Source organism: Tasmannia lanceolata, unplaced genomic scaffold, assembly GCF_043159265.1.
Source record: "Tasmannia lanceolata isolate RefF3 unplaced genomic scaffold, GAP_Taslan_0.1 ptg000012l, whole genome shotgun sequence".
NCBI classification, from domain to species: domain Eukaryota; kingdom Viridiplantae; phylum Streptophyta; class Magnoliopsida; order Canellales; family Winteraceae; genus Tasmannia; species Tasmannia lanceolata.
This window is the reverse complement of record NW_027518689.1, coordinates 48933559-49005647: the sequence shown is the minus strand read 5'-3', so window position 1 is coordinate 49005647 and position 72089 is coordinate 48933559. Positions and strand designations below refer to the sequence as shown.

General features: G+C 38.3%; 2 protein-coding genes across 2 annotated transcripts; one reads left to right on the top strand and one right to left on the bottom strand.

Moving 5' to 3' along the window:
• Positions 1–3462: 3462 nt before the first annotated feature.
• On the top strand, positions 3463–4130 carry LOC143888911 (uncharacterized). Its single transcript, XM_077393293.1, has 2 exons — positions 3463–3727; positions 3817–4130. Exons 1-2 carry the CDS (start codon positions 3463–3465, stop codon positions 4128–4130), a joined length of 579 nt encoding a protein of 192 aa, XP_077249408.1.
• Positions 4131–31997: 27867 nt separating this feature from the next.
• Positions 31998–63572, bottom strand: LOC143888403 (putative apyrase 6). The gene is made up of 8 exons (XM_077392808.1): positions 62602–63572; positions 56572–56684; positions 53757–53864; positions 48659–48713; positions 47033–47209; positions 33477–33574; positions 33166–33362; positions 31998–32397 (listed from the first exon to the last, which is right to left on the bottom strand). Exons 1-8 carry the CDS (start codon positions 63227–63229, stop codon positions 32127–32129), a joined length of 1647 nt encoding a protein of 548 aa, XP_077248923.1. The 5' UTR covers positions 63230–63572; the 3' UTR covers positions 31998–32126.
• Between the last annotated feature and the right edge of the window lie 8517 nt (positions 63573–72089).

Genomic DNA, 72089 nt, shown 5'->3' with positions numbered 1-72089 from the left:
AGAGAGAGAGAGAGAGAGAAACAGAGTATAGAATACTCTGTTTTTTCATGTTCGTTTTTTTTTTCTTCGTTTTTTTTTCTTTCAAAAAAAGAATAAGAAAAACCGACCCTCTGTTTTTGTAAAAAAACTAGAGATGGTTCGGCTGCTTGAGGGGGCGAGAGATGAAGGAGATGAGAGGGGTGGTGAATGGGACAGAAAACAGAGGGTGATCTCTCGAGCGAAAGAAAGCAGAGGCCGAGAATAATCGAGAAGAAAAAACAGAATCCGAGGGGTTGGGAGATGGAAGAGGCCGAGAGCCCGAGTATGAGAGATCTTGGAGGTAGATAAACAGAGTGCGAGGGGTTGGGAGATGGAAAACACTGAAATTTTTTGGAAGGCCACGGATTTCCTCCTTTTTTATCACCGATCTCTCCTTTTTTCGTAGCAACTTTCTTTCTTCTTTCATTTTTTAAAATAGCAATATGCCATATCTATTCATTACCAGCTTTCAACATTTTTTTTTAAAGGAGAAACAATCTCTCTCTTTCTAATATAGCTGCCCATGCTTCCACTTTGAGAGATGCAAATGCATCTTTACACGTTGGAAAGAATTTTGGCCATCCTTCTAATATTTTTTCTTCTTAAATGGTAATTCCCTACGTGCACAGACCTTCTAAATGGATTTATGCGCCCATAATTATTTAAAATTCAAGCCTTTTATTAGGGGTGGACCCACTATGCTTGATGTACTGCATTTCTATCCTTCAACACAAATCTCAAATGGGTCCCACTTGATGAACAATTTTAAAGAGTGTGGAGTCAGTGGGATTGAGATTTTGGGTGTGAGAAACGAATGGTTGAAATCATTCTATATTGGCTTTTGATCATTATGGACACCCCTCGGCAAAAAGAGAACTAATGCACTCTATATTGGAAGGCCCCTTCTTTCAATTTTGGCCGAACTATACTTTTTTTTTCTTTTCTTTTTTTTTAAAAAAAAAAAATTGTGCATCTTGGCATAATCCAAACCGTTCACTTTACTGGGCCACTATATGACTTGGTTACACCCCTCAACCTGTTTCCGAAGGATGATCTTAACTGCTCCCTTGATGGGCATCTTTATGCATTAGATCGAAGTAGGTTCAAAACTCAGTTTTCATTAAAACGATGTGCGGGCCCCTGTTTGATCCAAATCTAAACAAATGTTCAATGCAGGCCCACCAAACGGGTCCAAATTCTCTCTTGCTCGGATTCTTGTGAATAACCCCTCTCAACATTTAGCGGGAAAATGCGAACCACGACGGAAATTATTGAAAAGATCGAGAAAGCATAAGGGACGGACACAGGAATGGAAAACACTGAAAAAAAAGACCGATAGCAAAACCTTAATTTCTTTGTTGATTGGAGTGGAGCAAAAATGGGGTGTCTACACGTAGTGGTTCCAATGTATAAAATGTGGTTTTGTAGTAGTTCCGGGGTATAAAATGTGGTTCTGTAGTGGTTCTGAGGTATAAATGTGGTTACCTAGTGGTTCTTGCGTATAAAATTTTGTTCCCTAGTGGTTCCGAGGTAGAAAATGTGGTTCCCTAATGGTTCCGAGGTATAAAATGTGGTTCCCTAATGGTTCTGTTGTATAAAATGGGATTCCCTAGTGGTTCCAGGGTAGAAAATGTGGTTCCGTAGTGGTTCCGAGGTATAAAATGTGGTTCCATATTGGTTCCGGGGCATAAAATGTGGTTCCCTAGTGGTTCTGAGGTATAAAATGTGGTTCCCTAGTAGTTCCGAGGTAAAAAATGTGGTTCCAAGAGTCTAACTTATTGTTCCAATTGTGGTTCTAACATTCTAAAGTGGTTGTATCATTGCAAATTGTTGTTCATAGTTTGTAATAAAATTTTATCAAGGTTTAATAATGGTTCTTATCCTAATAGGGTTTGCGAAAATGGTGGAAAGAATGGCTTCTTTTATCATACACATTGATGAGTACTTGAAGGATGAAGTATCATTCCAGTATATTGGCGGGACGAAGATGCCTTTAATTATGAATCGACATATAAAATTTTTAAAATTTGAGTCTCTAATTCACCAAAAAATTGGGACCACAGCAACCGGCGTCTTGCTATCTATAAAATGGCTATATGTCGTGGATCCATACCAAATCTTGTTGTATGGCATTCGAAATGATGATGACCTAGCTATGGTGGTGATGCTTTTTTAGAATAGCCTCTTCAATTGTATGAGCCTGTACATAATCAAAGAGTACAAAGTATGAGGAATTAGTTCTGCACCGATCCCCATCCGAAGGTAAAATATTAACTCAGGTGGAAATTTTTATTCTTTGAACTCTCATTCCATTACACTATTATCTCATGTGAAATTTTTCATTGCTCAGGAATATAGTGGATAGACATCAACATTATGAAGATCCTATTTTATATGGAAATATTTGTGAACCTTCTTCTCCTCCTCTCGAACCGGCATTGAACCCCAAAAATTATTCCATCCGTGCAGCCTCGGCAACACCTATTCGAAATGACGTTGGTGGTCCTAAGAACATACCAATATTGGGCGGAATCCGAAAAGATACCAATATTGGTCGGAATCCAAAAAGATATTCAGTGGACTTGAACCAAGACTATGAGGACCCTATTTTTAATGAGACAGGGGAAAATACAACTCAACATAAGAGCACTGCCATGTAATCTTCTAATTAGTAATTACATTTACTTGGCTAGTTCTATGTTTGTCTCATACAATATTCATTCTAACGTAGTCTTTACCGTGCAAGATAGAGAAAGAGTTCAGCAGGGATTTCCATAGTGATATGCATGTTAGTGATGGCATTAAATGCGGGGATGGTAACAGTACAAAGGGTGATGATGCATTTGGTGATAATGACTTTGTTGAGGACAGTGAGAGCAAAGGTGACTTTGGTAAGGAAGATGAGTGCGAAGGTGTATGCCCCCTCGTTGGTGTACAGAACGTTGTGGGCGACCCGTTCTGTAATACGTATACAAGGGAGCTGTTGGAAGTAGATGAGATGGTTGTAGATGAATTAAATGAGGGACATATAGGACTTGAGGAGATCAAGGTGGGGAGAATCTCCCAAATTTGAAAGTATTTAAGAACAAAGTCAAAGAGTATGCAATTGTATGGAAGTTTGTATTCATTCCAGTAGACTCAAAGCCTACAAAGTATGCCGTTAGATGCAAGGATAAAAGTTGCCCCTTCAGAATCAGTGGGAGAAATTATTTGGATCATGTTAGGGTAAAAAGGTTTGTGCTAGAGCATACATGCTCACGTACTTTGAGGGGTAATGATCATCCCCTTGTCACACCAGCTTGGGCAGCAAACACCTGCCTTGGGTTATTTCCCCTCCCAGGAGACGTAAGGCCTACTTTGATAAGAGCATACATCAAGGATAAGTGGGGTATAACCATAAGCTATGCGAAGGCTTTCAATGCGAATGTCATTATACACGAAATAATGTGTGGAAATGCCGATGCGTCTTACCGCATCCTTCCTGCATATGCTCAAGAGATGGAGAGATGCAATCCTAGCACCATTATGCGTGTATATCGAAGTCGGGAGCTATGGAGGGGTGGAGATCATACATTTGGTCGTTTATTTTGGTCATTCAGCCCTAGCATACGCGCCTTCAGTCGAACAATTAGACCACTGATACTAATTGATGGGACACATTTGCGAGGCAAGTATAAAGGAATTTTATTTGCTGCGACTGCAGTAGATGGTAACGGTGGATTATTTCCGTTAGCATATGCAGTGGTTGAGAATGAGATGTATGAAAGCTGGCTATGGTTTTTTCGTTTACTCTGCCAGAGGGTGATACCAGCAGAAACTTTGTTTACTCCATAGCTACTGTATTCACGAGGGTGATACCAGCAGAAAAAAACAACAACAAATTAACGATTTGCTCTGATCGGATGAAGGGTTTGCCTAGAGCTATAGACGAAGCATTGCCGGGATCATACCATAGCTACTGTATTCGTCACCTGAATGCCAATTTCCTGAAGACCTTTAAGAGTCAAATACTTTGTAAACTATTTTCGAGAGCCGCATATGCTTTAAGGGAGAGAGACTATAGGGAGACGATGGAATGTAATAAAGCGAAGAATGCAAAAGCAGAGAAATGAATATCTAAGATTCCTAAAGAAAACTGGGCTAATGTATACTTTAAAGTGGCTAGGTGGAATATGTTGACAACTAATGCAGCGGAGTCCTTCAACAACATATTAAAGGGCGTACGGGAGTTACCGATCGCGGCTCTAGTCGATCACACTAGATGGAAAGTACAAGACTACTTCCACCTTCGCCGCAAGGCTGCTTCTGAATGAAAAACGCATTTGACCCATAATGCAGAAAAATGGTTAAACAGATCATGTCTGTATGGCAGTAAGTTTACACCCCGGCCGTGTAGTTGGAATGAATATGAAGTGATATCATCAACTAATACGGATCGTGTGGACTTAGAGAAGAAAACGTGTACGTGTGGTCTTTTTCAAACGATGGGATTGCAGTGTGGGCATGCCACAGCAGCCATGGGAGTAAACAAGCTGGACAAATATAGGTACTGCCAGGATTGGTTTTTGGCTTCAACTTATCGGACTACATATGAAGAGGTGATTCACCCTACTTTAGATCGAACACAATGGCCGGAGCCATCCCATGTTTTAGAAGTAGTGTTGCCACCACGAGTAAGAAGATAGCCTGGGCGACCCAAAAAAGTACCAATGGAAAGAGGGCTGCAATTTGGACAACATCACAACTGCAAATCATGTGGGGAACCTGGACACAACAAAAGAACGTGCAAAAATTCTCCCCTCGTAAATCGTCAGTTAAATATGACTCCCATCGGTCCATCCGCACCCACAGAAAATAGGTATGTTCCAATATTACTCACTCGATATGATTTCTATATCAAACCCATCATTTTATTGATTGTTGCAAGTTTCTCTTATAGGTCCAGTGTGTCCTTCGCACCTCCTTTCTTTGCTTAGGGATCGAGTTGTTAGTTTTTTTGTACATGATACTTACTCACACGGAATTGGTAGAAATTAAACGTTTTTGTAGCCACTATTTGGCTGGAACTGTACATTGATTTTATGTTTACCTTTTTCTCTCTATCTCTATCTCTCTATATCTCTCTCTCTAATAGTATTAAATTGGTTCCAAGAGTACAAGTTGAGTTCGGGATATTCTAATAGTATTAAATTGGTTGTACAATTGATCATCACTATTGTAAAGGTGTTTTAAACATGTTGGAACCATTATGTAGGCCTCAGAACCACTAAAAATACTGGTTCCAAGACTGTAAATTATGGTTCCAAGAGTCCAGTACTGTTTCATACATTTTAATAGTATTTTATTGGTTGTAAAAGTGATGGGTAATGTATCATTGGTGTTGGAAATATCATTGGGGTTCGAAGAGTCTAAATTGGTGTAGCTTGAATTTGTATAAGGTAGGCCCCCTCTTTGAAACACAATCAATCCTAATGAAGACCCCATACATCCCTCCGCACACCATACCTGAATCCAAACATGACCGAAAACTCAATGGGCCCACATTGTTTGGATCATCGGATCATCATAACCCTTCCATCTGTGGACCAACAATGACTACGTAACCCTACTCAGAAGTCTGAACCAAGATTCAGACTTCCGAATAGAGTCCAGCACACTGGGCATTGTACTGGACTTCATTCGGAAGTCCAAAATTTCGTTCGGAAGTCCGACAAAAGTATCGGACTTCCAACTGGAGTCCAGTGAAATGCCTATTCTACTGGACTTCATTCGGAAGTCCGAACTTTTGTTCGAAAGTCCGAAACAATTTTCGGACTTCCGAATGAAGTCCAGTAGAATGGCCATTTCACTGGACTCCAGTCGGAAGTCCGATACTTTTGTTGGACTTCCGAACGAAAGTTCCGACTTTTGAATGAAGTCCAGTATATTAGGCATTTTACCGGACTCCATTCGGAAGTCCGAAACTTTGGTTGGACTTCCGATTCGGAGTTTCGAACAACCTTTCGGACTTCCGAATGGAGTCCAATAGAATGGTCATTCAACTGGATTCAGGAATGGGGTTCGGATTGGTGTATGGGGTCTTCATTAGCATTGCATGTGTTTCAAAGAGGGGGCTACCTTATACAAATTCAAACCACAAGGGGGTTTACATGTAACTGTTTAAGCTATCAATAGAGACAATGGGTACAAGTATATTTTATTTACAAAACAGCAGCCATAATACATACAAACAATGGGTACAAGTCATCCCTCAAAGTGATTAAAGCAACAATGTCTCCCAAGTAAGAGTGTACAACCAACAACAATGTCTCCCAGGTAAGAGTGTCGACAAGTTACAGGGATACTGTCTCATACACCCCATTCAACATTTCAGAAAGTAGAGAAGCTCGCATAGCCATAATATCTTTCTGGGTAAAATCGAGGCTAGCGTCACGGCTGATGTATTCCATCTCTTTCAAAACGAAAAGCCCACAGTCGTGGCTGCAAAACATGAAGAATATATGCAACAATAAGAATTAATTGTTTACGGAGGTTTCCTAAACTTAAGAAATTGCACGTAAAATATCTGTCAGCTTGTAGGGGCCGATCGGCCACTACATCAATGGGGGATGCACTTATATATCACTGTCTTTCATCCTTCTGAACCATTGAACAAGGTAATCGATCTACAAATCAATAATTCCATACGTTACGGCAGTAGTCAGCCCAAATTAATTAATATTTGGCCTACGAATCAAGTTTAGGGTAGTACTCACAAGGGGTTGCACCCTTCTAGAATCCGTGCGAGCGACTAGAGAATCGTAAAGAAGGAAGGTACGATGACCCATATCCAACACTAGAAAAACCCAATGAATCATATCTATGTTAATTGGAATGAGTACTTTTCGTATCTCTTCAAGTGGGATGTTCTGTAGACAATTTACGAATCTCGAACATACATCGGGATGTTCACATCTTTCGTCAAGTATAAGTTGCTGCAACCACAAAAACAAATGTTAGAATTGCCTGCAACTTCAAATACAAAAAGCATTACTTATAAGTCAATTTAATCTCACAGCTAGATGGGTAGTAAGGCAAATGCATGCTCCCTTTTGTTTTGTTCGCAAACATTCGTCCTGCAAGTTCAAGTAGTCCGTATATACATTAACAATCTACAGAACAGACCATAGGTTAACGAGAAGGAACTTAAGAAGAAATGTGTAGCAACGCATTATTCACTATTTACGTTACTAAGTGAACCATATAACATCTTACCGGAGATGATAACCACCCTCTACGATCGGTCAGTATAAGCAAGTCTTCTTTACAGATGTGGTACCCATCACTTTGAATGACTTTGTCACTGCAAATCCAGTAAAAAATCATCTCCCTCTATGGACCTTAGCTCATATAATTCTACTGAAATAACCTATCTATGAAATGAATCAGACAAAATAGAATTCCAAAACAATCTAGGTTGTAAGGAATTTACGAAGGTTGTAGCGCTGCCAATGCATCCACCTTCATCACTGCAAGCCCGGTGACATTGCGAAGAGCATCATTGCTGTTCCGCTTGCTTATGACATACGGTGAACTGGGTGCTCTACTAGGTTGTAACCTCCTTCGACGTTGCTTCACATTTTTTTCAATGCTCCCAATTAGTTTCTTATCTTCTTTCTTATTTGATTTCTTACTCTGACTGGGCTTCATATCAGGACTATCAACCAAGATAGCAACCATATTAGCTGCAGCATTCCTGACATCCTGAGTAATTAGGCTATCAATAGAGATATGTTCTACGCTATCATCAACCAAATATTTCCCCATATCATCTACAAAAACACCATCCCCTACTTCCCCCTTGTCACTCACTATCTCGGCTTCCCCATCTTTATTTTCAGCCTCTCCTGTTTGAAGCACTTCTGGACCTTCCCTCTTTGTCCTTCTCTTCATTGGGACATCATTCCCTAACTCGAAACCTTTCTTCTTTTTCGAATCTCTCCCAAACAAATGAGTTTTTATCTCCCTTATTTCACGTTCAAGTTTGCCTATCCTCTCCAACAAAGATCTCTTTCTAACAGATTCATCTACTTCGGACTTCTCATGTGCCCCTCTTCCTCTCCTACTCCTCCTTCTTTCCCGCCCCTGCTCTGCCGCAGTTGGCCCCATTGAATCCCCCACTACAGGCACAATTGGACCCATGCCATCCCTCATTGACCTCTTTGTAACGAATTCATGTACCTCAGACTTCTCATGTTCCCCTCTTCCTCTCCTACTCCTCCTCCTTCGTTCCCTCTTCTGATATATCGCAGTTGGCCCCATTGGATCCCCCAGTAAAGGCACAATTGGACCCATGCAATCCCCCACTGCAACCACAATTGAACTGACTGAATCGCAAGGAATACCAGCATCGTCGTCTTGATCATTGACGACAAGTAGAGATTCTTCTCTTGCCACAGCTTCGACCCTCCTAACCACCTGGAATTCATTCCATATTATTCATTACAAATACGACTATAAAAAATAACACGAAAGACATACAACGATTGTGGGACCCGATCCCGCGACAGGGTCGCGAGCGCGCGAGGCGCTACACTCTCTCTTGGTCTCTCGTACCCACGCAAATGGTGTGTGCTTTTTATTATTGATTTTAATTACCCAACCAAGTAGGTAGCAACCAAGCCATAGGGTGCAAACAAACGTGCAACCCAATACCCATAAGGGCAGGGGTAAGCCGCCGAGCCTAGCAAGGTGTGATTTAATTCATCTTTTCCGTGAACTTGGGATCACTACGGCAATCCAAATTCCACGCAAAAGAGAGTGACAGAGTCGCCACCTAGATGAGGGATCTAGGACCCATAATTGATCAGAAATCTAGACTCGTTACCTGGTTACGAGAATGGAAGGTATGGGGAGTTACCACCACATGCACCGTTCCTTCCCGATAATCGGTCTTCAATTCCAAAAGTTAACTCTTTTGAATTTCTTTTAAATTGCTCATTTAACTCTATATTAATGTGCGAACTACATGACATGCATCCTAAGATCTAATTTCAGTGTAATTCCTAAATGTGTATCTTGATTTTCTTAATTTGTTTGAATTCAATCTAAGTGAAAGTTCTCCTAAAATTTTAATTTCATGGAAAGTCCTAAGTGATTTAATTACTTTTAATTTAAGGATTAATGTACAAAATCCCACCACTTATGTGTGGAGCCGACTCAGGCTTGGTATGCCACTCAAGTATCCAAGTTGCCTACGTATCCCAGCCTCACTGGAATCATAGTCGATCGTAGTTCGGTGCACCTGAACTAACCTACTTATGCCTAACTCATCTAGGACACGATCTAGACTGAATTTACTGTTTTAACAGTTTAAGATAAATTATTTAGTTCAAGTTGAAGATTTTATTATCCTAGGACTTCATTTAAGATGCTATATGGTCCTATCTAAGTGCAAGACATCCCTTTGACTAATGCAAGTGAACCTACATCCTAGGTAACTAGGCTTGTCCTATGGGAAAAAGGGGTGACTAGTGTAACTAGATCTATTGGCACGGTTGCTATCCATAGCAAACGACCGTGATGAGGCTGGACTCCTAACTCTAGGACTCCCTAAAACCTAGGACACAACGAGACGTAAGTGTTCCTAAGGGGCCCTAAAGGTTCCTACAATAGGAGACCGTAATCCAACGGCTCCTAAGACGCGGATCGAGTTAATTCGATTTGTTAAACTTAATAATTTTCGATTTTTGAGGATTTTGGATTCCTAAACATCTAAGGAATATCAAAGGCTCTATGGTTCGCAAGTTTCGGCCTCGAATCACAACCATGGAAGGGAATTGTGCTCTCAACACTTGTATAATTTAGCACGTAAATTATAGTATCTTATTGCCTGGCATATTTCTCAGCATTTCGGTGGACAGTGGACCTCGGAGCCAATATCATACTATAATTTACGCACTCCAATTTTGCAGGATTAATCGCAATTAGTATACGATTACGGTTACGATCTCGGCAGTTAGACTACCGCGGTATAGTGAATTTACAATGGAGATCTATGAACCCTAAGGTTTCTGCTTCAAAAAAGTTAGGGATTAAATTCATGATGTAAAGTTAAGATTTGTTTGATGTTTTTACTGACTTTTGTGTTGATTTGCTATTAAATTATGATTTATTAACATTAAGACCAGATTACTAGGATTACACAGAAACCCTAAGCAATCAATTCCCAAATCAGCTGATCCTTTTCCAGTAACAAGATATGGATGATTGTGGCTTACTGGAAACTTTTCATGAATTATCATTAAGATTTGATATCAATTTCCGATTTTCCAAAATTTAAATCAGATTATAGATTAACACAATAACTTATAGCATATCAATTCCAAATTAATCCAAAATTTCACCGAATAGAGATCTAGATTATTATAGCTTATTGGAAAACTTATATGAATTTTCATTAAGATTTGATATCAATTTCCAATTTCTCAAAATTCAAATTAGTTCATAGATTAACACAGTAACTTATAGCATATCAATTTCATATTAATCCAAACTTTCACAGAATAAAGATAATCATGAGATTAGACTACGGTATGAATTTCATGGACTTTTATTATGATGTGATGTCAATTGAAATTCACACAAAAATCGGATGAAACCAAAGAATTACTTAAAAACCAAACCTAATAGTATCCTAAAATCAAATAAAAAATTTCATTAAATATATAATAGATTATAAAATTTTCTATCAAAATTTTAAAACTTAAAAATTAAATCTCCTCCATAAAATTGATTTTTAAATAGAAAAGGGAAATTTGTTTCCTAGGAATTGAAACCCATTTATTAAAATAAATTACAAAACCATATTAAAACTTTGCAAAACCAATTGAAAATTTTTATCTAACATTCCAGTAACCAAAGTTACTGGTTTGTAAAGAAAAATTTCAAAAATTTACTAATTTAATACGAAAACGAATTACGGAACGTAAAACGAAGAAGCGATTAGAAAACAAATAAAAAACCCTTTTTTCAAAAAAAACAATTTTATGAGAATTTCAATTTATTATTGAACATTAATTCTGGAGAGTTTCATCAATTTGTAAAACATTCTGATATTTATTAAAAATGGCCGAAATTTAAAATAATTTAAAACCGGATTAAACAAATTCAAAAAAAATTCAAAAATTTTTGGGTGTTCTGGAAATCAAAATATTGGTTTGGAAACAAGATTTCACAAATTTTGGACATGGTTTGATATACTTCTGGATTCGTTCATCAAGAAATAACCTCTTTCGGGGTTATTGTTTGAAAAATAGAATGAAAATTAAAATGGCCAAACCGTGACTGAAAATTAAGTTTCCTGTAGTATTTTATTTTATATAAATCCCAAAAAAATATCAGTTTCAAAAGAAACCCACCTTTTCTAACACTTGCTTTGATAATCCGATTTAAATCCATATTGAATAAAAAACGAAAGAAAATCATTATTAAATGGAGGAAATTTAATTTTTTCGTGAAATTTTGAATTTTGAAACTTATAATCTATATTATAACATACTGGAATTTCAAGGAAAAATTCATTGATTTGATCTATCAAAAGTAAAATCCTGGCATGTTTTTCTACTTTTGATATTACAAAGATAAAGATCATACCGTTGATCGCGCTCCTTGTCTCTAGGGTACGTAGATCCGAGGTATACGCTTTGTCGCACCGTTTTATATGATAAAGAAGACCCAAAGAACACACCAAAGATCCTTGATATGTGATTTGTTGAAGAAGAAAATGGATTTTAAGAATCCCTTTTGTGAAGAACCCTTGAGAGATATGAACACACTTCAAGAGAGAAGAGGTTTTTTTTTTTCTTGGGAGGAGAGAGAAAAAGGACGAATTTGGATTTTTTTCAATCTTTTCTAGGATTGTTTAATTTGATTTTTATACAAAAAAAGCTAGGGTTAAGAGAGAAATAGTAATTTCCAATGTGAGAGCTCCCTTTTTGGCTTGTTTCCAATTTTTTCCTCTTGCTTTCTTTCTTTCTTGTTTCCAAATTGGATTTGATTCCAATCTTAATTTCTTGTCAATCAAGACATGCTATTCTCATTCCACATTGCTTCTTTGGAAGAAAATATTTTTAAGCAATCATTCATCTTTTCCTTCTTTCCTTCTTTTCATTTTTTACTCTTTTTATTTTTCTTTTAACAAATATGATGTCACCATTGTGACATCATCAAGGTTGGGTGCTCAACTCATGTGGGTCAACCATGTAGGCCGCCCACCATGGTGGTTGACCCATATGGGTGAACCCACATGAGCTCCATCTTTGCGGGCTTTATCCCAATGGGCCATTTCACACGGGTTTCGGGTTTTTTCGTAAAAAATCAATAAAATCTTTCTAAATTCAACATTCAATATATGGACCCAACCCATTTGACATTTATGGTGCATCCCTCACACATGATCGGACCATCTTTTTTGGAAAATAACTTTTCGGACCAAAATGCCCCTATTTGACTATTAGACAATGCGACCAAAATACCCTCAGATTGATTCACCCCTAAAGGGAAAAATTTAAAATGAAAAGTCTTTGTGGTCAAACTTCAAAATAGAAACTTTTAAAATTGGGTCCTCTCGGTGAGCAATATTAAACAGGATCATTTGGTATCCCCTGAAAATACCCAAAATGCCCTCAACACTTAGAATTTTCAAATTAAGCGAAACTCCTGAGAAATTCTAAATTTAGCAGGTTTTCCAAAATTCAGGAATCATTCATAATCTCTCAGACATATTTCAAGGATCAAAAGAATTACACAGGAAAAGACCAAATTACCCCGAGGTGCTAGAATTTGGTGAGACTAGGGAAAACCCTGAGAAATTCTAAAAATAGCAGATTTTCAAAAATTTATGAACGGGCTTAAGATTTCTTAGACACAACTTAGGAACCAAATATGATATGTTTGGAAATGTCTAAAATACCCCCGAAGTGTAAGACTAAGAAAAAATCTTGAGAGATCTAAATTTAGTAGGTTTCCCAAATCTTACGAAATTACTCATAATCCATCAGCCGTACCCTCGAGATGGTTTTGAACATATGAGAAATGATTGAAATATCCATAAGATGATGAATATGTGGAAGCCCCATGAGTTTCTAAAAATAGCAGATTTTTCAAAATTTGTAAAATCACTCAAGATTTCTCAAATATAACTCGGGGGTCAAACGAGACACATCGGGAATGACCAAAATACCCCTGCAGTGCAAAATAGGCAAAAAAGAGGGAAACCCTGAAAATTCTAAAAATAGCAGGTTTTTTTCATTTGCTTGGAAACTTGAAATTTCATCTTCCAGAGGCCAAAGGAACCCCCTAGAGACAATCAGGATCGCGAATCAACTTCAAAACTCCCATAATGAAATAAAATCTACCCTAAAATGCATGGATGCCTAATCTAATGCTGAATACGGATTCAAAACTCGATGATACTGCCGAATCTTTTGCTTTTTAAAGCGTAGGAAAATTGGGGTGTCTACAACGACCAACATGCATTATACTCTGAGGTTTTCACCGTGCCATCAAGAATACGGTTAATCAACTGTTTATGCTCCATCTTCTTCGTATCCATCTGAGCGGTCCACTTAAATAGACGCAGATACGCATCAGGACAATTAGGTGCCCACAACGTGGTATGCTAAAATAACCATACCGGATATCAAACTAGATTAGATCCGTATAAGATAGAAACAAAAAACTATATGCAATAAATGGAAAATTACCTGTAAAGGAATAGAGCAACCCAATATATGTCCCTTTCCACGGAGTGCAGCATGTGAATCTAATGATCTGACCAAGAACTCATGAACGGGATAAGCCCATGCAACATTTCCTATAGTCTGCAGATCAATATACGGGAAGAGGCATGAACATGCCTTCTGGTCCCTCTGGGCAAACAAGACAGTGCTGCAGAATAACAATATCAAATGCTTCACAGTCGACTTAACCAAGTCTTCTTCGTCTGAATCCATATTGACATGAATAACCTTTACCACCTCCTCAAAGGTGGCTGTTGGAGCCCCAAACCTCAAACCATCCACACTATCCATGCTAGACCAATCTAATTGCGGCCTCTCCCCAATCATACTTAAACCTAATATTTTTGCTACATCACTAACTAGAAACGGGACTACAATGTGTCCCAAACGAAATGCTTTCCATTTCGGATCTCATTTTTTTACCAATGTGGTCAAAATCTTCTTCCGCACTCCACATCTTCGAGGCCCTCCTGTAGAATCAAATCTGTAAATGGGGTCTCCTTTATCAAATTCTTGTGCGCATCCCATAACCGAATCTTTTTTAGGGACTCGTGAAAGCGTGACGGATAGCATCTAAATAAGACATATTTCGCCTGCAAAAATGCCACTATGAAACAGTTGAGGTAGAAACACGAGGAGAAGCAAACGGAAAATAGAACAGTTACTCACCATGATGAAGATGCAAATAATTGATGGGAAAGATCCACAATTTCCTTAAGTTGGTCCGTATCTGTAGAAAGCAGCAACAATCACTTCAAACACAATATTATTCTATTCAAACACAGTATTACTCCATTGAAAGAACAAGGATAAAGAAACCATAGCTAATCACTTGAAACAACACAGGGCTCCCCAAGTCACTTAAAACAACCATACGTAAAGATCACCAACACCAATTACGACAATTGTACCTAATCCCTTCAAATTTAAAGAAGCAAACATCACTTCAAACAACATACGGCTCCCCAACTCATAACAACCATAACAAACTGTACGAGTGGGAGCTAAACCATTCAAACTAAACCACCAAAAATCACTTAAAACAACCATAGCTATATAGATACTTGAATAAAATTCATAACAACCATCACAAACATACCATGCATCCAAGACACAGAAATAGAACCATAAAAACATATCATCCATCCATCCATCCATCCATAATAACATATGAAACTGATATATAACATAACATGCATCTATCCATAATACCAAGCACAACAACCATAATAACATACCATCCATATACATGCCAGAAACAGTAAACCAAAAAGAAAATAATTGCACAGTCATCACGTAAAGCTCTCATCAGCAGCAACGGTCTAATGATCTAGGGGCAACAGACGGCGGACCAAGTCGTTGAGTGAAGAAACCTGCTCAGTGAGTGAGGTGACCGCCGTGCCGTAGTCCTGGCGGAGGGAGGTGACTGCCGTCGCGTAGTCCCGGCGGAGGGTGGAGACCTCGGTGCATAGCCCAGTCAAAGCTTGCTGAGTCGCCAATTGGTCCTGATGATGGGATTCGACAAGCTGATGAACCGCAGTAAACTGCCCATCAAGGTACTGACGATGTGCACGAAGCTCCTGCGCAACAAACTCCTGTGATGTAAAATGCTGACCCGGCTGAGGAGGGGGGAGCAGCGCCTTGTACATCAAGCAGCATGGCCTTTATAGTTTTAGCATTGAACGTAGTAGAGGGACTAAGGCGTTCTTCACCACCTTGTATCAGCATCTCATGCTTGAAGACATGCGTGAGAAGCATCCCGAATGGTAGACTAGCCAAAGCCTTCGTCCTGGTGTCCTCCATGAACCTAAGGAGGATATAGCCAAGGTGAAGGGCCCTGCCGCGAAGAAGTTGGTGCATAATAAAAGCCTCAAAAGGCCGGACCATGTCAGCATTGCCTCCGCGAGGCGTGATATTGCTCGTCAGAATCTTGTGTAGGACTTTGCACATAGGGCTGAGGGAATTGTAGGATACGTTGGTTGAGCCATCAGTAGGTGGGCCTCCGCAACCAAGCTCCCTATAGGTGGCGACCGGATCATTTATACAGGCAGTAATGTCATCCATATTACCCGGCCAAAAGTAGATTTCATCGCCTGTGGTGGGAAGAGAGACGACTTCACAAAACTTTTCAATTGTCATATGGATGGTTTTATTGTTGACTCTGGATTGGAAGACCTTCGAATCTCTGTCAAATCTATAATTGGCATAGAATTGCTTCACGAGAGTCGGGTACGAGTCACAGTGAATTTCGAGAAAATTGACCCATCCAAAGGCCACAGATAAGGGTTTAACATCAAAGGCTGCGAGGTCTTTAAAAATGACTTTCCTACCTCGGAGTATGCCCTTCGTTTCTATACGACCGAGGGAGCCGACCTCTATGTCCTGATCGTCATCGCCCATATCCTCGTCAGAGGCAGGAGGAGTAGGGGAGGGCTCACGGATAGCCTTCCCACACCGTTTGCGGGTGGAAGACCCTTCGTCCACATTCACATTCTTCTTTCTTTGCTTGGCGCGCTGCATGACTTTAGTGGCTCAAAAAGTTAAAAGGGAACCGCTTCCGGTCCTTATCTGCAGAAAGCAGGAGAACATACTTGGAGGGGAAGATACTTCAACAAGAAAATACTTGAAAAGTTCAAAAAGAAGATACTTCGAACAAAACCATTTCTCGCATAGTTTGTACAAAAATCAATGTTAGAGGATGCATGGAACCACTAATACAACAGTTGGAATCACATACTAGAAACTTCAAATCAATATTACTGCATACAAGATCCAAGGAACCACTAATTAAACAGTTGGAACCAACATTGCTGGATAGAGGATCCATGGAATACAGGTTCCAACTTCGTAAACCCTAAATGAAACCCTACAAACCATTGAAACCATTGAAAATATAAATGAAACCATGTAAACCCTAAATGAAACTATTGAAAACCATTGAAACCCATAATGAAACCCTAATTGAAAATATTGAAACCACCACTGAAACCCTAAACTATTGAAACGCTTTGAAACCGTAAATGAAACCATTGAAACCCTTTAAAACCATCAATGAAACCCTTTGAAACCACATATTAGAAAGTTTGAACCATAAAGTAGAAAGTTGGATCCATGAAACCACAAATACGACAGTTGGAACCACATTTACTGGATGGAGGAACTAGGGAAGCACAAATTAGACAGTTGAAACCAGTATTACTGGATAGAGGGTCCATGGAATACTTGTTCCAACTTTGTAATATGTGGTTCCAAGGATCCAACTTCCATGGAATACTAGTTCCAACATTCTCAACCCTAAATGAAACCCTTCAAACAATTGAAACCCTAAATGAAACCATTGAAAACCTTGCATGAACCATGAAACCATGCATGAAACTCTAAACCATTGAAACCTTTCAAACCCTAAACCATTGAAACCCTTTCAAACCCTAAGCTATTGAAACCCTTCTAAACCCTAAATAAAAGCATTGAAACCCTTTCAAACCATCAATGAAACCCTTTCAAACCCACAATGAAACCCAAAATTCCGAAATACCAACTCTAACCCTTTGAAACTCTAAATGAAATTTTAATAAACCCTCATTGAAACCTATGGAACCCTAAAAAACCATTGAAACCCTATGGAACCCTAAAAAACCATTGAAACCATTGAAAATCATTGCAACCCTAAATGAAATCATAATTGAAACAATTTAAACCATTATTGCAACCCTAAACCATTATAATCCTTTGAAACCATTACGAAACAATTGAAACCCTCTGAAACCATGACGGAACCATTGAAACCCTACATGAAACCATCAATGAAAAGTACGGACTTCGAACGACTTCAAACCACTGTTAGAGGATCCTCAGAACCACTGAAACCCTACATGGAACCATTCAAACCCTAAATGAAACCCTAAATGAAACCTTTTGAAACCATTGAAACGATTGCAACCCTACATGAAACCCTTTAAAACCATTGAAACCATTCACACCATTGAAACCCTATGAAACCCTAAACAATTCAAACTCTAAATGAGAACCTAAACCATTCAAACCATAGATGAAAACATTTACACCCTTTCAAACGCTAAATGAAACCCTTTGAAACCCAAAATCAAACCCAAACCATTGAAAACCTACAAACCCTAAAAAAAATCCGTGGAAAGCTCAATTAGATCATTCAAACCCTAAAAGCATATGTTGTTTCTAACCAATAATGGTTTGAGACCATTGAAACCCTAAAAAAACAAAAAATAACCAAATGAAACCATTTCCTAAGCATTTCAAACCCTTCAAACATTACAAACCAATCAAATCCGTTCCAAACACAAGCAAGGAGGCACTTATAAGAGGTGCTGAGACCGTCAAACATGGTTCAAAGTGTTTCACATCCAACCCCTCCACAAGAAAACAAAATAAAAAAGAAACCCTGAATGTAAAGCTTCAAAAATACCTTCACAAATTTCCACCGCAATTTCCGGCGAGAAGGGTACGGATTCCGGCTACAAATACGTGCGCCCCGACGAGGAAGATGAGTTTCAGGCGAAGGGGTGAAAGAATGAAAGAGAGAGAACGGTGAGAGAGAGAGAGAGAGAGAGAGAGAGAGAGAGAGAGAGATGAAAGAGATGGGTTAAAATAAGTTTTTTAAAACACAAGGGTATTCTTGTCATTTTCCATCACTGACCGTACCTGACAGCCCCTCTTTCATTATTTTCAAATGTCTACCCTTCATTCACAATTTAACCAAAACTTTGCATTTTTTTAATAATTTTTCCTTTTTAAAATCATGATAAAATTATACACAACATTAAGATTTTAAAGTTAAACTCCTTGAAAATAGAAAACAACCGATACATATTTTACTAAACCTATAATTATTTACAAAACAAATGGTTAATAATAAAAGACTTTAACATATCATCCCTCTGCATTCCATAAAAGAAGTCTCTAAAACTAAAAATAACTATCATGACAATTTAAAAACAAATGTCTTGACAATAGAACCACAAGACTTTGAGCCAAATGATGAGAAAAACAATCCTACAACTCTATCCATCTCCCAAAATAAACAAAGAACCAGTTACAATAAATGATTTCGAAAAGGAAGTAAGACAAACAAAATATGAAATCAAAATATTATCTCGGACCAATCCTAGTCTTTCATCCTTAAATCAAATGAGACATAAGTAATTAGCAAAAAATTGCATACAAATATTTGTATCTTAATTAACAACGAGTATTAAATAAATGTCATTGCTTTGATTAACTCAAGAGCTGATTTAAATTGTATTCAAGAAGGTTTAGTTTCTACTAAATATTTAAAAAACAAAGGAAATATAGCGAAAATGGAAATTAATTTCAAAATACCCAATGATTAAATCTGTAACAAAGGTGTTAATCAATAATCTTTGGAACAACATTTTTAAATTTAATTCAACCATTCACCGTTTCAGATAAAGAAATCGATCACTAGTAAAATAAGTTTTTCTTATCACTACAATCTAGAGCTATTAACATATTAATAATCTCCAACACCCAATCAAATAAACTTACTCAAAAACAAGAACAACTGAGATTCTTAACAGAAAAATAGCATAAAAAAGGATAGAACAAAAATTAAGCGAATCACGACTCAAGCATAAAATAAAAATGTTTCAAGAAAAATTATAAAAGGAAGTATGTTCCGAACCACCAAATGCTTTTTGGCACAAGAAACATAATGTAATAGAATTACTTTATGAAACATGTTTTATTGAAAACCAAATTACAACCATTGCTCGGCCAATCCAAATGAATTAAGAATTAATGGAATATTGTAAAAAACAAGACTCAAAGATTTAATACAAAAGAAATTGATAACAAAATCTGCATTTTATGTCTAGAAAAATGCTGAATCAGAAAGAAGAACGCCTAGGTTAGTCATTAATTATAGGACATTAAACAAGGGCCTAAAATAGATTAGATACCCAATTCCAAACCAAGGCTTGGTGGAGCAACAGTCTTCTCAAAATTCGACATGAAGTCTGGATTTTAGAAAAATCAAATTACTGAAAGAGATTGACATAAAACAGTCTCATTGTTCCTTTTTAACCAATATAATTGGATAGTCATTTGGCTTAGAAAAATGCACCCTCTGGATTTCAAAAGATCATGAATGACATTTTCAACCCCGATACAAACTTTTCTAAAGTTAACATAGATGACGTCTTAATCTTTTCTATAAATACTGAGCAGCATTTTAAACATTTTAACATTTTCTACAAAACAATAAAAAGTCTTCTTCTATCAGAAAAAAAGATTAAACTATTTCAAACTAATATTTAAGTTTTAGGATATAACTAAACATTTAGAAAGATTAATTCAATTTGCTGACAAATTTCCTAATGAAATCAGAGATGAAAAGAAACTTCAATGATTTCTTGGTAGCCTTAATTATGTTCGTGATTTTTTTTCCCAAAATTAAATACACTTGCTAAACCGTTTCATGACAGACTAAAGAAAAATTCTTCTCCATGGACATCTAATCATACAGTCAAACAAATAAAGTAACATGTTAAAGAACTTATATGCTTATAAAATTGTAGAGAGTGATGCTTTTGATATAGGTTATAGAGGAATACTTAAAACAGAGTTACTATGATACAGAACAATTAGCCGAAGTTCAATGATACATAACTACTGATCCAATTTACATCGGGATCATAGAACCCCACACAATAGAAATACTCTACAATCAAAAAAAGAAATTTTAAACATTGTCCTTTGTATTTCAAAATTTCAAAGCAATCTTTTAAACTATGAATTTCTACTTCATGTAGACAGCAAAGCAGCAATATATATACTTCAAAAGGTTACAAAAAACTCTGCCTCAAAACAACTTTTTGCTAGATGGCAAGCTATACTTTCAGTTGGTGTTTTCAAAATTGAGTACAGTAAATGTGATTTTAACTATATTCTAGATTTCCTAACAAGAGAATTCCTAGTGCAGGATAAGTAACAATGCCTCCCAAAACAAAACCCAAAAGTTCTATAAGTTTATTTTAGTTGATACAGATTCCTTTTTGTTCAACCCCCATTTTGACAAGTCAAATAAATCTCTTCAAACACATGTCTTTCCACATTTTGCGGGTCCTTTCTCAGCCAACTGGGGATCCCTCCAATCAATTAAAAAAGCTCTCACAAACCTCTAGACAACAATACATCAACTATTGGGATAACAAGCATGCATGGTTCCCTTCATTTTATTTCCAAAATTCCTTATATTCCCATTGATGGTTTTTCCTGTTTAAAACAAACCAAAGATTTTCCCTTCTAGTTTATCGAATGGTGGCATTATTTTGGCTTCGTTGACAAAATCCTTCCACCTGCCGCTCTTGATGAATTTCAATTGTTCTCCAAAACATCTAGTCCTTCCAAAAGGAACCAAATATTCCCAACCCTTCTCCATTTTTTTCTCAATATTTTCCTTAGCATGGATAATGTCATGAGATTTCACAATCCAGTAGTTTTCTTCTCCTTCTCAACCATTCTTAAGCTGAAGTTTTAGAGTAAAAAGGTGAACTGATTTCAACCATGATAGGATATCAAAATCATCATTAACTGATTGGTTTGCGAAAAATCCAAGGCACACCTCCCAACATGAGCATTTGACATTCAAATACTTGTAAGCAAAATCCCAAGTTCAAGCAAGACTAGCTTTTGCATCAATCAAGTTTGAATTCAAGAACTTTTAAAAGAGACAGGTTTCATAGACAATGATGATGACATCCCAAGCATTTATCCCATTGGCAAGGATGACCCCAGTGACCTTTAAAAATACAAAGCCATCATTAGTATAATAGAAGCGTAATAGAGCTTAGTAAAACCATCTTTCCATAGCCAAGATAAAAGTCCTTGTCCAAATGCATCTTAAAGGCCAAACAACCCAAATCCAAGTTCGTCTAAAAGTCCAAACCCAACCCTACTCAAATGCCCAAAGCAAAGTCCAGCTCAAAAGACCAATAACCAAGTAGGACCCACATCTTTATATGGGACACACACCTCCATGCAAGGCCTAAAAGATGGATCCACACCTCCATGCGGGCCTATAGGCGGGGCCACTCCTCCAGTCGGGATCCACTCCTCTAGACGGGACCCAAAAGTCCAATCGGGACACACATAAATTATTCCATCACTACGTCTGAGAAATCACCTCAAAATAGGGCTGCAAACGAGCCGAGCCCAGCCGAACATTGGGGTGTTCGTGCTCGGCTCGTTTAGTTTGAGGCTCGGCTCGTGTTCGGCTCGTCATAATTTAGTAAAGCTCGAGCTGGGCTCGGCTCGGCTCGGCTCGTTTAGTAAACAAACGAGCCTGGGCCGAGCTTTTAATGAGCTGAGCAGACCCAGGCTCGAACTTGGTTGGGTTCGGGTTCAACTCGTTTAGTAAACACATCAAATAAATACCATTAAGTAATATATATATATATATATATATATATATATATATATATATGAGAAAACTGTTGGTACGCTTAAGCGCACCAAATTCTCATGTGCTGAAGTCTTTAGTGTAGCGTCCCATTGGCTGGTTTATGGTGGGCCCAACTAAATACAAAAACTGAAAAAAAAGAGGGTATCGGGCTTTCTCTATCGTCAACTTTAAGGAGGCAAAAAACTACTCTGAAGGTTCTAAATGAGCGACAGAACCAGAGGCTTTTCCATCGATTTTCTTCTTTTCCCATCGATTTTCTCCCTCCGATCTATCCTCGACGTGAAACCCGCAGCATTCAACCTTCATATCCACTTCCAGGTTAGTTTATTTTCATTTTTCTTGGTGAATCTGCTCCAACCGAAGAGATTTCTTCCATTTTTTTAGGGTTTATCTACCATTCTTCCTTTGTATTCGTTTTCTTTCCTTGCTTAGGTTTATTTTTTGTCTGTTTAGGGTTTAGTTTTGGCAAACTTGTTTTTTCCTTTGTTTTGTTTCTAGGGTTTGCAAATCTGAAGGTACTTTAAGGGTTTGTTTTTTCTCTGTAGGGTTTGTTCTTCACATACTTGTTTTTTTCCTTTATTTTTTCTATGTAGGGTTTGTTGTTACGGTTTGTGATTTTTTTTTTCGTGTGATTTTCCCCTTTTCTCCTTCTCATTTTAGATTTGTAACTCTTCTGTAATTTAGGGCAGTGATTCTGAAGCATCATTCAGGCATGGCACGGGGTATTTTTTGTGATTTTTTGTTACGGTTTGTGATTTTTTTTCGTGTGATTTTTTCAAAAGTTTAAAATGCCTCTTGATTTGTTTTTTAGTCTAAATTCAGAATGCCTATCATCTTTGTGATAAATTCCATAGCTAAATCTGCACAACATTGTTTCAGTTTGGTGAGTATTTCTTTAGTCCTAAATTTCGGCAAGCTTAATAGTAGAGCAGATGAAGTAGAAAGACAAAAACAATTTCTCCTTTAAACCTTTATGAAGTATGTTACCTCCTAAAATTCAGAATGCCTCTTGATTTGTTTTTGATGATTTAGGGTTCATCATGTTGTAATTCATGTATATGATAATTGTTAAAGCCTTCTGCCTTGATTACCTTTGAGCAGAACAGAAAGCATATGCATCTTTCCTCTGTGGTTATTCTACACAAAGGCTGCCTTCAGGTGCTGATATTTAGCACTGTAAGTGTTGAATATGGTATGCTTTTATTGAATTTGAAAGCTTTGGTTGATTGGAAAAATAATTGCAACGTTTTAGTGACATAGCCTTGGGGACTGTGTGGGGAAAGATGACTACAAGCTATGTACAGATAAAAAGCTAATGCTATCGTCTTTGTGATAAATTCCATAGCTAATTCTGCACAACATTGTTTCAGTTTGGTGAGTATTTCTTTAGTCCTAAATTTCGGCAAGCTTAATAGTAGAGCAGATGAAGTAGAAAGACAAAAACAGTTTCTCCTTTAAAAAATGTGCTGCATTTTTTAACTAGAAATTGGATAAGGAATTCAAAAAAATGAATTGCATTTTCTAAATGGCCTCCTTGGACTGCAAGATTTTTTTTATTTTTTGCAGTGATTCTGAAGCATCATTAAGGCATGGCACGGGTCATTATCAAACCTGGTGTATTTAGTCTAAGAGAACCACCTCACCATTCCCATAACATTTTTCTTTATGCAGAAATGTGCTGCATTTTTTAACTAGAAGTTGGATAAGGAATTCAAAAAAATGAATTGCATTTTCTAAATGGCCTCCTTGGACTGCAAGATTTTTTTATTTTTTACAAATATTTGGAAAGGAAAAACTTTACCAGACCTTCTTGCACTCCAAACAGGTAAACAATTAAAAGAGATGAGGCAGGAAACCAAAGGAAATGTTTCATTTAACATGATGTGCTTGCATTTATCTGATAATATAGAATGCATTTATCTGATATAAGATGACCTATTCGAGATGTGATATTGTGGATGTGATATAAGATGACCTATTCGAGATACTATGAGTAGGAGCCGTGAGGGCTATACCCGCCTTCTAGAGCCACCGTACCAGTAGTATACTCAACACCTGGACACTTCGTGTGTAAAACGGACATAGTTCGTACATTGGACGATAGTCACAGTGTACAATTAACTATGCACCCGGCCAGGTGGACCTCAGCCTTACCCCCTCTATATATTGCATTTTCCTTTTGTTTGCATATAGGGACCTCAGCCTTACCCCCTCTATATATTACAAAACCAATAGGTTATCTCTGCCATTTGCACCGTTTACGGGAGTGAACCATCATAGACAGTCGACCCAATTCGAATGTGCGTTATTAGCTGATGAGACAGAGGAAACCTTTAGTTGGTTATTTGAACAGTGGTTGACGTGCATGCATGGTAAAGCACCTGATGCAATAATAACTGATATGGATCCGGCCATGGAAAATGCAATTGGAAGAGTTTTTCCACACACCCGTCATAGGTTTTGTTCGTGGCACATACACAGGCATCTGCTTGAGCATGTTGCAGAGATGAGGGATTCAACTAGTGATTTCTACCACAATTATAATCATTGGTTTTTTTCAAAAAACATGGAAGATTGTGAGCAGTTGTGGGAAGATTTGGTTTGTAAATATGAAATCGGGGAAATTGATTGGTTATCTAGGATGTGGAAGCAGCGAGAGCATTGGGTTCCTGCATATTAGCGAAACGCATTCACTGCAGGAATGACTTCGAGTCAACGTAGCGAAAGCATGAATGCATTCTTTGATGGATATGTGAATAGCAAAACAGGCTTGTATGAGTTCTTAGATGCATGTGATAGGGCACTGGTTCAACGTCGTAAAACGGAAACCGAAGAAGATTTCAAGTTGAAATATTCAAAAGCAAGTATGAAAACGAATAGCCCATTGGAAGAAGATGCGGGGATATTCTATACAAAGAATATGTTTAACATTTTTCAGGATGAGTTGAGGGATAGTACTGGTTGTTGGTACGACCACTTGAGCAAGGATGGAGCCGTGGAAGAATATTTGGTAGGTCCCAGAAATGATGTGAAGAGTAGATGGTGTAGGGTATTTTATGATGATTCCGATAGAGTGACTGTCAAATGCGATTGTGCAAAGTTTGAAAGGGAGGGGATCTTATGCAAACATATCCTTCGTATTATGAATACGAAACAATTGAAGAAGGTCCACAACCATTTCATGTTGAGGAGATGGTCTATTCAGGCAAGGTATCAAGTAGGGGGTACAATATCTACAAGGCCACAAGTGGGTAGTAGCGTGAATCCGTTTCAAAGGTGGTGCCTAATCTCAAGATGGCAACGATTGGTTGATGGACCCGGAAGAGATGAAAAAGTTTTCAACAGGATGACTGAATTTTGTGATCTTCTTTTCGCTGAAGAAGAACAAAAGCAGAAAGAAAAGGAAGTTACATTGGAGGCTAGTGAGATACCAATCGTTGTAGCGAAGTATATTCAAACTTTGGCATGAGTCAAATACCTGAAATCACAATTCGAGACCCACCAGTTGCGAAGACCAAGGGCCGTCCAAGGAATCCAACACGCTTGAAATCTGGCTTAGAGACATCTATATCCCAACCAAAGAAACGGACGTGCAAATCCTGTGGTGGAAAAGGACATTATAAGTCGACATGTAAAAATAAAGGCCAGGTTTGTTTTCTTGCCTATTTATAAGTCGTTATTTTCAGTTACATTTTAAAATCATTTGAAAAAGTAAAATCATTTACATTTAATGACGTGGATCCAATCAAGAGCCCTTCTTTGGCTCTTTATGCAAGGGCTCCCTTGTGTCTATCATTCCTCTTATATATTAATTCTCTTATGGTGAATGCTAATAGAAGCCTAAAAGAAAGCACCAAGAGGAAGGTGACGTAGAGGACGAGGAAGAGGAAGAGGAAGAGGAGGAAGAAGAGGCATAGCAGGAGTACGTATAATCTATGATCTATCTCATGTATTTATTTGAACCATTTTTAGTTTGTTACTTTCTGAGCATAACTAATTACTCTGTTTACATTGTGCTTACATTTATCTGATAATATAGATCATATTCTTCAAATGTATATTAAATAATCCACTTCATCTTGCTGTCCTACTTAGAAAAATGATAATATTGAACTGCGAGTGTTGCTTTCCTTTATGAATAAAAATAAAAACAACATGAATGGTAATTGCTTTTCTTCTTTTTGCAGTTGAGTTTGCACAAACAATGCTTCCTGATATGAAGACACGAATGCTTCCGATCTGAATTTACAGACAATTCTGAGATGCTCTATGAAATGAACTGAGATGCTCACGTAAATTTTTTAAGATGCTCACGGAAATTTTTTGGGGCCATTGTGGCATTGCTCTTGTTTTATTGATACATTATGACTCTTTATAAGACAAATTTGAAAAATCCTGACTTTTCTTATGGTAACACCATGATGCCATATTAAGACTATAAAGTGGGTACTTACCCTGTATTTAATTATGTTTATCCAGAGAGGCCCACAGCCACCAAAAAAATGAAAAGGAACAGACTCCATTTCAACAAGTTCATACACATTGAATTGAAATGATATTTACCCCCCCTTTTCTAGAATTCCTACCTGATATTTACAGCCCCTTTAGTTTGGTATCTTCCACTCCTTTATTACCCATTTAGAATCTTTCAATGGGTAGTAGCCTAGTAGTACTCACTACTCACAGGGGTGGAAGAAATAAAACAGGGATAGAAAAATCAGCTCCACATTTAATAATAAAGTAGTTGTGATTGTTAAAGGGTAGTGATGTCATCACAACTCTGCTTTGATCATTGCAATATCCGAACCGTCCACTTCATGGGATTGTAAAAATCTATTATAAGCAATTGTTCAACCACATACAAAATTAAAGGACTGATAATAAGGTGGATCCAATGAGGAACCCTTGTTGCTAGATTTTTTTCAAGCGTGTCCTTGAGTTTAGCATTGCTCCATGCATAATGTGTGCTATTTTCTTCCATTTAACTAAATGTATTTTAAATAGAGGAATGCTAGTTCGAAGGGTGCACGGCAAAATGAAAAAGTAAAGTAAAATTTCCAAATGCAATCCATTTTGCACCTTTTGCCGTGGTGAGACCAACTATGCGGTGGGAATGGCTAGCTAATTAAATTTATGTGACCAAATATCAACATGGATACGACAATACAGGTCAAGGCCAAGTCCCACAAAAGAAGTACATTCCAAAAAAAGTTGAAAAAAAAACCTACAAAGTCTACTAAGGAAAGAAGTACATTTCATGCTTTAACATGAATAAGGTACAAGAAAAACATAATCCATGTTGCTCCTAAGACTTTAAGGAAGCTGTTTTCATTCTTTAGGAAGGCGATCTCATTCTTGAGGAAGGCGGTCTCACTCTTGAGGAAGGCGATCTCATTTTCCAGTGCTTTTATGTGTTCTTCGTTTATCCCTTTCTCGCCACGATCTGTGCATCCGTTGTGGGACCTTACCTCCCTGCATGTCTCCGCTTCGTCATCCCAACGAAAAGATTTGCAATTGCGGGCCTGCATGTTATTTAAACATTACATTCCCCAAGTGTTCCAACAACTTTTTCAAAAAAAAAAAAAAAAGGATAACAAGTATGCGAATTAAAAGTTTACTCACAGCACATGTCCAAAACGGTCGGCCTTGGTTATTATTTACGTTGGTCCGAGTGATTCTTCGAACCAGTGGGTTTTTACAATCACATAAGTTCGAGTCCAATCCATGGCATGACATACCACTTACGTTGCCTGAGGATGCCATTACGTTTCAATACCTAAGTCAATCCAAACAGTGCATTAACTTATGTCAATTTTTTTCTTTCAATCCAAACAGAGCATTACAACCAAACCATAATAATAAGCATGTGGCTGTTTACTGTGCAAAATTAAATTGGGTTGAACCCGTGGGTCCCATCCGTGTTGGGACCGAGCCAAGTCGAACCCCAACAAAATAATGAGGTCGCACCCTTAAGCAGTGGCGGAACCTGGATTTATGCATAAGGGGAGCAGGCCTTCAAATTTTAAAGAGGACTGAGCCACTATGGACTTGTTATTTAGTATAAAAAAAATGTCACAGAACCTTTGCCCCACAATGCGAACACTGATTTGATTGAAACCATGCTCTGATATCTTGCCCTTTTTCTCAACTAATAAAGAAAATAATGTTACAAATCTTGCCCTAAATTACAGAAGAGTTACAAATCTAAAATGAGAAGGAAAAAACGAGAAAATATAGAAAAAAGGGAAATATCACAAATCTAATCAAAGACATTATGTGATTTTTCCCTTTTTTCCTTCCTTCATATTTGGGCTTTCAAAAAAATCACAAACCGTAACAAAAAATACCCCGTGCCATGCCTTAATGATGCTTCAGAATCACTGCCCTAAATTACAGAAGAGTTACAAATCTAAAATGAGAAGGAAAAAAAGGGGAAAATCACACGAAAAAAAATAATCACAAACCGTAACAACAAACCCTACATAGAAAAAATAAAGGAAAAAAACAAGTATGCGAAGAACAAACCCTACATAGAAGAAAAAAAACCCTCAAAGTACCTTCAGATTTGCAAACCCTAGAAACAAAACAAAGGAAAAAACAAGTTTGCCAAAACTAAACCCTAAACAGACAAAAAATAAACCTAAGCAAGGAAAGAAAACGAATACAAAGGAAGAATGGTAGATAAACCTTAAAAAATGGAAGAAATCTCTTCGGTTGGAGCAGATTCACCAAGAAAAACGAAAATAAACTAACCTGGAAGTGGATATGAAGGTTGAATGTTGCGGGCTTCACGTCGAGGATAGATCGGAGGGAGAAAATCGATGGCAAAAGCAGAAAATCGATGGGGAAAGCAGAAAATCGATGGCAAAAGCCTCTGGTTCTATCGCTCATTTAGAACCTTCAGAGGAGTTTTTTGCCTCCTTAAAGTCAACGATAGAGAAAACTCGATCCCCTCTTTTTTTCAGTTTTTGTATTTAGTTGGGCCCACCATAAACCAGCCAATGGGACGCTACACTAAAGACTTCAGCGCATGAGAATTTGGTGCGCTTAAGCGTACCAACAGTTCTCTCTCTCTCTCTCTCTCTCTCTCTCTCTCTCTCTCTCTCTCTCTATATATATATATATATATATATATATATATATATATATATATAGAGAGAGAGAGAGAGAGAGAGAGTTATATATATATATATATATATATAGAGAGAGAGAGAGAGAGTGAGAGAACGGTTCCTACACATATGTGCAGAGAGTTCTCTACACACTAGCTTAAAATACAGTGGGGGCCCACATTGTTTGGGTGATCCAAGCCATCCATTTTAAAGGCCCTCACATAGATAGGGTGTCCACAAAAAATCAGATCCATAGGATCATCCCAACCCTACGATTTGTGGAGGTAAAATGGATGTCTTTAAACCTTCACAAATTAGTCCATTTTTTGCCTCCACAGTTCGAATGGTTAGGATGATCTTGTGAATCTATTTTTTTGTGGACACCATATCTATGAGAGGGCCTTAAAAATGAATGGTTTGGATCACCCAAATAATGTGGCCCCCACTATATTTTAAGCTAGTGTGTAGATAACTTATCTACACATGCGTGTAGGAACCGTTTTCTCATATATATATATATATATATATATATATATATATATATATAACGAACATAATCCGAGCTTAAAAGCTCGGCTCAGCTTTATGAACCGAGCCTAAAAAGTTCACGAGCTTGTCCAAGCCGAACTATACAAAGCTCGAGTTCAGCTCGTTTATTTTATGAGCCTAATTTTGGGCTCGGGTTCGGTTCGTTTAGTAAACGAACGAGCCCGAGCCGAGCTTTTAATGAGCCGAACCCAAACATGTTCATGATCTGGCTCAGTTCATTTGTAGCCCTATCTCCAAAGCAAAGAGCCACTTAAGTGATATGCAAAAGCAAAGGGTCACTCAAGAGATATTCCAACTCCACTACACCAAAGGCACTCAAATGATATTCCAACACAGCACTTCCAAAGCCAAAGAGTCCTACACTCGAGTGATATTCCAACTCTGACACGCCGAAGGCACTCCAACACATCACTTGCAAAGAAAAAGACTAAAGTCGTCGTGGGGAGAACTACACGAGGCGGAAGCATTTGAACATATGAAACAAAAAAAAAATCTTTCCCACGGTCTTAAGCCAAGATCTTAGTTACTAGATTCCATTGCTGACAAATTTAAATTGAGTTAAAGAGAAATTTGCCACAGATTATCTTTCAATAATCACTGCTTGATCGACTCCTCACTTAGTTCTCGACATTTCTCTAACTCAAACGCTCCAAAAGTTGAATTAGTGGCTCCACGCGTTGCATGAATTAGTGGATGAGGAGAACCTTCCTTTGAAATCCAATCCCAATGAAAAGTTGAAATCCCTTTGGTTTTCTCTCTCAAAGAAACTAAAAGAAGGAGAGAGAGAGAGAGAGGGGTAGACGAAAGGTATAGAGAGAGCCAAATATCCAGCCCTCTTCTTCCCTTTGTTGGAAAACCTTGGGGGAATTTGTTTCCTATTAGAATTCTATTTAATTAGAAGTTTTTTCCAAAATAAAACTCTTTTATTTCAATCCTTGCCAAAACTGAATTCCCATCTATGCTGAAAATGATTTTAGCACACTAGTTTCCTTATCCAACTCAAACTCATCTCTTTTGGAAATTTGAAAATTAAAAGCCTTTTCTAATTAAAACTGGGCAATGATATTTTCACTCCCCCTACAGTACGCATTCGCTCCCCTTTTAACTTGATTTGACGTCAAAAAGCATTAATAAGGGGAGCGAATGCGTACTGCAGGGGGAGTGAAAATATCATCGCCCTTAAAACTCTCCCCTTTTAAATGCACTTTGGTGACATGCAACCAATGGGGCACCAAATTTTGGAAGGACGCCCCTAAGTTTAGCATTCCTCTCCTCGTACATATATAATTAGGGGTGCCTTTTCATGAGGTGCTGTTCTCACATGCAACAGCCATCTGCAAAATGCCTTCTGCCATGGACGCTAACAAATCCCATTATTATTTTAGGAAAAAAGTGATATATTTGGACATGCAGATTTTAGAATCTTGGATTTCCTCAAAATCCCAGATGGAAAACGAGAGGAGACCGTCCATCATTTTCTCATTTCTCGCCCTTCTTTCCATCGAGCGAGAGAGTGAGATCGTCCTGTGTTACCTGGTTTTCAAAATCTCAAGATGGGGGAGAGATTTCTAAACCTGGATTTCTTACTTAAAATCCAGGATGATGGATTGTAAAATCCAGAATTTTACACCGCTTTAAAACTAAAACCTGGATTCTGAAATCCACGTATCCAAACAGTGCTCAGAAAAATGTAAAGGGTGCTGTGCTATTATTGAAGGAGGGCTGCAAGCAAAACGGAATCCCGCGGGGGGGGGGGGGGGGGGGGGTGAGAGGATACAGACGATGTCCTCTGAACAAGACACTTGCGCAAGTGCATGTGTTCACTAGATTGAGGTCTGAATTTAATTTTCCATCATCTTTTTAAATAATTTGAATCTCATAGCCTAATTTGCTAGGGACTATTGCAGAAAGATTCATGTTCAATTTTGAAAAATTGCATTTAAATCGAAAAAGAATTTATAATTATTCTGAAATTTTAAGTTTAAAAAGGGCATCAAAATTATGGTTTTTTCCAAGAATTTTTCAATTAGTTGTGTTTCTTAAGGTAACAGATTTCTTAGAGGTGGGCCATTGTTTCAGTGATGAGCCAGAAGCAGATATTTCCTGCTCATTTTTTTCCTTTTTTCCCTTCAATTTCCTCTCAAAAAATCTAGTTTCAGTATGAATTCTATAATTACATTTTACAGAACTTCAAAAATGGGGTGGGAATCACCTGGGTACACGTGTAACAATGTAATGGCCTTTCTCCAGGTCATATACTGTCTTCAACTGCGGTCTTCGCCATCTTGAGATGTAGAATGCGGCGAGGATTGCTGATAAGAGAATTGCAAATAATGAAAGGTATGTGAAGGAATCATCTCCGACTATGCGAGCCAGGTTTTCCCCTGGCTCCGATTCAGATCCTACAACCGTCTGTAGGATGAAAGCTCCTAGTGTCCAGTCAAGGGGTATGCTTCTCGCAGGATTTGTGAATCCAATCCTGAAACCAGGAATTTTCATTCTTTAATGTTGAATGAGATAGAAATGTAAAGTTCATGCAAATTCAGGCAGAAGGAAGTAATTCTGGTGCTGCAAGTCTTATCAGTAGGATAGGAAAAAAGATTTAAAAAAACAAATCATGTTTTATTGCAACTATTGCACAGACACCATGATGATAACTGAGCTATGCAATATGGATTCGTCTGAATCGATAAAGTATCCATGTTGGAGATGTGTCGAATTCCAATACTTCAGGATTCACTGCAACATTTGTAGAACTCTTTAATTTATATTTTCTAGATGCAGAGACGGATTTATAATTATCACATGTTTTGAATTTTATCCATCTTAATAATAAGGTTTTTATATAAAAATATAACATTATATTTATTCAACCAACCAAAATTTCCAATATATACCCATATTATCATGTTTAATAATTAAATTAGCAGAATCCATGAATCCTTGTATTTGAGGTTAGCCGAATCTGGTAAGACAAGTCTAGCAGGAAGGATAGGAATAAAAAAGAGAAAAATCAAATCATGTTGTATTGCAACTATCGCGCACTGTGATGATAACTAACTAACAGAGCAATTGAGTTGAATTGGCATCTAAAAGAACAGGAAGAAAGTAAACAGCAGGAAGAGCAACTAACTGAACACGATAACTCAAATGCAGCAGTTTAAACTTCAAAGTCCCAATCGAATGCTGAAAAAAAAATGAATGTCATACCAGTATGCATGGAGCAGGAAGAGAAAAAAGTGGATACCTCCTGTCATTCATAGGAATTCCAAGACCATCATGTAATAACGCTACAATGTATGCTGAGGAGAAACAGTATCTTAGCAAATCCCCCTCGTCAATGCCCGAATGTTCATCTTTCAATTTACCCCAATCATCTTCACAGTAGTGACGTCCAGCAGCTTCTAACTCCAATAAAGACGCCTTAGGTACCAGCCCAAAGAACTATGGGAGAATAAGTAAAGAACACTCAGGTTGAATAAAAATATAACTCAGAGAAAATTAAAACCTCAGGACTAAATTTGTTGCAGGAATGCTGGTGGTATCACATTCACAAACCTTTGAAGTATAAAAAAAGTTCTCCGCAGCAATAGGCTTGCCTTGAAACTCAGGCATGAATGAAGGGATTATTCTACAAGGGGGATGCATGCACATATCTGCATAAATTGTAGAAGAGATCATAAATAAAAAGCACGTAAAAGATCCTCAAATGCATAGAACATACATGTTTTATTTGTAAGCATTTCAGACATCCAACATAGTCTTTTTGTAAGTCTTGGCATTTCATGCTGCACTTAATTGGCAAACAGTGATGAATGCACTGTATCGGCAATCTACGAATAGAAATATGATACTCAGCAATAGTTTGTTGATTTTTCTTTCTTTTTTCTCTTGAAAAATATGTAGAAAAATCAACGGATAAAAGCAATCATATTTTGGAAAATGGTCAACACACGAATTTTATGCCTGTGAATTCCACCATGTGTAAGCTGTTAGTGCTAATGGCATAGTAGTAATTAGGGCCTAGGGCTACTAGTAATTAGGTCTTACATCATATCTTTTCTTTTATTATATTACATCAATGTCACTTCAGTAATTATGCCTATTTGATTAATATAAAGGTCAACCCAATAAGAAATTGAGGTATAATGAGAAAGCGAGGCTTTGGTCTTCCACCTGTAGGTACTACGGCGGGTGCTAGTGCGGGAGCTGTGATTAGTGTTGGCAATGGAAACACTGTGTCGGTGGGTTTTGATCGGGGTAGGAGTCAAAGAGGTGGTGTTTGGAATAGGGTTCTCAACAAGAGGGAGTGGCGGCTTCAGAGAGTGGTCCTTAGGAGGAATGCCGGCGGATGGGGAGACTGGAAGCGTGTGAAATGTGGCTTCCGTAATTTCCGCAAGAGGGTTGAGAGCTGGACATGTAAAAAAATATGGTCTAGTATGGATCAAAACCTCCCTCTGGTTGATAGAGCAATGAAGCCCGTTAGTGTTGCAGCTGATCATATAGAGGTGGTGGGATCTGGTTCGATGGGTGGGGAGTCCTACATGGATTGTTCTGAAGGTATTCGTCTTAAAATGGAAGCTATTCCCCTGAAATCCATAAGCAATGCGGACATTAGCCTGTGGGGGAGAATTAGAAACGGGTGGTCTGGAAATATATCGGCGCTTGAAAGTTGGCTGGCTCGGAAAAGTGGGTTAAAACCTATCAAGGTGCATAAGATTGATTCCTTGGAGGTTATGATATTTTCACCAATGGGTGTGAATAAGCTTCATGTGAAAGATGTGTGGCTATCTGCAACCAATTCACCATTTGTGGAACTTTTGCAATGGGAACTAAAATTCCCTAGATCCTGCTTTACGAATTGGTGGCGAATCACGGGTCGTCCACCTGAAGCATGGTGTGTTGAGAACTCAAAAGAATTGTGGAAAAACTTGGCCGTGTTATGGATCTTGATAAATCTTGTTTTGCTGGCGAAGGATACTCCTCGACGTCTATTCTGATATCCACGGAAGGAGATATTTGCAAAGAAATCTCTCTACAAGCATCTTTGGATGGGTCGGTTAGATGGATTAGGGCGGAGGTTGTTGACTCGTTTAGAGGATCATCGTCTGATGATCTATCTTTATCAGGGGATATGGGTGTTGATAATTCTCGTTCTGAAGAGGATGATTCGTTGGATACTGACTCAGATGAAGATGCATTCTTGTGAGGAGGATTTGGCAGAGGAAGAGTGGGATGCGGCTGAAAATATTGAGGATCTGGCCGGAGAAGATGCTATGGTGCAGGATAGCAGGATTTACTATATTACACGGGTCGAAGCGCAAAATAGTGTGAAGCAGGTGGGCCGGATTTTCAAAAGGCAAAATACTTCTTCGCCAGTTGGTATCAGATGGAGGAGTTTGTGTGGTGTGGGCGGCACGTCTCCTGTTTTGAAGGGGTCTACAGCACTCATTAATAATTTCTATGATATTTTGGAGGTGACAACACCAAGGAGGCATAAAGTTGCGCCGGGTCAAGGGGGATAGTGATGTTACTGGTTTGGGCCACGCGTCTTTTTTGAGGGTGGGTGGGTCTGCTCTTGGATCATATACTGAAGGCTTGGCCCAAACACCTAATAGTCTAGTGGACCCGTGGCCCATCCATGACACTTTTTCGACTATGACTTTATTCACCGTCAAGTCTTTCTCGTTCTAAAGAGAGGCGAGATGTCTTTGAAGTTTGTCCAACGAGTGAGTATTGGGCTGGGGGTTCAGAGGTATTGGAATCTTGCATAAGTGGAATGGGTATCCAGTGCAGTCGTCAGCCGGGGATTTTTGAAAGGGATATTATGAAGGAGGTTTGCTCTCAAACTGGTTCGGTCTTTAACGATGTTCACGAGTCGGATGAGGTAGAAGAAGAGATTGATTTTCAGGTTTCGGATCAAACCATCGTTCCTATGAAGCACTTGGAGGTTGCTAATGGCAGTAGGGCACCTGATGTGAATATGGTTAGGTTATCTAAGTGCTGTGCTGAGGAGATTTTCGTAGGCGGTATTCATATGCTGTCGCGTTCTAATGTTAGGCAATCGTTGATGAACCAGAAAATCTCTCGTTCCCATAAGGAATCAAGTTTATTGGGGATTGCAACCATCTTGAATTTTGAAATATCGGAATCTGCGGACGAACCCAATCAAGATCATCTCGGAGGTGGAGGCAAGCTTATGAATATCTGCCCGATGATGGGGGGCGGAATCCTGTGAGTGCTCCCTTCCACAGGAGTAGTGAAGGATTATCAATGTCTGGTGCGGATTTACATTCGAGGCCCACGAATTTTAGGGATGAACTCCTTCGTTCGGAAGGGGGATCCTACAGAGGGGAGCTGGAGTGGGGTGGAATAATCACAGCCAATCAATCTAATTTTGAGGGTTCTTCAAAGATCTACTGCTGCTGGGACATCTGGGATATGGCTTCAGATGCTGGTCGAAAATGTTCCAAGGGAGAGCCAATCAAAACCTATCTCCTCTAGTAAAAGAGGATTATCTTGCAATGGACTATGGCAATCTACCACAGCTGGAATTGGGGGTTCATAGCTCCTGTGACATGCCTGAAGAAGGTATAAATTTTAAATTGGCTTTGGCTAATGAGGTTTTCTGCTCTTGAGGTGATGTGCAGGATATACTAGTGGGCATTAGAAATTCCAATAGTCCGGTTGGCAATATGATTTCCAAAGTTCCTGGTCCATTCTCCTTTGTGCATCCATCAATTGTTTCTGATGTAGTATCTGACCTAGAGCGTTTGAATCCGGAAGATAACTCTGTCTTCATCGATTCTGGTAGTCCTATCTTTGAGAATAATCAGTTCTTTTTAGAAGGTGAGAAGGGGAGAGAGGGGCACATAGAGTTTGCCATGAACCGCACGATTGGGATTTGCCATAAACTTGGTGTGAAATATCATGGGCCAATGCAGAGTTCCTAGAGATGATTAGATCTTCGGAGATTAGGGACAGTAGTGGGGCTAGTAAAAATCGGAGTTTTTCGATGGAGACATCGAAGAAAAAGCTAAGGGAGCTTGCAGGGTTGAAATCGGAAGTGAACTATGGTGAGATTCTAGTCGGGGAGGAGTCTATGGTTGCTAGTGTGGCAAGTAAAAAGAGCACTAGGAAGGGGAGGAAGTCTGCCAAATTTGTTTCCTTATGAAGATGCTATCTTGGAATGTTAGAGGGTTGGGATCTTTGGAAAAAGGGCTCAAGTTAAAGGTCTCGTTAAAAAATTGAAGCCGGATCTAATTTGTATTCAAGAAACTAAGTTGGCGATAATTGATAGAAAAGTTATTAAAAGCCTCAGTGCAAGATTGGAATGGGGATTATCTTTTGTCGAAGCTATTGGTGCATCGGGGGTATCTTACTAGCTTGGGATGAGTCTTGTTGGGTAATGTTTGAGGAATGGAAGGGTAGATTCTCTATTTCCATTGTCTTTCGTAGGGTGGAAGATGCGTCTATGGTGATGTTTCCTGGAGTTCATGGTCCTTCTGCATGGGCAGATAAGGGTTTATTATGGGATGAATTAAATGAAGTCAAGGAGAGTTGGTCTTATCCTTGGTGTATTGGGGGGGGGGGGGGATTTTAATGAAATTAGGTTTGTTTGTGAAAGACTTGGTTGTCGAATATCTAACTTAAACATGGTTGCATTTGCTGATTTCATTTCAAAGCATGATTTAATTGATCTTCCTCTGTCTGGAGCTAGGTTTATTTGGAGTAGAGGTGATAGTGCTAGTAGGATTGATCGTCTCCTCATTTCTCCTTGTTGGATGGATTTGGTTCCTGAGGTTTACCAAAAGGCAAGTATTCATTCAGTTTCTGATCATTGTCCCATTCTCTTGGATCCTAGATTGGAATCTTAGGTACCCCCTCCATTTACGTTTGAAATTGTGTGGCTTAAGATTCATGACATGGAGGAGAGATTGGGTGGATGCTGGGAATCTCGTAAGTTTGTGGGTCCTACGGATGTGGTTATAGGACATAAACTTCAACATGTCAAGAAGCTGAAGGAATGGGTGGCAAAAAGAAGATCAGCAGACACAAGTCAGAAGATGTGGTTAGAGAATAGAATTGGAGAGTTAGCATTGTTGGAGGAATCAGGGGTAGGAAGTGTCATCTCGAGAGAGGAATTGGGGAGAGTAAAAGAAGAGCATAACGGTATGTTGTTACATGAGGAAATTACTTGGAGACAGAAGTCGAGAGTGAGGTGGTTACAAGAAGGGGATAAAAATACGGCTTTTTTCCATGCCATAGCTAGTGCCAGAAGAAGGAGAAATAGGATTGAATCTTTAGAGGATAATGGAACTTTTGTCTCGGGGAAGGAAGCGATTACAAGTGTGATATTAAATTTTTATACATCTTTGTATTCGTCTGAGTGTATCACTAGACCTCTGCTGGATAATCTGGAGTTTAGTGAACTGAGTATGATCCAGAGTGATGCATTGGAAAAACCTTTTGAGAAGGGGGAGATTAAAAAAGGTGTATTTTCCTTATGTAGAGATAAGGACCCGGGACCGGATGGTTTCTGTCTAGCATTCTTTCAGTCTTGCTAGTCGTACGTTTCAGGGGACCTGATGAAATTTTTTGATGAATTTCATAAGGGTTTGGTACTGGATAAAGGAACCGGGGCAACTTGCATAGCCCTTATCCCAAATGTTGCTGGTGCGTCCAAAATATCTTAATATCCCCCTATAAGCCTGGTGGGTTGCCTTTATAAAGTACTGGCAAAAGTTTTAGCGGATCGGCTTAAGGCGGTCCTTCCATCTATTATCTCTGATTGCCAAAGTCCCTTCGTTGCTAATAGGCAAATTTTAGATTGCTCATTAGTAGCAAACAAGGCAATAGATTCATAACTTAGACTTTGGGAGGCATATTGTGCAAATTGGATATGGAAAAGGCTTATGATAGGGTAGACTGGGACTGTTCGAATTATTTGCTCAATAGAATGGGGTTCGGAGAGAGGTGGAGAGGATGGATTAGGAGTTGTGTATCATCTAGGTAGTTCTCGGTTTTGATTAATGGGTCCCCAAAGGGATTCTTCAAGTCATCTCGAGGACTTAGGCAGGGGGATCCATTATCCCCTTTTTTGTTTGTCATTGTGGCAGAGACTTTGAGTAGGTTGATGTCAAAAGGTAGTGGGTTGGGATCATTTAATGGTTTTAAAATTGGAAGTGAGAAGGTTGAGGTGTCTCATCTTCAATTTGATGATGATACTCTCCTATTTTGTGAGCCGGAGTTGAACCAAGTGCTGAATTTGAAATATTCCCTAAGATGTTAGGAGCTTATTACTGGTCAGGGATCCAATTTCCACAAGTCTAGATTGTACGCTCTAAACATTCAGCAGGAAGAAGCCTTACATTTGGCTGAAATTCTGGGTTGCCAGTTAGATTAGTTACCATCCAGCTACTTAGGCCTTCCTTTAGGCATAGGGAGACCTAATAAATCCTTGTGGGATCCCATGGTTGAAAGAATTGAAAGGAGATTGGAGATGTGGACAAGGAATCTTGTTTCCAGAGGGGGTAGACTTGTGCTAGTCAAAGCAGTGTTGGCTAATATTCCCATTTATTTTTCGTCTTTGTTCAAATGTCTGTTAGTGTTGTATTACGGATTGAACAAATTCAACGTAGATTTCTATGGGGAGGTAATGACAAGAAGAAAGGTATTTCTTTAGTGAGCTGGGAAAAGGTGTGCCTCCCTTTCAAGAATGGAGGTTTGGGTATTAAATAGTAAAGGAATTTAATCATGCTTTGTTGGGGAGATGGTTATGGAGATTTGGAGAAGAACAAAGTCAAATGTGCTTGAGGATAATCAGTAGTAAATATGGTTGTTTGCCAGGGAAGTGGGAATCTAATAACCGGTTCAAAAATCAAGGTCCGACGGTGTGGCGTGACATTTTAAAAATGTCTCATGCGTTTAATTTGAGTATTAGGTTTAAAGTTTATGTGGGAGATAGAATCATTAAAGTTTATGTGGGGGATAGGATCAAATTTTGGAGTGATGTGTGGTGTTCGGATGCTCCTCTTATGGATTTATTCCCGGATCTATATAGAGTAGCTTCTTCGAAAGAAGCTTTCGTTTGTGATTGCTTTGTCCGCAATGGAGGTAGTATAGTTTGGTCCCTGATATTTAGAAGGAATTTCTTTGATAGGGAGTTAGAGTCGGTTTCTCGGTTTCTTAAACTTCTAGATCGGTGCTATATCAAGAGGATTGATTTGACAAAAGAGTATGGACTACGGAATCTTCTGGTATCTTCTCTGTCAAATCTTCCTATAATTTTTTGGTGCCCGGTGGTGTATCCTCTATCTCAGCCAAGGTTTGGAAATATCATTGCCCGTCTAGAGTTTGTATCTTCGGGTGGGCGGCATGTCGTGATCAGATTCAAACGATTAACTTCCTTCGTAAGCGTGGTATGATGCTTATTGATCATTGTCCTCTTTGCTTGAGGGGCAGGGAATCTATGGGTCATCTCTCCATGCATTGTTCTTTCACTCGTCGGATATGGAACTATATCCTTTTGAGGTTCGACATCTTTTGGGTCTTTCCTTTTTCTATGCCGGACTTGTTGCTTCAATAGGGTCAAGTTCCGTGGAGAACGAAAGGTAAATTGTTGTGGAGAATTTGTTTGCTTGCTACATAGTAGGTGATTTGGAAGGAAAGAAATTCTTGAGTATTTGAGGGGATTGCCAAATCTCTGTATTGGCTTTACATGAAAATTATTGCTCTCTCTATTTCTTGGGCAAAATGTCTCCCGGCTTTCCGCTTTGTATCGGCCTTTGATTTATGGGAGGGGTGGAGGGAAGTTTGCTTTAGTAGGGAGGGGGGCCAAAGATTGTTCAGAGGTGGGAGGCTCCACCATTGGGATGCTCAAAATTAACTTTGATGGTTCGAGTCGTGGAAACCCGGGACCGGGTGGGGTTGACAGTTTGTGTCGTGATGATGGTAGTAATGTGGTGTGGGCTTATTCCGGTCCTCTTGGGATTTGTGACACGTCAGAGGCCGAAGTGAAGGTGGTTTATTACGGCATTAAAAGACTCGATAAAGAGAGTATAGATCAATCCATCGTGGAGGGGGATTCACTTAATGTTATTCGTTGGTTAAGAGGGGCAGTGGTTCCCCCTTGGACATTTTTCTCTATTTTTGATGAAATAGAAGATCTAATCTCGAGCTCTGCTATAGTTTTCAATCATGTTCGGCGATCGGCTAATGGGGAGGCGGATTCGTTGGCTAGGAGGGGGGTTAGTCGTATGGGTTTGGAGTGGTTTGACTTCCTTCCTCCGTGAGAGTTGTATTTCTCCTTTTCTGCTTTTTCTGTTTTTGTTTTTCTTGTTCTCTTGTAGTGGTCCTCCTCGACCCACTTTCTCTTTTCATTAATGATATTTCTCCGCCATTTCAAAAAAATAAAAATAAAGGTCAACCCAATTAACAGAGGCAAAATCAAATTTCTAGGAAAAAAACAAAAAACATTCCTGGAAAACACAAATGACATTTGAAAGAAACATTGTTAGTAAATATCATAGATTTGTTATCGATTAGTGTGATCTACTGTTTACAATAAATGTTTAAGTAATATTTTGGGTTTATTGTTTAACTTTCTCGAAGGCTAAATCTAAGTAAATTTCCTAGTGCAAATTGATTAATTTTTCAAATGCTAATATGTTTAGGGATTGATTGTAGTACTTTTAAAATTGAAGATTGATATATTGAGCTCCTAAAGTTCTCTGGGTTAACAGTGAGAACCCCCATGATTGCACCAAAGCGTATCAAAGCTCAAAGTCGGGCTCCTAGTCGCTTCCAAACCCATACACCATTTCGGCATCCGATAGGTTTCCATTTAGGGTTTAGGTTGTTCATTCTTCGTTGTTAGTGCGTCGTAGTCAGTAGTTGAGTTACAGGTAGTGGTTGTTGACTGTTAGATCTTTCACCTTCTCCTTTTCTTCTGTGTAGCAACCAAGGCTGCAAAAACAGTCAAGAGACTAGTTTTGGGAGGGGAAACTGTGAGGTGGGGGGGGGGGGAAGGAATGGAGGGAGATGGAAGGAAAGAAAGAAAATTTAGGAAAGAACGAGAAGGGGAGAAGGTGAAAGAATGGAGGAGAAGGAAAGAAAGAAATAAAGAGGAGTAGCACTAGAGGGGAGTAAGCAAGGAAGAAAGGATGAAAGAATAAGGAGCTAGGAGGGGAAGAGGAGAATAGAAGAAAGGGTTAGGGTTTCTCACTTTTGAGCCAAAGAGAAAGAGAGAAGAAGTTCTATTTGCATCAAAAGATAGGAGAAAAACCTCTCCATGTCAAAACATGAGCATGGGAGGTTCGCGCAAATCACCAAAATTGGGGTTTTCTCCCCTCTTGGCCTCTTCATATAGAGCTTAATTGGTTTTAGAGGTGAGCCCACCCCAATGGCCAATAGAATATAAATAAATTAAGTTACTCAGGTCATTAGATTAATGACAAACACCCAGATTTAATGATAAAACAAGCACTAACCGCTTAAGGGTATTATGGGCAATGTAGATGATGGGGTGTGTGGGGGCGATGTCAGCCCTAGATGATGTGGACAACCCCCCACATCTAAGCTCTAAAATATCAACATAATGAAATATAGAGTCTTAGAAACTAAACAAATGGAAAGTCTCTAAAGGTAGCATCTAGACAAAGGCCGGATCACATCAACAGTTCAACACTTAAACTTAAGGGTATTATGGGCAATGTAGATGATGTGGTGTGTGGGGGCGTTGTCGGCCCTAGATGATGTGGACAACCCCCCACATTTAAGCTCTAAAATACCAACATAATGAAATATAGTGTTAGAAACTAAACAAATGGAAAGTCTCTAAAGGAAGCATGTAGACAAAGGCCGGATCGTCTTAGGATATGGGTACAATAACGATATAACCGCTCAATGGTATTATGGGCAGTGTAGATGATGGGGTGTGTGGGAGGCGTTGTGCGCCCTAGATGATGTGGACAACCCCCACATCTAAGCTCTAAAATATCAACATAATGAAATATAAAGTCTTAGAAACTAAACAAATGGAAAGTCTCTAAGGATAGCATGTAGACCAAGGCCGGATCACATCAACACTTAAACCCCAGGTCTTAGGATATGGGTACAACAAAGATATGATATGTTTTTTTTTTGAAAAGGGTAAGGATCGTTGAAACCTAAACATATGACAAGGGCAAGATTATTTGAGAATATGATACGCTTTAGTCGACATTATGATATGCTTTTATTGGCATATTATGTGGTATACACGCATAGCTGCACGTAATGGGGAACCGAAATAACTGCTCAGTCCTAGATATTTGATCCAACAACAGCCTCTTATAAAGTTGGTTTTTGTTAGATCAAATATCAAGGGTGGTACTCTAAGCATGGCAAGTACGTGTGGATAAGGTTCTAAATATCAGTTTTCGCTTCGAATTTGGGCGCCACAAAAACGGAAATATTTGGGTTTCAGTTGAAGATTTTGGTAAAAAACTTGTAAAATCACGGAAATGTATCGAAACATATGCAAATGATAGATTTTTATTTTTATTTTGAGTGGTACAAATTATAGAATTTTAAGACGAAATTTTAGAAAATGCTAGAATGAGCACACATACACACTTAAAACCATCACAAAAGCAAGACAGCCTTCCATAATGGTTTAACAACATCAACTACGTAATGGCATGCGTTGTCGAGCATGTCTGATAATTGATAATTCAGTACATAACACCAAGGTTCTGAAAATCGGAATCAAATCGTAAATCGTAACAGGGTTCAAATCGTATAGAATCGTAAATCGGATTGTAAATCGTAAGATTTTTTTCATATTTACATATAAAAATGAGAAAAATATTAAAAAATATAAAAGGTAAAAAATAAGAAGAAAATGAGTAATTATCTATTTTCATTCAAAACTATTAAAATAAATATAAAATTCCATGATTAGTAATCTGAAGCACAATCCATATTCATCGTACAATAGATCACTAAACAAAGCACGAACTATATTCATCATACAATAAAGCATTATATAATTTATCACAACAGTAAACAAAGCACATACCCAATTCAATTCTATAATAATCACCATACAAAGAAATGTCAGCAATAAACAGAGCATATTGAAATGATTTTCATTTTGAAATCACAATCAGTTCTCAAAATCCAAAATAGACAAAATCGTAAAAATCACACGATTTAAAGTCGAATCGTACTTGAATTATATGATTTTTACAAAAAACGATTCTTCTTCCGATTTGAATTGTTCAACCCACGACTCGATTTGAATCGTATGATTCAAATCGTAAATTTTACGATTTTAACAACTATGCACATTTAACACGTAATTCATATATGTATACTTCAAATACAATTCATATAAATATAAATATGTAACACATACTTATATAGTACAACACTAATACACTTACGATTTTTGTTTCAGTATCAGCTTCAATTTAGGTATCGGTTTCAATGGAGAGGGAAATGGAAACATTTCGGTCGTTTCGTGTAGGTTTCGACGGAATTTAAGACCATGCATGCGGACGCCATATAAAGAGTGCTTCTATCATTATGAGTAGGATCTATTAAAAAATAAGGATCATTAATTGAACATCTACTTTAAATAAATAAATATATAGTTCAGATTAGGAGTACCCGAAGCATATCCCTTAACTTCACCCAAAATAGCATCAGAATTGGAATAGTTTCCATGAACTCTTCTACTGCAACTGGCTAACCACACCAACAACTTCAAGAAACTTTTGGAGATCAGAAATAAAATTCTATGCCAGAAAGTAACACATGATTTCCTGCACTTAACTGACATGCTGAGTGGATTTTGTTATGATTTAGCCAACACTTTGATTTTCAGCAGACAAGCGTGTCAACACATGTCAACAACGACACGCATGTCAACACGCATCATCACTCCTTTAGACACTTGTAAACATCCTGCTAGAACTGTTTAACATAATGTAGGAGCGTCGAGACGCTATTGTAACGTGTCAAGTGAAATACCATTTATTATCAAATATTGTGTTTAGTTCCTCTTTTATAATTAACTCTTATTTTACTTTAGCTCTTCTTTAACTAATATTTTTAGTTATCACCGCTCCTCTATACCTAAAACATTAATCACACACTCATATAATTTTATATTCATTTTATCATATTGGTCTCTCTTTCTTGATGCAACAGATTGGAGACTGAGGATAGCTAGATTAGATTGATAAATGTACTGTTATTCTCTTCAGGTTAAGATGGTATGGAAAGAACTTGGGACCACTCATAGTTGAGGGAGATTCATCCAACACAATTGCCTGGGCCAAAAATAAGTGTTGCGGCCCTTGGCGATTAGCAAGCAAAATCGATGAAATACGGGACTTGGTGAGAGTCATCCGGCCACAGTTTAACCACATGAGAAGATCCATGAATTCCATGGCAGATGAACTGGCAAAGGCAGGTGTGGACCGGACCACAGCACTTGTATTTGAGGCCAACAACACTGAGTAAATTCACGGAGTTATTATGTAGCTTCTCTTTTTCTGGAACATTTTTCTGTTCCTGCTGGGGACAACTTGTCTCCTTGTACGCTTCTTTGGATATTGAATAAAATTTTGTTACCTTTAAAAAAAATGCGTTGTTATTTGATTATTTCATGTTTCTTTGAGACTTATAATTGCTTTATCTTAAGATTTATTAGTTTATTAAATGAATACAATATTTATTTTGTTGCAAATTATGATTAGTAATTTGTAATTTTATATGTAATTACACATATGGGTGTATCCCCATTTCTAGATTTTTAAGGGTTGCCCTGTCAGATCCATTTCCACAGATCCTAGGGATTTTACGTATGACATGCTCTGTTATCCATAGGCAGTTCTTTGAATGTCAGCACCAAAAAAGTGGCATACACCACATCTTCCTGAACACATATGGATACAAATAGGTACATACATGTGTGTGCCTCCATGCCCCCCACCCCTTCTCTCTCTCTCTCCCCCCTCCCCAACCCCCCCCCCCCCCCCCCACCCCCACTAAGACCAATCTAGAACAAATACCCACATTTTCTCTATGAATATTATCTACATGCATGCAAACCTATTATTCACAAACTTCTGAGGTCTGAAGTTGTATAACTCATCAAACTGCACACCTTGCATTCAGGTTACCACTAGCACTCATGGCCATCTATAATTAGCATAAATAATGGAAACAATGACAAGAAACTGTTGGGTAAGTGTCACGTACGCGATCCCTCTTTTCACTATCTTGAGAAAACCAGGAATCAAGTTTTACCTATTACAGCCCCTATAAATTGCACCTTCTCTTGCCATAACCAGCCTCTCTTAAGGAACTAGTCAAATTGTAAGAACTTTTTCCTTGAGACTCCGACTGAATGAAAGTAATAATGACAATGTTAGACAGTCAGTTAATGAAATAGTGAGTGAAATCCAAAATCCATAAATTACCAACCGATTTATCTATACATCTGTGTGTCCGTGCGCACACGTGCATGTCGGCATTCACACATTCATGGATCCATGAGAAACACTAAATTATTTAGACCAAAGATGGATCTGGAGTTTATTTAAATAAAAAAAGACCTGGAGTTTATTTAAATAAAAAAAGACAAGGCATTTTGGACAATTTTAATTCTGTTTTTTTTCCTTATTTTTCTCCTTTCTTGTTGCAAGTTACAACCACAAAGAGCTCCCTCCTTGAATAACAAAATGAAAAACCGACGCTAAAATATGGATTTTGTTGTGACCCAAAAGTTTCTATCCTGGAGTGGAAGGAAGAAACATACAGATGGGATTTGTTGAATGGAAAAGAGAGGGCTGTGTCGAAGGAGTGTAGGCAGTGTAGGAGGAAAGAAGAAGAATACAATAAATGAAAACAAAAAATTATAATGTTGCGCCGTTGTTTTTACATTCTGAAAAGGTAACTTCAAAGGACATTTGTTCCCAACACATTTGGGTTACGTTAGGACTATACATACAAAACAACAAGTCAGACATTAAGTCAATTAAAACGAGATAGAACAATATAAAACTCCATTTCAAAAAAAAAACCAATATAAAACTCATTTAGTATAAGGGTGTGACTACCTTTCCCTTTTTGCAATAATCCCACCGCTTCTGATCTGCATGCAGAAAAGTTGCCTGCTGAGTGGAATGGCTGGAGTTTCTCGTTAGTTTCATTCAATGTAATAGATGAAACTGAAGATTGATAATATCCTTTCGGAATGCAAGGACTCATTATACTGCCATCGATAGCACTCGAGGCTGCATATTTAACAAAGAGGTTTTTGCTAATCAAACAGTGTATCATGTCAAATTAATATAGTTGGCATTAATATTTACAAAAAAGGAAAACAACCACCAAACAAAAATTCAAACGTGAATCACTACCATTTCTTTATTATCACATATAACCTGTGGGTGTAGATACAGCTCCCAGTTTTGAGAATTGAAATATACCATCCACACGATAAGATAGATTTTATGAAAACTTAAATAGTAATTCTCTTGGAATAAATTCACAAAGGATAAGTACAATAACAAGAAAAGAAATTCAAAAGCAGTAATTGAAAATTATGAAACTTCTATCAGCATTTTGACAGCCTCAAAATAACCAAAAATAAATAATATATTCCGGAAGGACATTAGACAGGAGGCTAACACTATTTTCCCAGACCCAGTTGGCACTCCAAAACCCAAACCTTGATCTAATGAATACTTTGTGTTCGAAGTTCTCAAAACAATATTCAAGTCTATCCCAGAGATGACGTCATGAAATAGTTTAGCTCGGCACTTCTTCAGTGTGTGTGTGTGTGTGAATGTAAATAATTTTATTACAACAAGGCCGAGATAAAACCTCTTCACTGTTAAGACACTCCATTTCCCTGGTTTAAAATTTAAACTACTAACATAGATAGTCCCTTATGCCAATATAAACTTCAGTTTCTCAAGTTAATAAAAGCATTAAGCTTGACTCCTTTTTCAAAGAAACTCTTAACAACTAAAATATCCAAGTTGCTGTTATCCTATTAACAAATGTCTTCACAGTAAAATCTACATTACTAACCTTAACAACATAAACGTCTCAGTTATCACACTAATAGACATTGAAATGCCTGTATGGTTCAACCATGTTAAAATGCTGAGGACTTTTCTAAACTAACATATCCTATTTACTTAAACATGCCACCAATGTATGCGACTATTACAGATGGCTTGTTTTTCATTCTTGAATATTGGCAGGTAAGCATATGGACCCAGAATTCCAACTCAATAGTTTCATCGCTATGATGAGCTTTCGGATTGGTAGGCAGGCAGCAGGCTATCGTTGGACACGGATTCTTAAAGTGCTAATTGAGTGAGTAACACAAGATCACGTTGGCACCTTGTATCATAAACTGAAGGGCTTTACAGTAATCAAACCGGTGAAAAAGAAGCAAAAATAAATAGGTAACTAGTCCCTTTCATACAAAATGCTTGCCCATTTTCATTAGAAATTAACAAGGAGCAAAGGGACCTAATATTTATTGAGATGGAATAGTTAATTAACTAAGCACTAATGATTAAATGTGCTGCAGCCAATTTGCCGATTCCAACATTGTAGCAATCTTATGAGACTGTTTGAAACCAAATAACCCTAAAACAGACTACAAAATAAAAAATAAATAAGTAAACCCCATCACATGTCAAAATAACAACAAATTAAAGGCTTACATGATGTCATGATTCTAGAATCGTGCTGCCCTCGCAATAATTCCCAAGCTGCATCCTGCACAACCGATGAATGTAGAATTGATACTTATTAGACCTTCACTAGCTCATCATTTACATAATTAAAATATAGATAAACAAAAAAAATTCATTACATAAGCATTTGATGAATCAAACATTACACGTCAGATCTGACAGAGAGATAATGGGAAATAATGAGAGCAAAGTATACAAAAACAATAATAATATCTGAAATGATTGAGACCTTTAAAAGGATAATAGAACCGATCAGATCATTCACGACATGACTGATAGAAAAAGGAGCAGAAGATAATTTTAAGAAACACAAAGTCATTAAAAACCAAATAGACAGGGATTCATTTAGGAAACAATAGATCAGATCTATGAATCACTCGAATGAGGACAAAATGTTGTCGAGAGGCATCCTTAGATGTTAGGGAGAACAAGACAGATAAAAACACAAATGACAGAAAAGGGAAAATGGCAGAAACCAGATGGATGGCAAAGACTTATGGAGATCTACAACAAAGCACGAGCAGAATCCTCTGACTAGAGATTGTCAATGATATGCTGCGCAAAAGGCACCATATCTTGCTTGGTAAAGAAGCTATTGAAATTCTATACCTGAACGACTAGCGCAATTCATTGTAAATACACATATGGATAGGGAAAAGTGAGTTTTAACTAACTAAAGAATTAAAAGAAAATAAAACAACAAATATCAAATGCTCAAGGCCTATTTGGACACTATGAAGCTGTGATTAGTAAAGTTACCCTCAGAAACAGTATATATACAACTTCAACCTCATATAGAAGTATATATTTGCACTACTTTAATAAATCCTTTTACAAAAATGACGAAGCACCCTACTTGGTTTGCTTGTATAGTCCAAGCGGAGGGAGAAAAGACAAAGGAAAGAGGAAGAAGCTGAGAAAAAGGTGAGAGAAGGAGAAAGGGAGTGGGCAAAGAAGAAAAGGAAGGGACAATTCAAAAAAAAAGGGGAGGGAGAGAGATAGAGATAGCTTAATTGAGGATACGGTCTGGAGCAACCCATTAATGGTTGGGATTCATTGGTCCGCCAATTGTTTCGGCAATCAAACACAAAGCTCAGTCATTGTCCGGGCTTCTTAGTGGCACCATCTTGGCAAACGTATTTGACCTAGGCTGAATTCGAACTAAAGTAGCGCCTGGATATGAAGCCCTTTGACATGGAATTTTGTTTGGCCAGAGCCTTTCAAGTGGCTGGCCAACCATCCTTCACCGGATAAACTCACCACATAATTGTTTTGGTCGGGGCAGTAAGTTCTTGCCAGGCTCCAGCCCAGTCCAGTAGTTACACAACCTATGGGCAGAAAACTCTCATTTTGAATTGTGTGAAGGTAATGAACCACCAAAATTCACGTTTCTAAGGTTTGTGAGATCATTAATTTTTGTGCACCAAAGTTACATGAATCCTTCGAGGGCCCGTTTGGATATCTATGATTTGGTCACTTGGATTTGGATTTTAAACCCAAATAAAAGCTTTGCAAACAAAACAAGTCGCTTATAAGTGAAATTCAGTTGGGTGGAGGGGGAGCTAAGCTTAGCGAGCTTTATAAGGCCGACCACTACATATGTCAGCGCAGCTCTACTTCCATCGCTTAGATTTAGGGCAATCAGGTGTGCACCCACCCCGATAAGCATGATAAGAAACACCCTCCAAATATGGCATTTGCCCCCACCGCCCCCCCTCTCTCCTCCCTCTTTCGCGTTTGGATTTGGATTTGTGCCAAATATGTGGTATTCCAAATCCACAGACATGAAGAGATAGTGATACTTGAAGTTTTGTTTTGAAACAAATTATTTGGAAATCCATCCAAACTTTGGATTCGCAATCGATTCTCCCTCCCATTCACGATTCACTGGACGCTCCTCCTCCTCCCTCCTCCATTGACCCGCTTTCTCCCCTCCTCAACCATCTCCCCAAGCAACCATCATAACCTGTGCATGCATCTTCATAGGCAATCGCTGCTCACATCCATAATCCTCATTGTCGCGCTCTTCACATACCATGTTGTCGTTGCCACACCTACCAATGCCGTCGGCCATCGCTATATGCCATCGTCGTCCCCAAACATTCCGTCAGAATGGGCAAAGCAATTCACCCTCTCTTCCTGACGCAGGGTAGGTTTGCGGAATGTCGGTCGCAAGGGCTGCCCAAGTAGATTAGTGCAGAGATGGCTGATAATGTGGGTTTTAGAACCAAACTTCTGAACTTGCAGCTTGAATGGTTGCTGATTCTAATTGCTAGCTAAAATGCAATTTGAAGATAACTGGAAATTATGCTTTTCAGTTCTAATAACTTCCCACTTCTAAATTATTTAAAGTGGGATCAACAACAACCAATGAAATGAATGGGCTAATATGCAAGGATTCACCATCTCAATGTTAAATGTGCATCTAGTCTCCAAAGAATAATGATCATCACAATAGACTTGTCAAACAAATGCTTTTTCACGTCAAACCACTAGTGTTAGGTTCTGGCTCACTTCCAAGTAGGTTATTTGAAAACATTTTACAAGCACAAAACCTCAACAGTATCCTTAGAAGAAAATTTGTGCATAGGCTTGCACCGGTCCAACTCCAATGAGACTGCTAAAACGGCTTGCATTCCATATTAGGAACATATCTAGCTGCTCTCCATTGGTTGATTAAAATCCCAAACGAATCATCCATGGGCAATAACTGCATGTTTGTTTGGAATGTAATTTTCAACCAAAGTTCCTAAAAGATCACTTTCTACCATAACCAACCTGCACGAATAGAATCCTGAGACGGAAATGTGCTTTAGGAGATTTGAAACGTATTTAGAGGGTTAATTTCAGCCAATTTTCTCAGGATCTTATAGGTCAAAGAGGAAGGCTTCTCAGATGGAAGTCAAATCTTAATTCAGAGCACCTCGCAACCTGTATGTAACGAATTGCACATCCATGCAGCAATAACCTTGGAATCCTTTACCATAAATCTAATCAATAGGTAAATGAGGTTAACAATCCAACATAGGAATGCCAAGGCCTGATTATTAATGGCACCAATGTTTTAACAGCAACACTATATAGGAACTCCCTTATAATAAAGGCTACATCAGGGACCTGAAGTTATGTATTCCCATCCAAATTTACTTTGCTAAGCTAAGACAATGTACAGGGACGAACAGGTTTGAAAGCAAAGAAGACCATTTCTCTCCGATTCAAAGAAAACTATCAATTGTGCTGATAAAATGAAATTTGACATTAAATAAAAGAGAATGTTAGAATAGAGACTCGGCAATTTCTCTCCAATCGACAGGGCAACCGGATCTTACCGAGTTCTTCAAGAACATGCAAATAATTGATTGCAAAAGGGAAGATAAGAGGAGCCCAAGATGCAGAAATTTCACACGGATATTTGCTCCTAGAACACTCCAAAGATAGTGCAATCTGCTGGAATTCCCTTAAAGTAGGAAAACCCAATTCTCCAATTCAATGTTATGTAAAAGTCCTCTAACATGACAAAACCCTCCTTGTTTATACTAATCCATAGTAACAGAAAAGGACAAAAGTACCCCTCATATGGACTATTGCATACACAAGCGCATTCCTGTGACATAGAAATGATGAAAAGAAAACAGCTACCCTACACAAAATATTACCCACAATCTTTGGCTGGGACCCGCTCTACATCACTTCCCTCCTCAACCCTCTCCCCAAGCAACCATCATAACCTGTGCATGCATCTTCATAGGCAATCAGTGCTCACATCCCTGATTCCATTGCTGCGCTCTTCTCGGCCATTTTCCTAACCTCCATACACCATGTTGTCATCTCCGCTCTGCCATACCTACCAACGCCGTCATCCATTGCTATATGTTATCGCCGTCCCCAAACACTCAGTCAGAATGGGTACAGCAATGGCATTGCTGCCTATCGCAATACAACGGACATGTCCATCCACACAACACTCATAAATCTAAGGTCCTCTTTGGACGGAATTATCTACAAATCTACTGATTTAGAAATTCTATATTTCAAATCCACAAATTTCCAAATCCAAATCTAAATAATGAAGGTATCCAAATGCGCCCCAAAGTCCTACTTCTTCATTCACATTCGAGAACAATTGTTGAAGCTCCAACAGGAAATCACCGATACTCAGTGTTGCATGGATTCAGATTCGCTTGTCGGGTTCTGACACGGATTCGAGGTGTCGGATTCGGCAAACCCCCCAAAAGTAGGATTCGGATTTGGTAATTTTTAAATAAAATAAAATTTTTAAAATTTAAAATTTAAATATATGTGTGTGTGTGTGTGTGTGTCTGTGTGTGTATTCATAAAAAGTTTGAGGGTAGAGAGTTGAGGCGAGTTTTGTATTAAGAGAGTTGAAGGAGGAAGGGAGTCAATGTTCGAGGGTCAAGGTGCTAGGGTGTTTATTAAAAGAGTACGGGTTGTGCTTTCATATATAAAAAGTTAAGAAGAAAATACGATTAAAGGGAAAGTATGCAGGATTCGCATTTCAAAAGAGACAACGATGAATCGGATTCACCCGAGAAAAACAGGATTCGTGCGGGACACGGCTACGACAAGAATCCGGGTGTGTCCCAAGTGAATCCATGTCCGATTCGGATGCGGAGACGTGTCGACACGGATTCGGCATAGGGGGCAAAGAATCCATGCAACATAGCCGATACCAACACCACAAAATTGGAAGAGCAAAGGTGTTCTAGTACACAAGCTTGACACGGTTCTACAATATATATTGATAGAAAGGCTATAGAGGGCAGAAGCACCATGGTTGATAAGAGAAAGTGCATGAATGGTGGATTGCTTTAACTGAACCACATAGCCAGACTCCCAACTTCATTTGAAGGAATCGTGCAATGTTGGAAGTGCAACCCATGGTAGACACTATGCTAATCAAGTAAGTAGTTCCCCCAAAGCGACATTTGCATTTATGTTAAATACCAATGAAGGAACAAATCAAAAACAAATGTTAGAAATGGTGTCTTCAAAAATAAAATTGCGATAAAAGGTTAACACAAAGAACTTTTCAACAAGGGATCACCTGACCAAAATGTAGCATGCTTTGGCTGTAAAGATTATAAGTAACACCAGCAAGTTTAAGCATTTGTGAAAAATCCATTGGAGGTGGTTCTCTTGAAGCAAATATAACCTGCACATTGAAAGGAATTTGGTAAAACTTCATCACGCATTTCCTCAACATATCTATCATCAGGCAAGAGTTAAAGGCCCTTGGCATAGTGGTTACCAAACAGACCATTAGTCTGCAATCAGGATTACTAAGAGTTATTAAGATCCAACACAATGAAATAAATTCCCAACTTGATCCTTCGACAACATTTAATAATCTTTTCTTGAGGCACATCATAAAACTTTTCTTCAACGAGGAAATCATAATGAAAGAATTTTATGAAGTAACACAACTTAAAGCCTTGGTAGATTCGAGTATCCAAACTACTAGTTAGAAAAAAAACATATGAGGCATTATACAGCGTTAAGATTTCTTAAGGTCAAAATATGAGATTTAATGTGATTGATGGGCATAAGCAACTAATTCTAGACCGTTCGTTGCAAAGCAGGAAAATTTATAAAGAAAAGAGGAACTTAAGAAGGGGTGTCAACAGTAATCAACATACATGCTAACAAAGACTCAAATGCTAAAATCACATTCAAAAGAATGATGTTTTTTAAGTAACTATGGAATCTTTAAGTTGCATACTTGTCAGAGTATTCTTTCTCAAGTTGTGTAAACCACAATAAATAAAAATCCTGCCATAAGCATGTGCTTCGACTCTTGATGGCATGACACCCAACACTTCTTAACATATACAGCTAAAATATTGAATGTGCCTAAAAATGTGCTAAGGCCATCTATTAGATGAATTCACTTGTACAAAGCATCCAAAATTTTCAACCAACCCCAAATATTTCCTTACTAGATATAATTTTGCTAGGGAATCGTAAACCCAATCAAGTTCTATGATCACTTTGGAGCAAGTTTAATATTAAGAGATGCCACTGGACTTTCAGTATCACAAGATAAACCTAGGCAGCAACTCATGCACTCCCTTCATTCCTTAGAACATTGTCCCGTATCTTCTATATAATCTTTGGATCAAAGGATGATCAACTTGGTACACTGGCTGATGGAACTATTTGCTTCAGCCCATTATCTTCTCTACACGCTTTGGATCAAATGATGACCAACATAGTAAACTGGCTGATGAAGAGAATCAAGGTTTTAAATTTCGGTTTCGGTGCCAGTTTCGGTCACCACCGAAACCGAAACGTTTCGGGCCGAAATTTCAGCCAAAATCATGTAAAAATATAATTATGATTTCTTTTTCTTTTCTTTTTTTCAACCGAAATGTCTAAAATTTCAGTGTAAATTTCGGCGATTTCAGTGGAAATTTTGGCTATTTCGGTGAATATTTCATAAATAGTGTAAACCGATCATCATAAACCATTCCTAAACCTGAAATTTGCATTGTTTCTACCTTTTAGACCTTAACCTTAAAACCCAACAGCAGTTTTCCCTAATCTACAGATCTGTCCAAATTACCAAAATACCCTGTTGGCCTAAAACTGGACTGTTTGACCTTTTTAGTGCTGCTGATAATTCTATTTGATGTTCTTCATTGAAATATCACTATTCTCTTATTGAAATGGATTTAATCCATTGGTATTTGCATCAATTTTTAGTTATTTAAATTGGTCGCATGTTTAAACCCTAGTTTAGAACTAATCTTGTCATTAACAATTCACCGTAAGGATCTTTTACCTATTGGTTGGTTTGCGTAAGGTTTATCTCTTGATAATTATGTTCTTTCTAATTATTGAATGCAATTTAAGTCTCGTTATTGCTGCTGTCCGTTAATTAAATTATCATTAAATCAGCCCTAGATTAGTTCTTTAGGTGTTTTGAGTTTTCCGTGTTAACCTAAGCCTTTCCTAAAGCCATTATCCCATTAGGAGTGTAGGATTTTCCCTAAATTAGGTATTGTCCTGTATCAATTACATATCCTTGAAGCTTCACTTTGCATTCTTCGTTACTACAGATTTACTCAATAAACTCTCAACTTGCCTCCCACACCCACTATACAGAAAATTCTGAAGTCAATATCTTGGAAAATTGGCATTGAGCTAGTGGAATATCAAGTATGAGATATTTGTCCTTTTATAGCTTTGATTGTCTAGTGGGGATTGATATTATTCTTTTTCTATGCTTTTATTCAAGGTTGCCAGAGAGGGAATCGAAAGCGGGAATCGAAGGCTCCCAGGGAAGAATCCTACTCAAGGTTGCCAGAGCGGGAATCGAAAGAGGGAATCGAAACGGGAATCGAAGCAGGAATCGAAGGCTCCCAGGGAAGAATCCTGCTTCCTTGCTTTTATTTCCCCTCAATGTAAAAGAATGTTTAAAACTTTCCTGGTCAAACATTGGCTTCTTCGAGCCAACCTGGTTTTGAACCTATCGACTCAATCAAAAACTTGTTTGACTAGCAACAAGAAAACTAACCCGATCGATCACTGACCCATCTGAGTCAACTCAGTTTTGCCTTGGGCAAGTTCTTGACCACAAAGACTTTTTAAGCATAAAGATAAAACCCGTGTCGGATTGACAATAAGATAACTATATGTTCTTGGTAAAATGTTTTCCTTTTTTAATATATATCCTTAAGCAAATCAACCCAATTATTTTGATTTAAGATGAATCAGAAGTAAGGCTTTAAACAAAAACAAACAACAGAAAAAGCTTGCACAGTACATTTGTAGCAACCACATAAAAGTATTATCGAGAATACCCTAGACAAAAAGGATGGAAACTTCACAAAAAGAAAACAGAGTGAATCGAATAGAACCTGCATAGAAGCCCCACCAAGTTCTATTATTCCTGTGGTTTCTTCAGGATCTCCTCCTAATGTTCCCATAGCATAATTTGCAGCTACCCAAGCATAAACACCTTCTTCTTGTCCTGCATCAAGATTCCAACCCATTTTGGATTATGATGCCGTGAATGAACTTCAGAAACTAAAGACTACAAGCAAAGACGCTTTTGACCTACATGCCCTGTAAGTTACTTAAATTTTGATTGCAACATGCCCAGCTTTCATTCAGATCTTTCATATTCATAATGGGGATATTTGTCAAGTTAAAAGATTATTGGCCAGAAGATCATTAAATTAATTACATTATTATGTGCACGGTTACCTATATTTCTGGCTGATCATTAAGAATTGAGAGAACAAAAAGTATTGAGAAGAACAGAATAGAGTCACTATAATTGATTTAAGGCTTCAAAAGCTTTCAAGTTTATGTTAAAGAGTTTCTGGCTGCTTTATGACTTGATGATCAGTTTATCTTGGTTGCAGAGGAAAGAGAATTATGAGTAGATAAGCTCGAGGGTTATGATATGTCAGACATTTATATATTTATTTATTTTTTAAATATTTGGAGAATTTTGTCTCTTTATTTAGTTTTTAGTTTTTATTTATTAGTAGAAGTTGAATGAATCGAGGTCGTAATTAGTTACTAGAATTTGAGGATTAAAACATGTAATTTCATAGAATTGAAGTTTGGGAAATCGGTTCAGGTTTGGGTAGGGGTCTGGGTTGAGATTATTATACGTGGGGTGGCTTGGGTTGACCCTCCTCAGGTGGAGAGTCAGGTTGGGTAAGGTTAGGGTTAGGCAAATGGTCCCTTGGGTTAGGTACGGGTTGACCTCAAACTGCCCTGCATTGCACCCCTACACCCTAAATTAATAATTGAAAAGCAATGCAAACAAAAAATTGGTCGATCAAACATGGTTGAGCTGGCGAAATCCAAGCTCTAACCAATCTCCAATTTGTTTTTAGTTGCCAGCCTCTAGTGTAGATAAACATGGATAACAATCAAAAGTTTCGAACTTAAATTCAAACAAAAAATAAAACAAAGTGCATAGCTAAATAAAAAAGGTGGAGACCAATATATGGTAGAACGACTGAATAAAAGGAGAACTTGCATAAACTTCAACTTCATAATGAATCAAACATTCTTCAATATGAGTGTATTACATCATATAAATAATAAATATACACTCTTTTCACCTCCCGAACAATTTTCTCCCTATACACAAACATTCTAGACCTTGCCTAAAGACTTTCTAACTTCAAAACAAGACCCAAAAGACTTCTATTTTAACCCGGATTCAAATTGTACTTAAAAATAGAAAGTTCTCAGAAAACTAACCCAAATTTCCTCGAAGAATATAACTTTTTATATTAAATTTTTTTTCTAACGATAAACTAGTCCTTCTAAACCTTCTTACTTAAAAATAGAAACTCTAGAAGTTTCAAACAACAGCCCCTGTTCCAAAACATGGAAATGTCCAAAAGAAAAACTAATAAAAAACAAAAAATTAATAACAATTTCTTTCTTCAATGGCCATCCTTCTCTAATTTCAGGTTGAAGTGAATTTGTGTTGCATAAAATCCCCTTCAGATTGACGAAAATTTAATAACAGAGAATTGGGAACCTTATGAATTATCTTTAAGTTTCAAACGAAGTCATTGTGGAAACCCCTTCCACCGAATGAGGCATTTGGATTAGAGTTCCATACATTTCGGCATAAATCCTCCATAGATATTTGCCATTCAAAAAAAATCCTCCACATATATACTAAAGAAATTCTAGTTCAAGCACTTTCTGAAAAAAGAATATCATCTTCATTATGGTTCTTATAATCATCAAGAACAATGGGTTTAAAAGCCTTTTATTCTTTAGGAAGTCCATTCAAAACTATGACTCTTTATTAAAACAACTGTAACCCACAATATTATTTATGAAACTCCTTAAGTATAGTCTTAATTCTCTTTGAGGAATGCATCAGGGTCTTCATCGTAAATTGACTCACAAAAATTTTCTCATAGATCCTCTTGTTCATTGAAATATTATCAAAATAAGACAGCCCACAAGACTAGAAATCATTTCACCTTCTCTTTATGATACTCATTTAGTCCAGATCATGAATTCCTTCTGACAATTCTTCATAAATCACTTCCCCTTCGGTAGCATGTTGGATGGTGTCAAACTCCACTTCTGTGTTGAAGGCCTTGTCCTCCACTCCCACATGTTGAGTTTGATTCACCAAAACAAATCCATTAAACTTCTACCTCTCGTTTGGATTGGGGTTGAAGTTACATCTTGAACACATTTCAGGTAATTGGTGGAATTATCTAACAGATTCTGAGCCTTCGTTGGCATGTACCCAACAAATCCTTGTTCGAGAAATGAATCCCACCCATAACTGACCCATCCGTCCTGTCAAAGTAGTTACTTGCCTTGTTAGGGCACTAATAATTTTAACTTTTAACACACCAGATGATCCTCCCTCATCCTCCACGATCACAAATTCCTCGCAACAATGTTAAAGTCCTACGATCAAACTTGTTCTGCTACAAATTGTGTTGAAACCACGGTTTTAAATTTCCATCAAAACCGACACGAAGCAATCGATATGTTTATGTTTCCATTCCTCGCAACCATGGTTTTAAAATTCTATCATTAGATATGTTTCCATATATTTTCGTGACTTTATAGGATTTTCACCAAAATTTCTAATTGTAACCGAAACATTTCTGTTTCCATGAAGACTGAAAATGAAACCAAAATTCAAAACCTTGGCTGAAACTAAACTAAAATATTTCAAACCCAAAAGAAAACCGAGCACATACCTCAATAAAAGATAAGGTGGAAAGCAGGATAAGTATTTGTTTTATAGTAAAAATAGCAAAGGAAAAGTTAAAACTCCTTACATAAACTTCAATTTCATAATTAATCAAAAGCTCCCCAAAAAGAGTATCTTACATCATATAACTGAACTCTTATCAACTCCAAATCACTTTGCATCCTATACGGAAACACTCCAGAGCCAGACCTTTCCTACATATTGTCTAACTTCAAAACATGCCTGACGACTTCCATTTTAATTCAGATTATAATTGTACTAACAAATAGGAACTTAGCAAATAAAACTAACCCAAATATCCGCTCATAATATAATGCTATCCTATAATGTTTCTAACTATAAACTAGCCCTAATTCAAACCATCCTACTTCAACCAAAACCTCCGCATTTCATAATAAAAACTCTAGAAGCTCCAATAGCCGCATCTTTTTTTCCAAAACATGTACTTTCTAAACTCAATAAAATACTCCAAAATTTCAAATAAAATCACAAAATTCATAAAAACTCCTTTCTTCAATATTCATCCATCGATGAATTTGTGTCCTTAGAAGGACAAAGCGTGGGGGTCTAGAAGAGTCTAAGGTTGCAAGCGTCATGGGAGATTTTATGTAATATTTTCTTTATATGTCATTCAAAATTCAAGTATATCAAAAAATAATATATTGGGGGTGGCCCAGTACACGAGGCTCCCGCCATTGCGGGGTCTAGAGATGGCTAGATGTACACAGCCTTACCCCTGCTTTGCAGAGAGGCTGTTTCCGTGACTCGAACCCGTGATCACCAGGTCAAAATGGAGCAACCTCGCCGTTGCGCCAAGGCACGCCCTCTCTGCAAAAATTAAATACATAAAAAAATAGTCATTTCTAACCATCTTCATTTTCGTGCCCTATTTCCTGGTACCTTCTGAAGACACCTTTGGATTGCTCCAATGAAATACTTTGAAGAGTTGGAGGAATTTGCTGCAAGGAAGTTGGTGATGGTGGGATTGATGGACTAATACTAGTAGGTTGGGAGTGTCATGGGAGCGGCTTTTGTCTCTTCGAGAGTACCATAGGAGTGGTTTGCGTCCTAAGGAGTGCCGAATAGCAGTTATAACCGAAGAGGGACCCATGAGGAAGACTCCTGCTTCTAAGTTTGTGTCCACTTGACCAAGAACTTCTAGTGCATTCCTTATCTAGTGAGGATCCTCTTTGTATCCAAATTTCTTCTCTTTCTCCAGCCAGTTTCTTTGGAATTGGCTGACCCATTCATTGTACTCTTTAAAGATGCCCCTTTTAAGTAGTATACTAATACGGCTTTTTCTGCTTGCAAGCCCTTCCACTTAAGTCATATCAATTTTTTTTTATTGCCTTCATTGGTTAATGTGTCCCTAAGGTAAGATACTGTACTCACCATCAGGATACTAATGGCCTCGAGCAACCATCCCATCAGCACCTCTACAGAGCACATTTCTCATAGTTATCTCACTAGGCACAAACAACCCCCCCCCCCCCCCCCCCGACACACACCCACAAACCCCATCCAAAAACCCACCCAACCCCTCTTAGTTCCACATAGGTAAGAGAAACAGAGCAGACAAAGGAAACTAATGCACTAAAACTAACTCAGAATACTTTACACATAACATAGCAGTAATTGAAAGACAATGGAGAAAAGCGCGGCAATGGAGTTGTCCACTATCCACCTCCTAGATAGTTGTTGGGGATTCTACAATTGGGAGCTACGAGAACAGTTGTTGTCCTTCAAAATAACATTAGAGAATTGTCAAGCAACTTCCAACGTTCACTAGAAAATCATACCTACCAAAGAACCTCAAAGGTTGCTTTTTTATCAAGGGAAAAAAAACAAAATACTTAGCATATAATGCCAAAAAAACTGCATCGCTGCATGTAACATAATAGTTAGGCAAATGATCTGTCAATGAATTTACTTTTCAATGGATGTGAGAAATCTGGCACACATCAAAGTCACTCCACAAGACCTCTAATGTGCCTGACGAATCTGGAGAAATGGCAGAGGGGGAGGAAATCCTTTCCGAAAAGAATTAATGACAAGATTGAAATCACCTCTATCCAAACATTTTTAGCTTCGAAGTTAATTTTAAAACTCCAGACTGCACTGAATTCCACTTCAAGAGCTTGAGAATCACAAGTAGAACTGGAGAAGCAAAAAGAATAGCACTAGAAGAAACAAAAACAGCTCCTCCAAAGCCAGCTTATCAATATTGGCCATAAGTGCTTCCCAATCATAACAATTAAATTACATACCCAAATATGATGATGTCAAAAGAGCATAAGAAGGTGCAGCCTCTGCACCCTACAAAGCACCTGTTTCAACTGAACTTGGGTGTAGGGTATATATTCAATACTTTATGCCTCCCTCTTTGGCTTCCCACCTTCCATGCCAATAAGCTTGGTAGCCCTTCATATCCTTCTCAGAAAAGAAATTGGACTACATTATTTCCAACTTCATTAAAACAACCAATAGCATCTCTAACCATAACACCACGAATACTTAGAACGAATATACTTTAGTAACTTGCCAAAACTTTTGAACTAATAAGAGAAGATCTAAAATTGGTCAAACATAAAGCAGTCACTCAAATAAACCAATCAACATAAAGAACAATAGAAGTACAAGCAGTATGTGTACGTAGTATGTCCAGTTTCAAATGCGGGAATCTAACATAATGAAGCACAAAAACAACTAAAATCGGCGTATTGTAATACAAGGTAATAAGGTCGACTTCACGACTTCTAAGCTGATTCATAATATAAATATTTGCAAATTTATTATTGTCACAATCTTAACTTCAACTATTTCTTTCCAGCTCCCTTGACTCTGAGCTACTGAACAGAAATAGCAACAATTGGACTTCTTATCTTGTTCAGGTACATCCATCTTTAAGTTCTAAGATATTAATCAAGTTCACACTCCAGGAATTTCGATGTCATTTCAAAATTTTCTACATAAAAATCTACATAATTACCTTAGCTCTCCTTCAAATAATTATTATTTCAACTCTAAGCAGTTTTTCTTACCTGTTGTACATAAAATTACCCAAAGAATCATCTTATTATAAGATTCCCTACTCCAATTAACTGCAACATAAGTATATCAATGAAAATTCACATAAAATTTCCATAAAACAAATTGAAAAACTAACCGTTAATCACAGACGCCCACTCGTCCTTAAACAGAAACCCTGAAGATCTCAATACTTGCCTGCAAGATTCTAAAATCCCTTCCCTCGCATCAGAATCCATTCTCTCAATCCCTCCAGTCGCCATTAACCGCACCTTAGTATCCTTCCTCTCAGCCTTGGGAACCCTCTCCCTCGCAAAATCCAAAAGCCTAGAAAGCGTTTTCCCAGCATTTTCTGGATCCCCACCAAATTCCACCAATGCAGGATTCAATTTCAAAGAATTCGAATCCTTACCATCGAATCCAACAAAGGGGATCCGTCCTTCATTGAGAAATTCAAATACGTGAATTCTCGATCCAGTGGTGCCAGCATGGATAATGATTCCGAATCCTTTGGGCTTTGATTCGCGGAATTTCGAGGAATGGTGGATTCCGCGGGCAATTGCGAAGAGGTATAAAAGGAAAGGGATTATTAAGAGGCCTGCGGCGAGGATCCACCATTTTTCGCGGGTTTGGGAAGAAGATGTTGAGGGTTTGGGGAGTGTTGATGAGAATGGGGAAGAGAAGGAATGCATACGAGGGTGGATTTGGGTTCTGTGAGCTGGGATGTAAGCAGGGGAAACCCTAGATTGGAGGTTTGAGAAATCCATAGAGAGATGAAAGAGGAGGAGAGAGAAGAGAACAATAACATATGGAAAAGGGGAGAGAATCTAGATCGATTGAAGGAGATTTATATCAGGATCTGAGAGAGTTTTTTTCTTTTCTTTTCTCTTTTTAGATTGATGGGGTTTTTTTATTGGTAAGGGAGGAACACGGAGAGCTCTTCAATTCCCCTATTTCTTCTCTTTTGGATCTCTCCCTCTCTCTTTCTCTCAGATATTTTGGAGCAACCTACTCTTCTAGACAAATGTCTGTGAGAATCAGGCTCTCGTTGCGAATGCGATCTAACTATTACCAAATAATTAGTGGGAGTTGCAAATGAGATGAAACGATGAAAAGACGTTCCTGGAGAGAGAGCAGGAGGTGGGGTTATGTGATTGGGACCTACCCACTCGGCATAAATGTGATCCTTGGTTTGTTGCATTTTTATATGGTGCAAGTCCTTGTAGTCCCATATTTTTAAGTAACTATTGTATGGACCACACTATTGGATGATCCGATCTATGTGATGGGCCACATGGTAAATAGGTTGTGCCAAGGGGTGCAACTCGGGTTGGGTTCAACACCAAAAAAAAGTGGGGTCGGGTTGAGTCCAGGTCGGGTCGGGTTCGGGATCGGGATCGGGATCAAGTTGAGGGTTTGGCAACCTGATCCGAGTGAAATCCGACATTTTTATGAATTTTTTTTTATTTTTTAAGCTTAAAAGGGTTGGAAAAAAGGGTTCCTCAGGTCGGGTCAAGTTGAACCTCATTGGGTTGGAAATCAGGTTGTGTCGGGTTCGTGTTGGGAAAATGGGTTCTTTGGGTCGGGTTGGGTTGGCCTCAAAGAGACCCAACCTGACCCGAGTTGCACCGCTAGTTGTGCCCAAAAAATCATTTCTATAGGATGATCCCAACCCTCCGACCTATAGACAAACTGCATATTATGGAAACCTCTATAGATTGGAGGGCTAGGATATTCCTATGGAAATCATTTTTGGGGCACAACCTATTTACAATGTGATCCATCACATGGACTGTTTGGATCATCCTATGATGTGTTATGTATGGTACTTTCTGAAAAATACGGGACTATAGGGGCTTACACCATATAAAAACTTTGTATTAGTTAACACACATTTTTTAGAGAGGGATTTGCTAGAGACCATTGAAGAAGGCATTTAGCAGGCTGGCTATTGCATGAGAGACAATACAAGAACAATTCTCATGACCGTTCTAAGAGAGCGTATCAAAGACGAAGGCAATCGAAGACTTTTGAAGCCAACCTCAAGCAACCATCCCTTGCTAGCCTATCGGTCTCCGAGTTTGCCAATCTCCTTACATGATGATATAAAATATCGGAGCCTACCACCCAATCAGATATTTCATCAATCCACCGGGCAAACTGCCATTGATGAGATGCTCGACCCTCTAACCACTTTATCACAATTAAAGAGCCGCCCTCCACTATGACTCTGTCTAAGCAATCTTTCTCTAACATCATTATTCCTTGGTGAACCACTCTCACCTCTATCTCGTTAGAATCTGTGACTCCAATAGGGCCCGAAAAAGCCCATATAGTATTCCCTTATTCATCTCTTAGGACGCCACCTGTCCCCACCGGTCCTGGATTTCCCAAGCTTGAGCCGTCAAAGTTCAACTTTAGGAATCTGATAGAAAGAGGCTTCCACACCTGAGCAATAACCGGCCTCACCTCCCTACTATTACACATGATTAACCATTCTTTCCATAGATCATGAGCTAAAACAAATCGAAAACTAGGCAAGGCTATGACCCTAGCAATTGTAAGCTCAATGACCTTTAAGTAGAAAAAATGAGGGGATTTCACAAAGCCTTTAAACACCCTCGCATTTCTCTCTTTCCATAAAACCCACATTAATGCTAACAATATCACATTCCACAAAATCTTACCTTTCTTTCTCCAAAAAACCAAAGATCATCCTTCTAGAAGCTCAGAAAGTTTGGATGGAAAAACCCATGATACTCCAAATTTATTAAGAATTCTACTCTACACATACCATGCCGTTTTACAATGGAGGAAGATGTGATCGACGGTTTCTCCTGCTTCTACGAACAACGCACAATGGTCTATGATCCATAAATGCCTGTGACGGAGATGATCAACGGTAAGGATCCTGTCTAAAACCATCGTCCATGAAAAGGCACTAACTCTAGAAGGTGCGGGAATCTTCCATATTATAGCCACTGGCGAGAATGCATGATTGGGAGAAAGAATATTATAGAAGGATTTGAAGCTGAATGTTCCCGATTTACATCGGATCCAAACCCTTTTATCTTCACGTGTACTATTTATATAACATGATGCTAGCTCCTGGATGAGCCTAGCCACCCTCCCTAACTCCCTATCAAACAGATTCCTTCCAAAGCTGAGACTCCACCTTATTCGTTTTTTTTTTAAAGGTAAGCTGGGGTTTGGCGGGGACCCCTACCTGTTTATTAGAATGAGAAAGATATTATAATCAGCAAACAAAACACTAACCTTATCACAAGAATAGGGATACAGACCAAGAGAACAAGACAAGACCTATTCTTAGAAGCAATATCTAAGGAAAAGTGGAAGCACAAAGTATCTCAAGAACCACTAATAACCAAGGGCGTCTATCATCCTCTGACTCAAGTTCCTAGCTCTCTCGTTCTTCCGCAGATTATAGTGGCTCTTTCTACTCACCTCCTGCCACGCTTCATTTTCATGGGGTTAGTGAGTTTGCTTTTCCTTTCCACAAGCAATTCCTTTGGATGAATTTACTTGATTGATATAATATCTTTTTTTGAGTGGTTGAGGTTCCTATGTTATGGTTTATTCTTCCTTATCCCATGTTTCCTCTATTTCAGAGCAATACTATCGTGCATCTTCTATATCATTGTCTTCAGTCTTGGAGCTATCTAGTACACTAAATATGTTTGCCAAGGTGATATTACCTTTCTCTGAGCTTTGGGATCCATAATTCTCATGATGAGTATGTTCTTTCATCTTGAGCTCCTCTTCCTTGTGGAGAGAGTATCATCGTTAGAGTATATGCCCTGAAAAGTGTTTGCACAAAATTATACCGCAAGCGTACGGATCAATCGTAGCTACGGGTCAATCACAGGGAGGTCGAGTTGATTAAACTCTCACTCTTAATTAACGCAAAGTGTACGATGAGCTAAATATGGGAACTAAATTAAATCAGAAACTAACAATTATGGAAAGAAACACAATTACCAAAATTAACAAAGCAAAATAAGAATTAAGGTAACCGATTTATCACTCTAAAGCAAGAAGATGGGATGGATAAATTCTAATTGGGAAGGTCACTTGGAAATGGGATCCACCATGAGATTAGGGCAAATCAACGATCAACATATCAAGGCAAAGCATGTATATCGGCCTAGGTCTATAGGAGATGTGGCACGGCTACAATGCTACAGCGGCAAGTTTGCATATGGTCCCTAAGGATGACATGCATAGTGCGGTGGTCAACTATTGTAAGTCCGACTATGTACATGCCCATTAACACATCAGCAAGCAAATCATCAACTCTTCCTTCTCTCATGGCTACGCCCAACTCCAAGATGAGAGGTTTAGCTATCCATAGTGAGAATTGAAGAGAAGTGAATTGAAGCAATGTAAATCCGTTATACTATTATGTTGAAAATTAAACTCGATGTTGCCAAAAATAAATCTAAATGTAAGAAACTTATCTCAATGAAGAACATTCATCGAATTGAAGTAGAGAAAAAAATTGATTGAAGAAGGTATTGTGATGCACCAATGAATCTCCAAAGAACAAAGCGTCTTCTCTAACTGAATTCCTAATTACATTGATCTAAAAAATTAAAAGGCAAATATGAAAATAACATTCTGGGATTGAAGAGTACCACCAAAGAAAACTTGCTACCCATTCTCCAAGGACTCCCCCAACTCCAGAGAGATCCCTCATGATAGAAGGCAATCTGTATTTTAAGGCTTATCAAAGAAGATTGCCAAAAATCTTTTCCTAATTGGATAGACCCAAGGTTATGGCAATCTTTACAATAAAATACTGGTTTAAGATTTTCCTTCAAAGCCTTGCGATACAACTGCTAAAAATCTCCCATGTGGAGAGGAGTGGTTGACTTTTATGAGAGAAAGTTGCCACAACTTGATACCCCTCACCAATAGGAAATTAAGATCGATTCTTATGGGCTGCACAATATTTCTTTGTGACAATAAGTAGGGATTCCCCCAAAACCACTAATTACCAATTTGAGAATCCCTAATGTATATATCGTAATATATATCATTTCTTCCCTCTCTTAATTCAATTACCAAACAACAATAATTTGATTTTTTCAATATTAAACAACATCTTAACTGTTGTGGGCCCCACTAATAAGATTTGACCCTTAAAAAGATTCGGCGGGTTCTACTCCAAGTCACTCGGAATTTCAATTTTTCGTGGAAATGGGGGAATTGTGTCAAAACATCCTAGGAAACCCATAGGAATGCAATGATGAAAATTAATGAAATCCTTTGTTGGATAAATTGACACAAAATGGGGTGTCTACACCCGTTCGGCTTGGGCAGCTTCCATTTGACTCGTCTTGGGCTAGAAAGAGGCCAAAACCCTGAATTTTTGTATTTTTCTCTGACATTATCCTCATTAGACCTGAAACCTGAAAACAAGAGAAAATAAGTCGAGTAGCTCTGTTCCAAGTATTAAAAATGCATGAATTAATACTTAAGTCCACACATTAAAATGTGTTCATCAAAAAGCCAATAGAATGACATGTTCTAATCAATAAAGATTTATTTCATGGCATGAACGGGTAATTATAATAATGAATGTGTGAAATGTGCTTGTTTATTGACACATGTTCGTCCTTAGGTAGCATAGTAGAAATGTCATGCTCAAAGGATTCACAGATCCAAGGGAGCAAGGAGATATGGCATCTCAATTCTATGCGATCCTTAATAATTCTTAGTTGGGAAAGATACTAGACATCTCTTTCTGTATACAATCAGCACCAGTCTTGCTTACATGTGTTAGAAATTAGTGTGGCCTTTTAGTCAATTTTACTTGGATATGATGAATGTTAGCTATTTTAAGCATGATAGTAATTGTGATTATTTTTGCTTAATCTGTGGAAGCTTGTTTTGGCTTATTATTGCATTATTATGGAGATGCATGTTAAATAACTTGATGGATTTAATTAATCATTGAGATTGATTAATGATAGTCAACATGTACGGTCTGCTACTCACACGGTAAAGACCAGCCCCGACATCTGGGATGTGCAGGATGAGGCCAATTGCGAGGAGGTAATTCACCGCCTCAACATCTGGGATGTGCGAGGAGGTAATTGGCCGCCCTAATTCTATAGGAGATCAGGATGACTGACCTGTTTTAGAGCCAGGATGAGGTATTCCCAAGATGAGTCCGATGAGCCTTACACTCGTTGAGGACTGATCCTGCATGGTGTAACCGCATGACGATATATCTAGTTCCGGATTGCTGTGTGGTTTCTGGATTTACACCATGGCGTGTGCACTGGGTGAGACACGTGCTAGAGACCACTACCTACAGGTGCAGGATTAATCCCTTTTACCTAGCACCGTGTGTGAGGAACTGGTTCCGTAGGTAACCCTTGTGGCCTTAGGACCCTTTCGCTTTGCTATGAACTTGAGGTCTGATGCTCGCTACTTTGGCATGCTAACCTGCGGCTGTGATCGATTCGACCTACTGGTGCATTGCTGGGAAAGCGGTTGGACTGATACGGAATAACATTGTGGTTGGGGAGGATCCCGTGATATTTATACTATGTCTAGGCTATGGCATGCACTTGTTTCTCTCTATCGGCCGCGACATTTTTATCGGATTTTATCGATCATATTGCATATTGTTTTCTAATTATATGTATATAATTAGATATGCTTATTTTGGAAAATAATTTTGCAAACCATTGGTTTACTCGATAAATGAACAAGTGCATGCTGAGGTGGATGAGGCTCTTTGAGATTAGAGCAGTTCATCTCGGTGTATATCATGGGGGTCTAGGGCAGGCTAGATGAGATTGGGATGTTGTCATGCTGGTGTAGACACCCCATTTTGACTGGACCCAAGTTCATGTTGATTTCCAAAAAAAACCTCGCCAAATCAACCCATTAGGACCCCAAATTCAACCCTAGGCTAGGTTAAGGTCCCCCTTAGATCCCTGTAAAATTTTGTTGGAATCCGAGCTTGTTTGATCAGCGAACGGATCGAAACAGTGTCGTAGTTTAAACCTGTAAAGGGGGTAAATAATCTGCAGAGGGGGTGTATTTTTGAAAATCAAATAATGGCTTTTTGTTTTTCTCCTAATAAGACAAAGCGGGAAGGGTGCGATTACTAATTCGCGCGCCCTATCAAAAATAGTAGTGCCATTATCAACAGCCTTCTTTTTATATAAAAAAAAAAAAATCAGAAAAGCAAAAGGACTGTTCATCCTCTTCGTTTTAACAGAGAGAGAGAGCGAGAAGGAGAGTGCAGAGGGTTTTTTATATCTCCTCCTCCCGCAAAGGTGCCGGAGCTCCGATCATGCTCAAATCTCAGATCTGAGATCTGAAAAGAGGCACAAGCAGAAAGGGGATCTGAGATTTCTCGCTGAAACAGAGAGAAAGAGAGAGGGAGAGATCCAACCGATCGTCTTTTCCGGTGAATTTCTTGTCGGAATCCGGCAAATCCGTCGGACATCCTACCCATACCTACCTCCAATCATCTCCTTCATCATCTTTTACTTCGTCTAAGCTTTATTTCTACCCCCAAATCTTAGATCTGAGTTGTAAAATCCTAGCTCCGGCCATTGCGATTCCAAATCCGACTAGTTTTCCGGCAAGCTCAAGTTTCTGTTGATTTTCTTCATTATCCAAGCTCCGGTTGCAAGATCAAGCTAGTTGAGCCCATTTTCCTCATTTTCCGTTGAAATCCTAGCATAGAAAAGGGAGAAGCAGAAGAAGAGAAATTGCAGAGAGATTTTACTCTTCCTAGACTTCCTCCGATTGTTTCCTCCGGTCGGATTTGATCAGATTCCGATCAATTTTCGGGGGAATTCCGATCGTCTGGTTCTTCTTCTCCGGCAGGTTCCGACGATACTTCGGCCGATCATTGTTATCTCAGATCTGAGATCTGAGATCTGAAGGGAAAAGCAGAGAAGGAGAGAGAGCGAAAGCGGAGAGAGGGATTTTACTCGTTATTTTCCCTCTGATCGTCTTCTCCGGTCGGATTTGGGCGAGCTCCGGTCATATTCCGGTAGGTCTCCCATTATCTTCCGGTGGAATTCTTCTTCCCAGGTTAAACATCTCTTATTTTTCTAAACAATTTAGTTTCAATTTCATTATTGTTCAAAGCTTTAATTAAGGGATCTGAAAGAGATCAAGAGAAAGAAAAAGAATAAATCTGGATCTAAAAAAAAATTAAATTCCCAAACCCTAGATCTATATAGTTCCACTCTAGATCTGAGGCTTATAAGTTTGGGTTTTCTTTATTTCATTGAATTGAAAATTTAAATCTGTTGATTTGAGTTTGATCGGAAGCTATCTTGAACTAAGTTTCATTCTATTTTATTTTATTTTATTTTTTATTTTTTTTCCTTTCCTTGGCTCCCTGCAGCACCCTATTTTGAGCTTAAGAGAACTTTTGATCTGTTGATTAGCTTTGAAATCCTAATTTGAAAATTCTTTAGATCCAATTATTTTAGGATCTAGATCTAGCTGTATTTTCTGCATAAATAGTCGCTAGACCTGGTGATTTTATTGGAATTTAGTCAAGTTGTTAGAATTTGAGACTTGTTTGATCTTGAGCTTTAAAAAAAAAAAGCTAATAAAAAAAAAACGAAGAGATCTTATCACTTCACAATGGATCTTGTTATTCTCAATCCTCATTTCTGCATTTCCAAGCTCAATAGTTTTTATGGTATTTTCTTAAATTGAATGGGTCTGTTTGATTTCTTGTACTGATTTCTTCTTTCGAAAATTCATTCCGAAGCGTATGGTTGTGTTTTTTGTATAGTGCATAGTTATATTTTCAAGATTTGAACATATTACTCATGTAATCAGTTTTGCTATCCTCCAAGTCATAATAACTGTAGTTTCCTGCATGTTGTAGTCACAAGACAGTTAAAAATTTGATTTTCTTTGAAATATGTCATGGTTACAAGTTGATTTGAGGTCACTTCAATGATTTCTGGATAATGATAAGCTTGAGATTGAGAAATGCTCTCACTGTTCATGTGCCTGTACTGTTTTATATCTGTTTTCTTGTGTAGAATCCAAGTGTTTAATATCATTTTTTTTTGTCGTTGTTTTTACTTCATTAGGCTACCCAGCGGCTGGTCTGGGCTAATTGTCTTTTATTTAAATAAATTGTTTTAGGAAAGAAGGAGATCAGATGACTACTCTATTCGATATTATCGACATGAGTACTGTCTGATCTCAAGGCGGACATAGAAATATTATCCTGTGTATTTGTGATATCAGATGATTACTTTAGCATCATCTGATTTCACCCCCATATTGGGGCAGTGGTACTTGTGGTTGGGCATAGAAGTGTTTAATGTTGTTTCTTGCTTTATTAGGCTACCCAGCGGCTGGTCTGGGCTAATTAATGATTTCTTATCATTCTGTAATTGCTGTCCTGCAGTTTATAGGCTTTGAAGTGGTAATTTAGTTAAGTTTGCATGATATGAAATATTGTCTTCGGGTAGAACTCATTCCTTTGAGTGCTCTGAATATTTGCAGCAATTGTTTAGTCTTTTGGTGTTGCTTCTCTATTCATTGCGAGAGGGCTATGATGACGATAGTCGGAGCCTCCCCTTTAGAGAGACAATTTGTGTT

Coding starts and splice junctions, on each gene's coding strand:
- LOC143888911 (XM_077393293.1), top strand. CDS start 3,463: ATGTGTGGAAATGCCGATGCGTCTTACCGCATCCTTCCTGCATATGCT. Junction 3,728..3,816: donor TGCTGCGACTGCAGTAGATG/GTAACGGTGGAT, acceptor TTACTCTGCCAG/AGGGTGATACCAGCAGAAAC.
- LOC143888403 (XM_077392808.1), bottom strand. CDS start 63,229: ATGGATTTCTCAAACCTCCAATCTAGGGTTTCCCCTGCTTACATCCCA. Junction 48,714..53,756: donor GCATGCTACATTTTGGTCAG/GTGATCCCTTGT, acceptor TCGGTTGTGCAG/GATGCAGCTTGGGAATTATT. Junction 32,398..33,165: donor ATTCCTATGAATGACAGGAG/GTATCCACTTTT, acceptor TCCTGGTTTCAG/GATTGGATTCACAAATCCTG.